Genomic DNA, 68428 nt, shown 5'->3' on the forward strand with positions numbered 1-68428 from the left:
CAGATTCAGAGTGCAGATTCAGAGTTCAGAGTGCAGATTCAGAGTGCAGATTCAGAGTGCAGATTCAGAGTGCAGAGTGCAGATTCAGAGTGCAGAGTGCAGATTCAGAGTGCAGAGTGCAGATTCAGAGTGCAGAGTGCAGATTCAGAGTGCAGAGTGCAGAGTGCAGATTCAGAGTGCAGATTCAGAGTGCGGAGTGCAGATTCAGAGTGCAGATTCAGAGTGCAGATTCAGAGTGCAGAGTGCAGATTCAGAGTGCAGATTCAGAGTGCAGAGTGCAGATTCAGAGTGCAGATTCAGAGTGCAGAGTGCAGAGTGCAGATTCAGAGTGCAGAGTGCAGATTCAGAGTGCAGATTCAGAGTGCAGAGTGCAGATTCAGAGTGCAGAGTGCAGATTCAGAGTGCAGAGTGCAGATTCAGAGTGCAGAGTGCAGAGTGCAGATTCAGAGTGCAGATTCAGAGTGCAGATTCAGAGTGCAGAGTGCAGATTCAGAGTGCAGAGTGCAGAGTGCAGATTCAGAGTGCAGAGTGCAGATTCAGAGTGCAGAGTGCAGATTCAGAGTGCAGAGTCAGAGTGCAGATTCAGAGTGCAGAGTGCAGATTCAGAGTGCAGAGTGCACATTCAGAGTGCAGAGTGCAGATTCAGAGTGCAGAGTGCAGATTCAGAGTGCAGAGTGCAGATTCAGAGTGAAGATTCAGAGTGCAGATTCAGAGTGCAGATTCAGAGTGCAGAGTGCAGAGTGCAGATTCAGAGTGCAGATTCAGAGTGCAGATTCAGAGTGCAGATTCAGAGTGCAGAGTGCAGATTCAGAGTGCAGAGTGCAGATTCAGAGTGCAGAGTGCAGATTCAGAGTGCAGAGTGCAGATTCAGAGTGCAGATTCAGAGTGCAGATTCAGAGTGCAGAGTGCAGATTCAGAGGGCAGATTCAGAGTGCAGAGTGCAGATTCAGAGTGCAGATTCAGAGTGCAGATTCAGAGTGCAGAGTGCAGATTCAGAGTGCAGAGTGCAGATTCAGAGTGCAGAGTGCAGATTCAGAGTGCAGAGTGCAGATTCAGAGTGCAGAGTGCAGAGTGCAGATTCAGAGTGCAGATTCAGAGTGCGGAGTGCAGATTCAGAGTGCAGATTCAGAGTGCAGATTCAGAGTGCAGAGTGCAGATTCAGAGTGCAGATTCAGAGGGCAGAGTGCAGATTCAGAGTGCAGATTCAGAGTGCAGAGTGCAGAGTGCAGATTCAGAGTGCAGAGTGCAGATTCAGAGTGCAGATTCAGAGTGCAGAGTGCAGATTCAGAGTGCAGAGTGCAGATTCAGAGTGCAGAGTGCAGATTCAGAGTGCAGAGTGCAGAGTGCAGATTCAGAGTGCAGATTCAGAGTGCAGATTCAGAGTGCAGAGTGCAGATTCAGAGTGCAGAGTGCAGAGTGCAGATTCAGAGTGCAGAGTGCAGATTCAGAGTGCAGAGTGCAGATTCAGAGTGCAGAGTCAGAGTGCAGATTCAGAGTGCAGAGTGCAGATTCAGAGTGCAGAGTGCACATTCAGAGTGCAGAGTGCAGATTCAGAGTGCAGAGTGCAGATTCAGAGTGCAGAGTGCAGATTCAGAGTGAAGATTCAGAGTGCAGATTCAGAGTGCAGATTCAGAGTGCAGAGTGCAGAGTGCAGAGTGCAGATTCAGAGTGCAGATTCAGAGTGCAGATTCAGAGTGCAGAGTGCAGATTCAGAGTGCAGAGTGCAGATTCAGAGTGCAGAGTGCAGATTCAGAGTGCAGAGTGCAGATTCAGAGTGCAGATTCAGAGTGCAGATTCAGAGTGCAGAGTGCAGATTCAGAGGGCAGATTCAGAGTGCAGAGTGCAGATTCAGAGTGCAGATTCAGAGTGCAGATTTAGAGTGCAGATTCAGAGTGCAGAGTGCAGATTCAGAGTGCAGAGTGCAGATTCAGAGTGCAGAGTGCAGATTCAGAGTGCAGATTCAGAGTGCAGATTCAGAGTGCAGATTCAGAGTGCAGATTCAGAGTGCAGATTCAGAGTGCAGATTGAGAGTGCAGATTCAGAGTTCAGATTCAGAGTTCAGATTCAGAGTTCAGATTCAGAGTGCAGATTCAGAGTTTAGAGTGCAGATTCAGAGTGCAGAGTGCAGATTCAGAGTGCAGAGTGCAGATTCAGAGTGCAGAGTGCAGATTCAGAGTGCAGAGTTCAGATTCAGAGTGCAGATTCAGAGTGCAGATTCAGAGTGCAGATTCAGAGTGCAGAGTGCAGATTCAGAGTGCAGAGTGCAGAGTGCAGATTCAGAGTGCAGAGTGCAGATTCAGAGTGCAGATTCAGAGTTCAGAGTGCAGATTCAGAGTGCAGATTCAGAGTGCAGAGTGCAGATTCAGAGTGCAGATTCAGAGTGCAGAGTGCAGAGTGCAGAGTGCAGATTCAGAGTGCAGAGTGCAGATTCAGAGTTCAGATTCAGAGTGCAGATTCAGAGTGCAGATTCAGATTGCAGATTCAGAGTGCAGAGTGCAGATTCAGAGTGCAGAGTTCAGAGTGCAGAGTGCAGATTCAGAGTGCAGAGTGCAGATTCAGAGTTCAGAGTGCAGATTCAGAGTGCAGAGTGCAGAGTGCAGATCCAGAGTGCAGAGTGCAGATTCAGAGTGCAGATTCAGAGTTCAGAGTGCAGATTCAGAGTGCAGATTCAGAGTGCAGAGTGCAGATTCAGAGTGCAGATTCAGAGTGCAGAGTGCAGAGTGCAGAGTGCAGATTCAGAGTGCAGAGTGCAGATTCAGAGTTCAGATTCAGAGTGCAGATTCAGAGTGCAGATTCAGATTGCAGATTCAGAGTGCAGAGTGCAGATTCAGAGTGCAGAGTTCAGAGTGCAGAGTGCAGATTCAGAGTGCAGAGTGCAGATTCAGAGTTCAGAGTGCAGATTCAGAGTGCAGATTCAGAGTGCAGAGTGCAGATTCAGAGTGCAGATTCAGAGTTCAGAGTGCAGATTCAGAGTGCAGATTCAGAGTGCAGAGTGCAGATTCAGAGTGCAGATTCAGAGTTCAGAGTGCAGATTCAGAGTGCAGAGTGCAGATTCAGAGTGCAGATTCAGAGTGCAGATTCAGAGTGCAGAGTGCAGATTCAGAGTGCAGATTCAGAGTGCAGAGTGCAGATTCAGAGTGCAGAGTGCAGATTCAGAGTGCAGAGTGCAGATTCAGAGTGCAGATTCAGAGTTCAGAGTGCAGATTCAGAGTGCAGATTCAGAGTTCAGAGTGCAGATTCAGAGTGCAGATTCAGAGTGCAGATTCAGAGTGCAGAGTGCAGATTCAGAGTGCAGAGTGCAGATTCAGAGTGCAGAGTGCAGATTCAGAGTGCAGAGTGCAGAGTGCAGATTCAGAGTGCAGATTCAGAGTGCGGAGTGCAGATTCAGAGTGCAGATTCAGAGTGCAGATTCAGAGTGCAGAGTGCAGATTCAGAGTGCAGATTCAGAGTGCAGAGTGCAGATTCAGAGTGCAGATTCAGAGTGCAGAGTGCAGAGTGCAGATTCAGAGTGCAGAGTGCAAATTCAGAGTGCAGATTCAGAGTGCAGAGTGCAGATTCAGAGTGCAGAGTGCAGATTCAGAGTGCAGAGTGCAGATTCAGAGTGCAGAGTGCAGAGTGCAGATTCAGAGTGCAGATTCAGAGTGCAGATTCAGAGTGCAGAGTGCAGATTCAGAGTGCAGAGTGCAGAGTGCAGATTCAGAGTGCAGAGTGCAGATTCAGAGTGCAGAGTCAGAGTGCAGATTCAGAGTGCAGAGTGCAGATTCAGAGTGCAGAGTGCACATTCAGAGTGCAGAGTGCAGATTCAGAGTGCAGAGTGCAGATTCAGAGTGCAGAGTGCAGATTCAGAGTGAAGATTAGGAGTGCAGATTCAGAGTGCAGATTCAGAGTGCAGAGTGCAGAGTGCAGAGTGCAGATTCAGAGTGCAGATTCAGAGTGCAGATTCAGAGTGCAGAGTGCAGATTCAGAGTGCAGAGTGCAGATTCAGAGTGCAGAGTGCAGATTCAGAGTGCAGAGTGCAGATTCAGAGTGCAGATTCAGAGTGCAGATTCAGAGTGCAGAGTGCAGATTCAGAGGGCAGATTCAGAGTGCAGAGTGCAGATTCAGAGTGCAGATTCAGAGTGCAGATTTAGAGTGCAGATTCAGAGTGCAGAGTGCAGATTCAGAGTGCAGAGTGCAGATTCAGAGTGCAGAGTGCAGATTCAGAGTGCAGAGTGCAGATTCAGAGTGCAGATTCAGAGTGCAGATTCAGAGTGCAGATTCAGAGTGCAGATTGAGAGTGCAGATTCAGAGTTCAGATTCAGAGTTCAGATTCAGAGTTCAGATTCAGAGTGCAGATTCAGAGTTTAGAGTGCAGATTCAGAGTGCAGAGTGCAGATTCAGAGTGCAGAGTGCAGATTCAGAGTGCAGAGTGCAGATTCAGAGTGCAGAGTTCAGATTCAGAGTGCAGATTCAGAGTGCAGATTCAGAGTGCAGATTCAGAGTGCAGAGTGCAGATTCAGAGTGCAGAGTGCAGATTCAGAGTGAAGAGTGCAGATTCAGAGTGCAGAGTGCAGATTCAGAGTGCAGAGTGCAGATTCAGAGTGCAGATTCAGAGTGCAGAGTGCAGATTCAGAGTGCAGATTCAGAGTGCAGATTCAGAGTGCAGATTCAGAGTGCAGATTCAGAGTGCAGAGTGCAGATTCAGAGTGCAGATTCAGAGTGCAGATTCAGAGTGCAGATTCAGAGTGCAGATTCAGAGTTCAGATTCAGAGTGCAGATTCAGAGTTCAGATTCAGAGTGCAGATTCAGAGTTCAGAGTGCAGATTCAGAGTGCAGAGTGCAGATTCAGAGTGCAGAGTGCAGATTCAGAGTGCAGAGTGCAGATTCAGAGTGCAGAGTTCAGAGTGCAGATTCAGAGTGCAGAGTGCAGATTCAGAGTGCAGAGTGCAGATTTAGAGTGCAGAGTGCAGATTCAGAGTGCTGAGTGCAGATTCAGAGTGCAGAGTTCAGAGTGCAGATTCAGAGTGCAGAGTGCAGATTCAGAGTGCAGAGTGCAGATTCAGAGTGCAGAGTGCAGATTCAGAGTGCAGAGTGCAGATTCAGAGTGCAGATTCAGAGTGCAGATTCAGAGTGCAGATTCAGAGTTCAGATTCAGAGTGCAGATTCAGAGTGCAGAGTGCAGATTCAGAGTGCAGAGTGCAGATTCAGAGTGCAGAGTACAGATTCAGTGTGCAGAGTGCAGATTCAGAGTGCAGAGTGCAGATTCAGAGTGCAGAGTGCAGATTCAGAGTGCAGAGTTCAGATTCAGAGTGCAGAGTTCAGAGTGCAGATTCAGAGTGCAGATTCAGAGTGCAGATTCAGAGTGCAGATTCAGAGTGCATATTCAGAGTTCAGATTCAGAGTTCAGAGTGCAGATTCAGAGTTCAGATTCAGAGTGCAGATTCAGAGTGCAGAGTGCAGATTCAGAGTGCAGAGTGCAGATTCAGAGTGCAGAGTGCAGATTCAGAGTGCAGATTCAGAGTGCAGAGTGCAGATTCAGAGTGCAGATTCAGAGTGCAGATTCAGAGTGCAGAGTGCAGATTCAGAGTGCAGAGTCAGAGTGCAGAGTGCAGATTCAGAGTGCAGAGTGCAGATTCAGAGTGCAGAGTGCAGATTCAGAGTGCAGAGTGCAGATTCAGAGTGCAGAGTGCAGATTCAGAGTGCAGAGTTCAGATTCAGAGCGCAGATTCAGAGTGCAGATTCAGAGTGCAGATTCAGAGTGCAGATTCAGAGTGCAGAGTGCAGATTCAGAGTGAAGAGTGCAGATTCAGAGTGCAGAGTGCAGATTCAGAGTGCAGAGTGCAGATTCAGAGTGTAGATTCAGAGTGCAGAGTGCAGATTCAGAGTGCAGATTCAGAGTGCAGATTCAGAGTGCAGATTCAGAGTGCAGATTCAGAGTGCAGATTCAGAGTTCAGATTCAGAGTGCAGATTCAGAGTTCAGATTCAGAGTGCAGATTCAGAGTTCAGAGTGCAGATTCAGAGTGCAGAGTGCAGATTCAGAGTGCAGAGTGCAGATTCAGAGTGCAGAGTGCAGATTCAGAGTGCAGAGTTCAGAGTGCAGATTCAGAGTGCAGAGTGCAGATTCAGAGTGCAGAGTGCAGATTTAGAGTGCAGAGTGCAGATTCAGAGTGCTGAGTGCAGATTCAGAGTGCAGAGTTCAGAGTGCAGATTCAGAGTGCAGAGTGCAGATTCAGAGTGCAGAGTGCAGATTCAGAGTGCAGAGTGCAGATTCAGAGTGCAGAGTGCAGATTCAGAGTGCAGATTCAGAGTGCAGATTCAGAGTGCAGATTCAGAGTTCAGATTCAGAGTGCAGATTCAGAGTGCAGAGTGCAGATTCAGAGTGCAGAGTGCAGATTCAGAGTGCAGAGTACAGATTCAGTGTGCAGAGTGCAGATTCAGAGTGCAGAGTGCAGATTCAGAGTGCAGAGTGCAGATTCAGAGTGCAGAGTTCAGATTCAGAGTGCAGAGTTCAGAGTGCAGATTCAGAGTGCAGATTCAGAGTGCAGATTCAGAGTGCAGATTTAGAGTGCAGATTCAGAGTTCAGATTCAGAGTTCAGAGTGCAGATTCAGAGTTCAGATTCAGAGTGCAGATTCGAAGTGCAGAGTGCAGATTCAGAGTGCAGAGTGCAGATTCAGAGTGCAGAGTGCAGATTCAGAGTGCAGAGTGCAGATTCAGAGTGCAGATTCAGAGTGCAGAGTGCAGATTCAGAGTGCAGATTCAGAGTGCAGAGTGCAGTTTCAGAATGCAGAGTCAGAGTGCAGAGTGCAGATTCAGAGTGCAGAGTGCAGATTCAGAGTGCAGAGTGCAGATTCAGAGTGCAGAGTGCAGATTCAGAGTTCAGATTCAGAGTGCAGATTCAGAGTTCAGATTCAGAGTGCAGAGTGCAGATTCAGAGTGCAGATTCAGAGTGCAGATTCAGAGTGCAGAGTGCAGAGTGCAGATTCAGAGTTCAGAGTGCAGATTCAGAGTGCAGAGTGCAGATTCAGAGTGCAGATTCAGAGTGCAGATTCAGAGTTCAGATTCAGAGTGCAGAGTGCAGATTCAGAGTGCAGATTCAGAGTGCAGAGTGCAGAGTGCAGATTCAGAGTTCAGAGTGCAGATTCAGAGTGCAGAGTGCAGATTCAGAGTGCAGATTCAGAGTGCAGATTCAGAGCTCAGAGTGCAGATTCAGAGTGCAGAGTGCAGATTCAGAGTGCAGAGTGCAGATTCAGAGTGCAGAGTGCAGATTCAGAGTGCAGAGTGCAGAGTGCAGATTCAGAGTGCAGATTCAGAGTGCAGATTCAGAGTGCAGAGTGCAGATTCAGAGTGCAGAGTGCAGATTCAGAGTGCAGATTCAGAGTGCAGATTCAGAGTGCAGAGTGCAGATTCAGAGTGCAGATTCAGAGTGCAGAGTGCAGATTCAGAGTGCAGATTCAGAGTGGAGAGTGCAGATTCAGAGTGAAGGGTGCAGATTAAGAGTGCAGATTCAGAGTGCAGATTCAGAGTGCAGAGTGCAGATTCAGAGTGCAGATTCAGAGTGCAGAGTGCAGATTCAGAGTGCAGATTCAGAGTGCAGAGTGTAGATTCAGAGTGCAGATTCAGAGTGCAGAGTGCAGATTCAGAGTGCAGATTCAGAGTGCAGAGTGCAGATTCAGAGTGCAGATTCAGAGTGCAGATTCAGAGTGCAGATTCAGAGTGCAGATTCAGAGTGCAGAGTGCAGAGTGCAGATTCAGAGTGCAGATTCAGAGTGCAGATTCAGAGTGCAGATTCAGAGTGCAGAGTGCAGATTCAGAGTGCAGAGTGCAGATTCAGAGTGCAGTGTGCAGATTCAGAGTGCAGAGTGCAGATTCAGAGTGCAGATTCAGAGTGCAGAGTGCAGATTCAGAGTGCAGATTCAGAGTGCAGATTCAGAGTGCAGATTCAGAGTGCAGATTCAGAGTGCAGATTCAGAGTGCAGAGTGCAGATTCAGAGTGCAGAGTGCAGATTCAGAGTGCAGAGTGCAGATTCAGAGTGCAGATTCAGAGTGCAGAGTGCAGATTCAGAGTGCAGAGTGCAGAGTGCAGATTCAGAGTGCAGAGTGCAGATTCAGAGTGCAGATTCAGAGTGCAGAGTGAAGATTCAGAGTGCAGAGTGCAGATTCAGAGTGCAGAGTGCAGATTCAGAGTTCAGATTCAGAGTGCAGATTCAGAGTTCAGATTCAGAGTGCAGAGTGCAGATTCAGAGTGCAGATTCAAAGTGCAGAGTGCAGATTCAGAGTGCAGATTCAGAGTTCAGAGTGCAGATTCAGAGTTCAGATTCAGAGTGCAGATTCAGAGTTCAGAGTGCAGATTCAGAGTGCAGAGTGCAGATTCAGAGTGCAGAGTGCAGATTCAGAGTGCAGAGTGCAGATTCAGAGTGCAGAGTTCAGAGTGCAGATTCAGAGTGCAGAGTGCAGATTCAGAGTGCAGAGTGCAGATTTAGAGTGCAGAGTGCAGATTCAGAGTGCTGAGTGCAGATTCAGAGTGCAGAGTTCAGAGTGCAGATTCAGAGTGCAGAGTGCAGATTCAGAGTGCAGAGTGCAGATTCAGAGTGCAGAGTGCAGATTCAGAGTGCAGAGTGCAGATTCAGAGTGCAGATTCAGAGTGCAGATTCAGAGTGCAGATTCAGAGTTCAGATTCAGAGTGCAGATTCAGAGTGCAGAGTGCAGATTCAGAGTGCAGAGTGCAGATTCAGAGTGCAGAGTACAGATTCAGTGTGCAGAGTGCAGATTCAGAGTGCAGAGTGCAGATTCAGAGTGCAGAGTGCAGATTCAGAGTGCAGAGTTCAGATTCAGAGTGCAGAGTTCAGAGTGCAGATTCAGAGTGCAGATTCAGAGTGCAGATTCAGAGTGCAGATTCAGAGTGCATATTCAGAGTTCAGATTCAGAGTTCAGAGTGCAGATTCAGAGTTCAGATTCAGAGTGCAGATTCAGAGTGCAGAGTGCAGATTCAGAGTGCAGAGTGCAGATTCAGAGTGCAGAGTGCAGATTCAGAGTGCAGATTCAGAGTGCAGAGTGCAGATTCAGAGTGCAGATTCAGAGTGCAGATTCAGAGTGCAGAGTGCAGATTCAGAGTGCAGAGTCAGAGTGCAGAGTGCAGATTCAGAGTGCAGAGTGCAGATTCAGAGTGCAGAGTGCAGATTCAGAGTGCAGAGTGCAGATTCAGAGTGCAGAGTGCAGATTCAGAGTGCAGAGTTCAGATTCAGAGTGCAGATTCAGAGTGCAGATTCAGAGTGCAGATTCAGAGTGCAGAGTGCAGATTCAGAGTGCAGAGTGCAGATTCAGAGTGAAGAGTGCAGATTCAGAGTGCAGAGTGCAGATTCAGAGTGCAGAGTGCAGATTCAGAGTGTAGATTCAGAGTGCAGAGTGCAGATTCAGAGTGCAGATTCAGAGTGCAGATTCAGAGTGCAGATTCAGAGTGCAGATTCAGAGTGCAGATTCAGAGTTCAGATTCAGAGTGCAGATTCAGAGTTCAGATTCAGAGTGCAGATTCAGAGTTCAGAGTGCAGATTCAGAGTGCAGAGTGCAGATTCAGAGTGCAGAGTGCAGATTCAGAGTGCAGAGTGCAGATTCAGAGTGCAGAGTTCAGAGTGCAGATTCAGAGTGCAGAGTGCAGATTCAGAGTGCAGAGTGCAGATTTAGAGTGCAGAGTGCAGATTCAGAGTGCTGAGTGCAGATTCAGAGTGCAGAGTTCAGAGTGCAGATTCAGAGTGCAGAGTGCAGATTCAGAGTGCAGAGTGCAGATTCAGAGTTCAGAGTGCAGATTCAGAGTGCAGATTTAGAGTGCAGATTCAGAGTTCAGATTCAGAGTTCAGAGTGCAGATTCAGAGTTCAGATTCAGAGTGCAGATTCGAAGTGCAGAGTGCAGATTCAGAGTGCAGAGTGCAGATTCAGAGTGCAGAGTGCAGATTCAGAGTGCAGAGTGCAGATTCAGAGTGCAGATTCAGAGTGCAGAGTGCAGATTCAGAGTGCAGATTCAGAGTGCAGAGTGCAGTTTCAGAATGCAGAGTCAGAGTGCAGAGTGCAGATTCAGAGTGCAGAGTGCAGATTCAGAGTGCAGAGTGCAGATTCAGAGTGCAGAGTGCAGATTCAGAGTTCAGATTCAGAGTGCAGATTCAGAGTTCAGATTCAGAGTGCAGAGTGCAGATTCAGAGTGCAGATTCAGAGTGCAGATTCAGAGTGCAGAGTGCAGAGTGCAGATTCAGAGTTCAGAGTGCAGATTCAGAGTGCAGAGTGCAGATTCAGAGTGCAGATTCAGAGTGCAGATTCAGAGTTCAGATTCAGAGTGCAGAGTGCAGATTCAGAGTGCAGATTCAGAGTGCAGAGTGCAGAGTGCAGATTCAGAGTTCAGAGTGCAGATTCAGAGTGCAGAGTGCAGATTCAGAGTGCAGATTCAGAGTGCAGATTCAGAGCTCAGAGTGCAGATTCAGAGTGCAGAGTGCAGATTCAGAGTGCAGAGTGCAGATTCAGAGTGCAGAGTGCAGATTCAGAGTGCAGAGTGCCGAGTGCAGATTCAGAGTGCAGATTCAGAGTGCAGATTCAGAGTGCAGAGTGCAGATTCAGAGTGCAGAGTGCAGATTCAGAGTGCAGATTCAGAGTGCAGATTCAGAGTGCAGAGTGCAGATTCAGAGTGCAGATTCAGAGTGCAGAGTGCAGATTCAGAGTGCAGATTCAGAGTGGAGAGTGCAGATTCAGAGTGAAGGGTGCAGATTAAGAGTGCAGATTCAGAGTGCAGATTCAGAGTGCAGAGTGCAGATTCAGAGTGCAGATTCAGAGTGCAGAGTGCAGATTCAGAGTGCAGATTCAGAGTGCAGAGTGTAGATTCAGAGTGCAGATTCAGAGTGCAGAGTGCAGATTCAGAGTGCAGATTCAGAGTGCAGAGTGCAGATTCAGAGTGCAGATTCAGAGTGCAGATTCAGAGTGCAGATTCAGAGTGCAGATTCAGAGTGCAGAGTGCAGAGTGCAGATTCAGAGTGCAGATTCAGAGTGCAGATTCAGAGTGCAGAGTGCAGATTCAGAGTGCAGAGTGCAGATTCAGAGTGCAGTGTGCAGATTCAGAGTGCAGAGTGCAGATTCAGAGTGCAGAGTGCAGATTCAGAGTGCAGAGTGCAGAGTGCAGATTCAGAGTGCAGATTCAGAGTGCAGATTCAGAGTGCAGATTCAGAGTGCAGATTCAGAGTGCAGATTCAGAGTGCAGAGTGCAGATTCAGAGTGCAGAGTGCAGATTCAGAGTGCAGAGTGCAGATTCAGAGTGCAGATTCAGAGTGCAGAGTGCAGATTCAGAGTGCAGAGTGCAGAGTGCAGATTCAGAGTGCAGAGTGCAGATTCAGAGTGCAGATTCAGAGTGCAGAGTGAAGATTCAGAGTGCAGAGTGCAGATTCAGAGTGCAGAGTGCAGATTCAGAGTTCAGATTCAGAGTGCAGATTCAGAGTTCAGATTCAGAGTGCAGAGTGCAGATTCAGAGTGCAGATTCAAAGTGCAGAGTGCAGATTCAGAGTGCAGATTCAGAGTTCAGAGTGCAGATTCAGAGTGCAGATTCAGAGTTCAGAGTGCAGATTCAGAGTGCAGATTCAGAGTGCAGAGTGCAGATTCAGAGTGCAGATTCAGAGTGCAGAGTGCAGATTCAGAGTGCAGATTCAGAGTTCAGAGTGCAGATTCAGAGTGCAGAGTGCAGAGTGCAGAGTGCAGATTCAGAGTGCAGATTCAGAGTGCAGATTCAGAGTGCAGAGTGCAGATTCAGAGTGCAGATTCAGAGTTCAGATTCAGAGTACAGATTCAGAGTGCAGATTCAAGGTGCAGATTCAGAGTGCAGAGTGCAGATTCAGAGTGCAGAGTGCAGAGTGCAGATTCAGAGTGCAGAGTGCAGATTCAGAGTGCAGATTCAGAGTTCAGAGTGCAGATTCAGAGTGCAGATTCAGAGTGCAGAGTGCAGATTCAGAGTGCAGATTCAGAGTGCAGAGTGCAGAGTGCAGAGTGCAGATTCAGAGTGCAGAGTGCAGATTCAGAGTTCAGATTCAGAGTGCAGATTCAGAGTGCAGATTCAGATTGCAGATTCAGAGTGCAGAGTGCAGATTCAGAGTGCAGAGTTCAGAGTGCAGAGTGCAGATTCAGAGTGCAGAGTGCAGATTCAGAGTTCAGAGTGCAGATTCAGAGTGCAGATTCAGAGTGCAGAGTGCAGATTCAGAGTGCAGATTCAGAGTTCAGAGTGCAGATTCAGAGTGCAGATTCAGAGTGCAGAGTGCAGATTCAGAGTGCAGATTCAGAGTTCAGAGTGCAGATTCAGAGTGCAGAGTGCAGATTCAGAGTGCAGATTCAGAGTGCAGATTCAGAGTGCAGAGTGCAGATTCAGAGTGCAGATTCAGAGTGCAGAGTGCAGATTCAGAGTGCAGAGTGCAGATTCAGAGTGCAGAGTGCAGATTCAGAGTGCAGATTCAGAGTTCAGAGTGCAGATTCAGAGTGCAGATTCAGAGTTCAGAGTGCAGATTCAGAGTGCAGATTCAGAGTGCAGAGTGCAGATTCAGAGTGCAGAGTGCAGATTCAGAGTGCAGAGTGCAGATTCAGAGTGCAGAGTGCAGATTCAGAGTGCAGAGTGCAGAGTGCAGATTCAGAGTGCAGATTCAGAGTGCGGAGTGCAGATTCAGAGTGCAGATTCAGAGTGCAGATTCAGAGTGCAGAGTGCAGATTCAGAGTGCAGATTCAGAGTGCAGAGTGCAGATTCAGAGTGCAGATTCAGAGTGCAGAGTGCAGAGTGCAGATTCAGAGTGCAGAGTGCAGATTCAGAGTGCAGATTCAGAGTGCAGAGTGCAGATTCAGAGTGCAGAGTGCAGATGCAGAGTGCAGATTCAGAGTGCAGAGTGCAGAGTGCAGATTCAGAGTGCAGATTCAGAGTGCAGATTCAGAGTGCAGAGTGCAGATTCAGAGTGCAGAGTGCAGAGTGCAGATTCAGAGTGCAGAGTGCAGATTCAGAGTGCAGAGTGCAGATTCAGAGTGCAGAGTCAGAGTGCAGATTCAGAGTGCAGTGTGCAGATTCAGAGTGCAGAGTGCACATTCAGAGTGCAGAGTGCAGATTCAGAGTGCAGAGTGCAGATTCAGAGTGCAGAGTGCAGATTCAGAGTGAAGATTCAGAGTGCAGATTCAGAGTGCAGATTCAGAGTGCAGAGTGCAGAGTGCAGAGTGCAGATTCAGAGTGCAGATTCAGAGTGCAGATTCAGAGTGCAGATTCAGAGTGCAGAGTGCAGATTCAGAGTGCAGAGTGCAGATTCAGAGTGCAGAGTGCAGATTCAGAGTGCAGAGTGCAGATTCAGAGTGCAGATTCAGAGTGCAGATTCAGAGTGCAGAGTGCAGATTCAGAGGGCAGATTCAGAGTGCAGAGTGCAGATTCAGAGTGCAGATTCAGAGTGCAGATTTAGAGTGCAGATTCAGAGTGCAGAGTGCAGATTCAGAGTGCAGAGTGCAGATTCAGAGTGCAGAGTGCAGATTCAGAGTGCAGATTCAGAGTGCAGATTCAGAGTGCAGATTGAGAGTGCAGATTCAGAGTTCAGATTCAGAGTTCAGATTCAGAGTTCAGATTCAGAGTGCAGATTCAGAGTTTAGAGTGCAGATTCAGAGTGCAGAGTGCAGATTTAGAGTGCAGAGTGCAGATTCAGAGTGCAGAGTGCAGATTCAGAGTGCAGAGTTCAGATTCAGAGTGCAGATTCAGAGTGCAGATTCAGAGTGCAGATTCAGAGTGCAGAGTGCAGATTCAGAGTGCAGAGTGCAGAGTGCAGATTCAGAGTGCAGAGTTCAGATTCAGAGTGCAGAGTTCAGAGTGCAGATTCAGAGTGCAGATTCAGAGTGCAGATTCAGAGTGCAGATTCAGAGTGCATATTCAGAGTTCAGATTCAGAGTTCAGAGTGCAGATTCAGAGTTCAGATTCAGAGTGCAGATTCAGAGTGCAGAGTGCAGATTCAGAGTGCAGAGTGCAGATTCAGAGTGCAGAGTGCAGATTCAGAGTGCAGATTCAGAGTGCAGAGTGCAGATTCAGAGTGCAGATTCAGAGTGCAGATTCAGAGTGCAGAGTGCAGATTCAGAGTGCAGAGTCAGAGTGCAGAGTGCAGATTCAGAGTGCAGAGTGCAGATTCAGAGTGCAGAGTGCAGATTCAGAGTGCAGAGTGCAGATTCAGAGTGCAGAGTGCAGATTCAGAGTGCAGAGTTCAGATTCAGAGTGCAGATTCAGAGTGCAGATTCAGAGTGCAGATTCAGAGTGCAGAGTGCAGATTCAGAGTGCAGAGTGCAGATTCAGAGTGAAGAGTGCAGATTCAGAGTGCAGAGTGCAGATTCAGAGTGCAGAGTGCAGATTCAGAGTGTAGATTCAGAGTGCAGAGTGCAGATTCAGAGTGCAGATTCAGAGTGCAGATTCAGAGTGCAGATTCAGAGTGCAGATTCAGAGTGCAGATTCAGAGTTCAGATTCAGAGTGCAGATTCAGAGTTCAGATTCAGAGTGCAGATTCAGAGTTCAGAGTGCAGATTCAGAGTGCAGAGTGCAGATTCAGAGTGCAGAGTGCAGATTCAGAGTGCAGAGTGCAGATTCAGAGTGCAGAGTTCAGAGTGCAGATTCAGAGTGCAGAGTGCAGATTCAGAGTGCAGAGTGCAGATTTAGAGTGCAGAGTGCAGATTCAGAGTGCTGAGTGCAGATTCAGAGTGCAGAGTTCAGAGTGCAGATTCAGAGTGCAGAGTGCAGATTCAGAGTGCAGAGTGCAGATTCAGAGTTCAGAGTGCAGATTCAGAGTGCAGATTTAGAGTGCAGATTCAGAGTTCAGATTCAGAGTTCAGAGTGCAGATTCAGAGTTCAGATTCAGAGTGCAGATTCGAAGTGCAGAGTGCAGATTCAGAGTGCAGAGTGCAGATTCAGAGTGCAGAGTGCAGATTCAGAGTGCAGAGTGCAGATTCAGAGTGCAGATTCAGAGTGCAGAGTGCAGATTCAGAGTGCAGATTCAGAGTGCAGAGTGCAGTTTCAGAATGCAGAGTCAGAGTGCAGAGTGCAGATTCAGAGTGCAGAGTGCAGATTCAGAGTGCAGAGTGCAGATTCAGAGTGCAGAGTGCAGATTCAGAGTTCAGATTCAGAATGCAGATTCAGAGTTCAGATTCAGAGTGCAGAGTGCAGATTCAGAGTGCAGATTCAGAGTGCAGATTCAGAGTGCAGAGTGCAGAGTGCAGATTCAGAGTTCAGAGTGCAGATTCAGAGTGCAGAGTGCAGATTCAGAGTGCAGATTCAGAGTGCAGATTCAGAGTTCAGATTCAGAGTGCAGAGTGCAGATTCAGAGTGCAGATTCAGAGTGCAGAGTGCAGAGTGCAGATTCAGAGTTCAGAGTGCAGATTCAGAGTGCAGAGTGCAGATTCAGAGTGCAGATTCAGAGTGCAGATTCAGAGCTCAGAGTGCAGATTCAGAGTGCAGAGTGCAGATTCAGAGTGCAGAGTGCAGATTCAGAGTGCAGAGTGCAGATTCAGAGTGCAGAGTGCCGAGTGCAGATTCAGAGTGCAGATTCAGAGTGCAGATTCAGAGTGCAGAGTGCAGATTCAGAGTGCAGAGTGCAGATTCAGAGTGCAGATTCAGAGTGCAGATTCAGAGTGCAGAGTGCAGATTCAGAGTTCAGATTCAGAGTGCAGAGTGCAGATTCAGAGTGCAGATTCAGAGTGGAGAGTGCAGATTCAGAGTGAAGGGTGCAGATTAAGAGTGCAGATTCAGAGTGCAGATTCAGAGTGCAGAGTGCAGATTCAGAGTGCAGATTCAGAGTGCAGAGTGCAGATTCAGAGTGCAGATTCAGAGTGCAGAGTGTAGATTCAGAGTGCAGATTCAGAGTGCAGAGTGCAGATTCAGAGTGCAGATTCAGAGTGCAGAGTGCAGATTCAGAGTGCAGATTCAGAGTGCAGATTCAGAGTGCAGATTCAGAGTGCAGATTCAGAGTGCAGAGTGCAGAGTGCAGATTCAGAGTGCAGATTCAGAGTGCAGATTCAGAGTGCAGAGTGCAGATTCAGAGTGCAGAGTGCAGATTCAGAGTGCAGTGTGCAGATTCAGAGTGCAGAGTGCAGATTCAGAGTGCAGAGTGCAGATTCAGAGTGCAGAGTGCAGATTCAGAGTGCAGATTCAGAGTGCAGATTCAGAGTGCAGATTCAGAGTGCAGATTCAGAGTGCAGATTCAGAGTGCAGAGTGCAGATTCAGAGTGCAGAGTGCAGATTCAGAGTGCAGAGTGCAGATTCAGAGTGCAGATTCAGAGTGCAGAGTGCAGATTCAGAGTGCAGAGTGCAGAGTGCAGATTCAGAGTGCAGAGTGCAGATTCAGAGTGCAGATTCAGAGTGCAGAGTGAAGATTCAGAGTGCAGAGTGCAGATTCAGAGTGCAGAGTGCAGATTCAGAGTTCAGATTCAGAGTGCAGATTCAGAGTTCAGATTCAGAGTGCAGAGTGCAGATTCAGAGTGCAGATTCAAAGTGCAGAGTGCAGATTCAGAGTGCAGATTCAGAGTTCAGAGTGCAGATTCAGAGTGCAGATTCAGAGTTCAGAGTGCAGATTCAGAGTGCAGATTCAGAGTGCAGAGTGCAGATTCAGAGTGCAGATTCAGAGTGCAGAGTGCAGATTCAGAGTGCAGATTCAGAGTTCAGAGTGCAGATTCAGAGTGCAGAGTGCAGAGTGCAGAGTGCAGATTCAGAGTGCAGATTCAGAGTGCAGATTCAGAGTGCAGATTCAGAGTGCAGAGTGCAGATTCAGAGTGCAGATTCAGAGTTCAGATTCAGAGTACAGATTCAGAGTGCAGATTCAAGGTGCAGATTCAGAGTGCAGAGTGCAGATTCAGAGTGCAGAGTGCAGAGTGCAGATTCAGAGTGCAGAGTGCAGATTCAGAGTGCAGATTCAGAGTTCAGAGTGCAGATTCAGAGTGCAGATTCAGAGTGCAGAGTGCAGATTCAGAGTGCAGATTCAGAGTGCAGAGTGCAGAGTGCAGAGTGCAGATTCAGAGTGCAGAGTGCAGATTCAGAGTTCAGATTCAGAGTGCAGATTCAGAGTGCAGATTCAGATTGCAGATTCAGAGTGCAGAGTGCAGATTCAGAGTGCAGAGTTCAGAGTGCAGAGTGCAGATTCAGAGTGCAGAGTGCAGATTCAGAGTTCAGAGTGCAGATTCAGAGTGCAGATTCAGAGTGCAGAGTGCAGATTCAGAGTGCAGATTCAGAGTTCAGAGTGCAGATTCAGAGTGCAGATTCAGAGTGCAGAGTGCAGATTCAGAGTGCAGATTCAGAGTTCAGAGTGCAGATTCAGAGTGCAGAGTGCAGATTCAGAGTGCAGATTCAGAGTGCAGATTCAGAGTGCAGAGTGCAGATTCAGAGTGCAGATTCAGAGTGCAGAGTGCAGATTCAGAGTGCAGAGTGCAGATTCAGAGTGCAGAGTGCAGATTCAGAGTGCAGATTCAGAGTTCAGAGTGCAGATTCAGAGTGCAGATTCAGAGTTCAGAGTGCAGATTCAGAGTGCAGATTCAGAGTGCAGAGTGCAGATTCAGAGTGCAGAGTGCAGATTCAGAGTGCAGAGTGCAGATTCAGAGTGCAGAGTGCAGATTCAGAGTGCAGAGTGCAGAGTGCAGATTCAGAGTGCAGATTCAGAGTGCGGAGTGCAGATTCAGAGTGCAGAGTTCAGAGTGCAGATTCAGAGTGCAGAGTGCAGATTCAGAGTGCAGAGTGCAGATTCAGAGTTCAGAGTGCAGATTCAGAGTGCAGATTTAGAGTGCAGATTCAGAGTTCAGATTCAGAGTTCAGAGTGCAGATTCAGAGTTCAGATTCAGAGTGCAGATTCGAAGTGCAGAGTGCAGATTCAGAGTGCAGAGTGCAGATTCAGAGTGCAGAGTGCAGATTCAGAGTGCAGAGTGCAGATTCAGAGTGCAGATTCAGAGTGCAGAGTGCAGATTCAGAGTGCAGATTCAGAGTGCAGAGTGCAGTTTCAGAATGCAGAGTCAGAGTGCAGAGTGCAGATTCAGAGTGCAGAGTGCAGATTCAGAGTGCAGAGTGCAGTTTCAGAGTGCAGAGTGCAGATTCAGAGTTCAGATTCAGAGTGCAGATTCAGAGTTCAGATTCAGAGTGCAGAGTGCAGATTCAGAGTGCAGATTCAGAGTGCAGATTCAGAGTGCAGAGTGCAGAGTGCAGATTCAGAGTTCAGAGTGCAGATTCAGAGTGCAGAGTGCAGATTCAGAGTGCAGATTCAGAGTGCAGATTCAGAGTTCAGATTCAGAGTGCAGAGTGCAGATTCAGAGTGCAGATTCAGAGTGCAGAGTGCAGAGTGCAGATTCAGAGTTCAGAGTGCAGATTCAGAGTGCAGAGTGCAGATTCAGAGTGCAGATTCAGAGTGCAGATTCAGAGCTCAGAGTGCAGATTCAGAGTGCAGAGTGCAGATTCAGAGTGCAGAGTGCAGATTCAGAGTGCAGAGTGCAGATTCAGAGTGCAGAGTGCCGAGTGCAGATTCAGAGTGCAGATTCAGAGTGCAGATTCAGAGTGCAGAGTGCAGATTCAGAGTGCAGAGTGCAGATTCAGAGTGCAGATTCAGAGTGCAGATTCAGAGTGCAGAGTGCAGATTCAGAGTGCAGATTCAGAGTGCAGAGTGCAGATTCAGAGTGCAGATTCAGAGTGGAGAGTGCAGATTCAGAGTGAAGGGTGCAGATTAAGAGTGCAGATTCAGAGTGCAGATTCAGAGTGCAGAGTGCAGATTCAGAGTGCAGATTCAGAGTGCAGAGTGCAGATTCAGAGTGCAGATTCAGAGTGCAGAGTGTAGATTCAGAGTGCAGATTCAGAGTGCAGAGTGCAGATTCAGAGTGCAGATTCAGAGTGCAGAGTGCAGATTCAGAGTGCAGATTCAGAGTGCAGATTCAGAGTGCAGATTCAGAGTGCAGAGTGCAGAGTGCAGATTCAGAGTGCAGATTCAGAGTGCAGATTCAGAGTGCAGAGTGCAGATTCAGAGTGCAGAGTGCAGATTCAGAGTGCAGTGTGCAGATTCAGAGTGCAGAGTGCAGATTCAGAGTGCAGAGTGCAGATTCAGAGTGCAGAGTGCAGAGTGCAGATTCAGAGTGCAGATTCAGAGTGCAGATTCAGAGTGCAGATTCAGAGTGCAGATTCAGAGTGCAGAGTGCAGATTCAGAGTGCAGAGTGCAGATTCAGAGTGCAGAGTGCAGATTCAGAGTGCAGATTCAGAGTGCAGAGTGCAGATTCAGAGTGCAGAGTGCAGAGTGCAGATTCAGAGTGCAGAGTGCAGATTCAGAGTGCAGATTCAGAGTGCAGAGTGAAGATTCAGAGTGCAGAGTGCAGATTCAGAGTGCAGAGTGCAGATTCAGAGTTCAGATTCAGAGTGCAGATTCAGAGTTCAGATTCAGAGTGCAGAGTGCAGATTCAGAGTGCAGATTCAAAGTGCAGAGTGCAGATTCAGAGTGCAGATTCAGAGTTCAGAGTGCAGATTCAGAGTGCAGATTCAGAGTTCAGAGTGCAGATTCAGAGTGCAGATTCAGAGTGCAGAGTGCAGATTCAGAGTGCAGATTCAGAGTGCAGAGTGCAGATTCAGAGTGCAGATTCAGAGTTCAGAGTGCAGATTCAGAGTGCAGAGTGCAGAGTGCAGAGTGCAGATTCAGAGTGCAGATTCAGAGTGCAGATTCAGAGTGCAGATTCAGAGTGCAGAGTGCAGATTCAGAGTGCAGATTCAGAGTTCAGATTCAGAGTACAGATTCAGAGTGCAGATTCAAGGTGCAGATTCAGAGTGCAGAGTGCAGATTCAGAGTGCAGAGTGCAGAGTGCAGATTCAGAGTGCAGAGTGCAGATTCAGAGTGCAGATTCAGAGTTCAGAGTGCAGATTCAGAGTGCAGATTCAGAGTGCAGAGTGCAGATTCAGAGTGCAGATTCAGAGTGCAGAGTGCAGAGTGCAGAGTGCAGATTCAGAGTGCAGAGTGCAGATTCAGAGTTCAGATTCAGAGTGCAGATTCAGAGTGCAGATTCAGATTGCAGATTCAGAGTGCAGAGTGCAGATTCAGAGTGCAGAGTTCAGAGTGCAGAGTGCAGATTCAGAGTGCAGAGTGCAGATTCAGAGTTCAGAGTGCAGATTCAGAGTGCAGATTCAGAGTGCAGAGTGCAGATTCAGAGTGCAGATTCAGAGTTCAGAGTGCAGATTCAGAGTGCAGATTCAGAGTGCAGAGTGCAGATTCAGAGTGCAGATTCAGAGTTCAGAGTGCAGATTCAGAGTGCAGAGTGCAGATTCAGAGTGCAGATTCAGAGTGCAGATTCAGAGTGCAGAGTGCAGATTCAGAGTGCAGATTCAGAGTGCAGAGTGCAGATTCAGAGTGCAGAGTGCAGATTCAGAGTGCAGAGTGCAGATTCAGAGTGCAGATTCAGAGTTCAGAGTGCAGATTCAGAGTGCAGATTCAGAGTTCAGAGTGCAGATTCAGAGTGCAGATTCAGAGTGCAGAGTGCAGATTCAGAGTGCAGAGTGCAGATTCAGAGTGCAGAGTGCAGATTCAGAGTGCAGAGTGCAGATTCAGAGTGCAGAGTGCAGAGTGCAGATTCAGAGTGCAGATTCAGAGTGCGGAGTGCAGATTCAGAGTGCAGATTCAGAGTGCAGATTCAGAGTGCAGAGTGCAGATTCAGAGTGCAGATTCAGAGTGCAGAGTGCAGATTCAGAGTGCAGATTCAGAGTGCAGAGTGCAGAGTGCAGATTCAGAGTGCAGAGTGCAGATTCAGAGTGCAGATTCAGAGTGCAGAGTGCAGATTCAGAGTGCAGAGTGCAGATGCAGAGTGCAGATTCAGAGTGCAGAGTGCAGAGTGCAGATTCAGAGTGCAGATTCAGAGTGCAGATTCAGAGTGCAGAGTGCAGATTCAGAGTGCAGAGTGCAGAGTGCAGATTCAGAGTGCAGAGTGCAGATTCAGAGTGCAGAGTGCAGATTCAGAGTGCAGAGTCAGAGTGCAGATTCAGAGTGCAGTGTGCAGATTCAGAGTGCAGAGTGCACATTCAGAGTGCAGAGTGCAGATTCAGAGTGCAGAGTGCAGATTCAGAGTGCAGAGTGCAGATTCAGAGTGAAGATTCAGAGTGCAGATTCAGAGTGCAGATTCAGAGTGCAGAGTGCAGAGTGCAGAGTGCAGATTCAGAGTGCAGATTCAGAGTGCAGATTCAGAGTGCAGATTCAGAGTGCAGAGTGCAGATTCAGAGTGCAGAGTGCAGATTCAGAGTGCAGAGTGCAGATTCAGAGTGCAGAGTGCAGATTCAGAGTGCAGATTCAGAGTGCAGATTCAGAGTGCAGAGTGCAGATTCAGAGGGCAGATTCAGAGTGCAGAGTGCAGATTCAGAGTGCAGATTCAGAGTGCAGATTTAGAGTGCAGATTCAGAGTGCAGAGTGCAGATTCAGAGTGCAGAGTGCAGATTCAGAGTGCAGAGTGCAGATTCAGAGTGCAGATTCAGAGTGCAGATTCAGAGTGCAGATTGAGAGTGCAGATTCAGAGTTCAGATTCAGAGTTCAGATTCAGAGTTCAGATTCAGAGTGCAGATTCAGAGTTTAGAGTGCAGATTCAGAGTGCAGAGTGCAGATTTAGAGTGCAGAGTGCAGATTCAGAGTGCAGAGTGCAGATTCAGAGTGCAGAGTTCAGATTCAGAGTGCAGATTCAGAGTGCAGATTCAGAGTGCAGATTCAGAGTGCAGAGTGCAGATTCAGAGTGCAGAGTGCAGAGTGCAGATTCAGAGTGCAGAGTGCAGATTCAGAGTGCAGATTCAGAGTTCAGAGTGCAGATTCAGAGTGCAGATTCAGAGTGCAGAGTGCAGATTCAGAGTGCAGATTCAGAGTGCAGAGTGCAGAGTGCAGAGTGCAGATTCAGAGTGCAGAGTGCAGATTCAGAGTTCAGATTCAGAGTGCAGATTCAGAGTGCAGATTCAGATTGCAGATTCAGAGTGCAGAGTGCAGATTCAGAGTGCAGAGTTCAGAGTGCAGAGTGCAGATTCAGAGTGCAGAGTGCAGATTCAGAGTTCAGAGCGCAGATTCAGAGTGCAGATTCAGAGTGCAGAGTGCAGATTCAGAGTGCAGATTCAGAGTTCAGAGTGCAGATTCAGAGTGCAGATTCAGAGTGCAGAGTGCAGATTCAGAGTGCAGATTCAGAGTTCAGAGTGCAGATTCAGAGTGCAGAGTGCAGATTCAGAGTGCAGATTCAGAGTGCAGATTCAGAGTGCAGAGTGCAGATTCAGAGTGCAGATTCAGAGTGCAGAGTGCAGATTCAGAGTGCAGAGTGCAGATTCAGAGTGCAGAGTGCAGATTCAGAGTGCAGATTCAGAGTTCAGAGTGCAGATTCAGAGTGCAGATTCAGAGTTCAGAGTGCAGATTCAGAGTGCAGATTCAGAGTGCAGATTCAGAGTGCAGAGTGCAGATTCAGAGTGCAGAGTGCAGATTCAGAGTGCAGAGTGCAGATTCAGAGTGCAGAGTGCAGATTCAGAGTGCAGAGTGCAGATTCAGAGTGCAGAGTGCAGATTCAGAGTGCAGAGTGCAGATTCAGAGTGCAGAGTGCAGAGTGCAGATTCAGAGTGCAGATTCAGAGTGCGGAGTGCAGATTCAGAGTGCAGATTCAGAGTGCAGAGTGCAGATTCAGAGTGCAGATTCAGAGTGCAGAGTGCAGAGTGCAGATTCAGAGTGCAGAGTGCAGATTCAGAGTGCAGATTCAGAGTGCAGAGTGCAGATTCAGAGTGCAGAGTGCAGATTCAGAGTGCAGAGTGCAGATTCAGAGTGCAGATTCAGAGTGCAGATTCAGAGTGCAGAGTGCAGATTCAGAGTGCAGAGTGCAGAGTGCAGATTCAGAGTGCAGAGTGCAGATTCAGAGTGCAGAGTGCAGATTCAGAGTGCAGAGTCAGAGTGCAGATTCAGAGTGCAGAGTGCAGATTCAGAGTGCAGAGTGCACATTCAGAGTGCAGAGTGCAGATTCAGAGTGCAGAGTGCAGATTCAGAGTGAAGATTCAGAGTGCAGATTCAGAGTGCAGATTCAGAGTGCAGAGTGCAGAGTGCAGAGTGCAGATTCAGAGTGCAGATTCAGAGTGCAGATTCAGAGTGCAGATTCAGAGTGCAGAGTGCAGATTCAGAGTGCAGAGTGCAGATTCAGAGTGAAGATTCAGAGTGCAGATTCAGAGTGCAGATTCAGAGTGCAGAGTGCAGAGTGCAGAGTGCAGATTCAGAGTGCAGATTCAGAGTGCAGATTCAGAGTGCAGATTCAGAGTGCAGAGTGCAGATTCAGAGTGCAGAGTGCAGATTCAGAGTGCAGAGTGCAGATTCAGAGTGCAGAGTGCAGATTCAGAGTGCAGATTCAGAGTGCAGATTCAGAGTGCAGAGTGCAGATTCAGAGGGCAGATTCAGAGTGCAGAGTGCAGATTCAGAGTGCAGATTCAGAGTGCAGATTTAGAGTGCAGATTCAGAGTGCAGAGTGCAGATTCAGAGTGCAGAGTGCAGATTCAGAGTGCAGAGTGCAGATTCAGAGTGCAGATTCAGAGTGCAGATTCAGAGTGCAGATTGAGAGTGCAGATTCAGAGTTCAGATTCAGAGTTCAGATTCAGAGTTCAGATTCAGAGTGCAGATTCAGAGTTTAGAGTGCAGATTCAGAGTGCAGAGTGCAGATTTAGAGTGCAGAGTGCAGATTCAGAGTGCAGAGTGCAGATTCAGAGTGCAGAGTTCAGATTCAGAGTGCAGATTCAGAGTGCAGATTCAGAGTGCAGATTCAGAGTGCAGAGTGCAGATTCAGAGTGCAGAGTGCAGAGTGCAGATTCAGAGTGCAGAGTGCAGATTCAGAGTGCAGATTCAGAGTTCAGAGTGCAGATTCAGAGTGCAGATTCAGAGTGCAGAGTGCAGATTCAGAGTGCAGATTCAGAGTGCAGAGTGCAGAGTGCAGAGTGCAGATTCAGAGTGCAGAGTGCAGATTCAGAGTTCAGATTCAGAGTGCAGATTCAGAGTGCAGATTCAGATTGCAGATTCAGAGTGCAGAGTGCAGATTCAGAGTGCAGAGTTCAGAGTGCAGAGTGCAGATTCAGAGTGCAGAGTGCAGATTCAGAGTTCAGAGCGCAGATTCAGAGTGCAGATTCAGAGTGCAGAGTGCAGATTCAGAGTGCAGATTCAGAGTTCAGAGTGCAGATTCAGAGTGCAGATTCAGAGTGCAGAGTGCAGATTCAGAGTGCAGATTCAGAGTTCAGAGTGCAGATTCAGAGTGCAGAGTGCAGATTCAGAGTGCAGATTCAGAGTGCAGATTCAGAGTGCAGAGTGCAGATTCAGAGTGCAGATTCAGAGTGCAGAGTGCAGATTCAGAGTGCAGAGTGCAGATTCAGAGTGCAGAGTGCAGATTCAGAGTGCAGATTCAGAGTTCAGAGTGCAGATTCAGAGTGCAGATTCAGAGTTCAGAGTGCAGATTCAGAGTGCAGATTCAGAGTGCAGATTCAGAGTGCAGAGTGCAGATTCAGAGTGCAGAGTGCAGATTCAGAGTGCAGAGTGCAGATTCAGAGTGCAGAGTGCAGATTCAGAGTGCAGAGTGCAGAGTGCAGATTCAGAGTGCAGATTCAGAGTGCGGAGTGCAGATTCAGAGTGCAGATTCAGAGTGCAGAGTGCAGATTCAGAGTGCAGATTCAGAGTGCAGAGTGCAGAGTGCAGATTCAGAGTGCAGAGTGCAGATTCAGAGTGCAGATTCAGAGTGCAGAGTGCAGATTCAGAGTGCAGAGTGCAGATTCAGAGTGCAGAGTGCAGATTCAGAGTGCAGATTCAGAGTGCAGATTCAGAGTGCAGAGTGCAGATTCAGAGTGCAGAGTGCAGAGTGCAGATTCAGAGTGCAGAGTGCAGATTCAGAGTGCAGAGTGCAGATTCAGAGTGCAGAGTCAGAGTGCAGATTCAGAGTGCAGAGTGCAGATTCAGAGTGCAGAGTGCACATTCAGAGTGCAGAGTGCAGATTCAGAGTGCAGAGTGCAGATTCAGAGTGCTGAGTGCAGATTCAGAGTGAAGATTCAGAGTGCAGATTCAGAGTGCAGATTCAGAGTGCAGAGTGCAGAGTGCAGAGTGCAGATTCAGAGTGCAGATTCAGAGTGCAGATTCAGAGTGCAGATTCAGAGTGCAGAGTGCAGATTCAGAGTGCAGAGTGCAGATTCAGAGTGCAGAGTGCAGATTCAGAGTGCAGAGTGCAGATTCAGAGTGCAGATTCAGAGTGCAGATTCAGAGTGCAGAGTGCAGATTCAGAGGGCAGATTCAGAGTGCAGAGTGCAGATTCAGAGTGCAGATTCAGAGTGCAGATTTAGAGTGCAGATTCAGAGTGCAGAGTGCAGATTCAGAGTGCAGAGTGCAGATTCAGAGTGCAGAGTGCAGATTCAGAGTGCAGAGTGCAGATTCAGAGTGCAGATTCAGAGTGCAGATTCAGAGTGCAGATTCAGAGTGCAGATTGAGAGTGCAGATTCAGAGTTCAGATTCAGAGTTCAGATTCAGAGTTCAGATTCAGAGTGCAGATTCAGAGTTTAGAGTGCAGATTCAGAGTGCAGAGTGCAGATTCAGAGTGCAGAGTGCAGATTCAGAGTGCAGAGTGCAGATTCAGAGTGCAGAGTTCAGATTCAGAGTGCAGATTCAGAGTGCAGATTCAGAGTGCAGATTCAGAGTGCAGAGTGCAGATTCAGAGTGCAGAGTGCAGATTCAGAGTGAAGAGTGCAGATTCAGAGTGCAGAGTGCAGATTCAGAGTGCAGAGTGCAGATTCAGAGTGCAGATTCAGAGTGCAGAGTGCAGATTCAGAGTGCAGATTCAGAGTGCAGATTCAGAGTGCAGATTCAGAGTGCAGATTCAGAGTGCAGATTCAGAGTGCAGATTCAGAGTGCATATTCAGAGTTCAGATTCAGAGTTCAGAGTGCAGATTCAGAGTTCAGATTCAGAGTGCAGATTCACAGTGCAGAGTGCAGATTCAGAGTGCAGAGTGCAGATTCAGAGTGCAGAGTGCAGATTCAGAGTGCAGAGTGCAGATTCAGAGTGCAGATTCAGAGTGCAGAGTGCAGATTCAGAGTGCAGATTCAGAGTGCAGATTCAGAGTGCAGAGTGCAGATTCAGAGTGCAGAGTCAGAGTGCAGAGTGCAGATTCAGAGTGCAGAGTGCAGATTCAGAGTGCAGAGTGCAGATTCAGAGTGCAGAGTGCAGATTCAGAGTGCAGAGTGCAGATTCAGAGTGCAGAGTTCAGATTCAGAGTGCAGATTCAGAGTGCAGATTCAGAGTGCAGAGTGCAGATTCAGAGTGAAGAGTGCAGATTCAGAGTGCAGAGTGCAGATTCAGAGTGCAGAGTGCAGATTCAGAGTGTAGATTCAGAGTGCAGAGTGCAGATTCAGAGTGCAGATTCAGAGTGCAGATTCAGAGTGCAGATTCAGAGTGCAGATTCAGAGTGCAGATTCAGAGTTCAGATTCAGAGTGCAGATTCAGAGTTCAGATTCAGAGTGCAGATTCAGAGTTCAGAGTGCAGTTTCAGAGTGCAGAGTGCAGATTCAGAGTGCAGAGTGCAGATTCAGAGTGCAGAGTGCAGATTCAGAGTGCAGAGTTCAGAGTGCAGATTCAGAGTGCAGAGTGCAGATTCAGAGTGCAGAGTGCAGATTTAGAGTGCAGAGTGCAAATTCAGAGTGCTGAGTGCAGATTCAGAGTGCAGAGTTCAGAGTGCAGATTCAGAGTGCAGAGTGCAGATTCAGAGTGCAGAGTGCAGATTCAGAGTGCAGAGTGCAGATTCAGAGTGCAGAGTGCAGATTCAGAGTGCAGATTCAGAGTGCAGATTCAGAGTTCAGATTCAGAGTGCAGATTCAGAGTGCAGAGTGCAGATTCAGAGTGCAGAGTGCAGATTCAGAGTGCAGAGTACAGATTCAGTGTGCAGAGTGCAGATTCAGAGTGCAGAGTGCAGATTCAGAGTGCAGAGTGCAGATTCAGAGTGCAGAGTTCAGATTCAGAGTGCAGAGTTCAGAGTGCAGATTCAGAGTGCAGATTCAGAGTGCAGATTCAGAGTGCAGATTTAGAGTGCAGATTCAGAGTTCAGATTCAGAGTTCAGAGTGCAGATTCAGAGTTCAGATTCAGAGTGCAGATTCGAAGTGCAGAGTGCAGATTCAGAGTGCAGAGTGCAGATTCAGAGTGCAGAGTGCAGATTCAGAGTGCAGAGTGCAGATTCAGAGTGCAGAGTGCAGATTCAGAGTGCAGAGTGCAGATTCAGAGTTCAGATTCAGAGTGCAGATTCAGAGTTCAGATTCAGAGTGCAGAGTGCAGATTCAGAGTGCAGATTCAGAGTGCAGATTCAGAGTGCAGAGTGCAGAGTGCAGATTCAGAGTTCAGAGTGCAGATTCAGAGTGCAGAGTGCAGATTCAGAGTGCAGATTCAGAGTGCAGATTCAGAGCTCAGAGTGCAGATTCAGAGTGCAGATTCAGAGTGCAGAGTGCAGATTCAGAGTGCAGAGTGCAGATTCAGAGTGCAGAGTGCAGATTCAGAGTGCAGATTCAGAGTGCAGATTCAGAGTGCAGAGTGCAGATTCAGAGTGCAGAGTGCAGATTCAGAGTGCAGATTCAGAGTGCAGATTCAGAGTGCAGAGTGCAGATTCAGAGTGCAGATTCAGAGTGCAGAGTGCAGATTCAGAGTGCAGATTCAGAGTGGAGAGTGCAGATTCAGAGTGAAGGGTGCAGATTAAGAGTGCAGATTCAGAGTGCAGATTCAGAGTGCAGAGTGCAGATTCAGAGTGCAGATTCAGAGTGCAGAGTGCAGATTCAGAGTGCAGATTCAGAGTGCAGAGTGTAGATTCAGAGTGCAGATGCAGAGTGCAGATTCAGAGTGCAGATTCAGAGTGCAGAGTGCAGATTCAGAGTGCAGATTCAGAGTGCAGATTCAGAGTGCAGATTCAGAGTGCAGATTCAGAGTGCAGATTCAGAGTGCAGAGTGCAGATTCAGAGTGCAGATTCAGAGTGCAGATTCAGAGTGCAGATTCAGAGTGCAGAGTGCAGATTCAGAGTGCAGAGTGCAGATTCAGAGTGCAGATTCAGAGTGCAGATTCAGAGTGCAGATTCAGAGTGCAGAGTGCAGATTCAGAGTGCAGATTCAGAGTGCAGATTCAGAGTGCAGATTCAGAGTGCAGATTCAGAGTGCAGATTCAGAGTGCAGAGTGCAGATTCAGAGTGCAGATTCAGAGTGCAGAGTGCAGATTCAGAGTGCAGAGTGCAGATTCAGAGTGCAGTGTGCAGATTCAGAGTGCAGAGTGCAGATTCAGAGTGCAGAGTGCAGATTCAGAGTGCAGAGTGCAGAGTGCAGATTCAGAGTGCAGATTCAGAGTGCAGATTCAGAGTGCAGAGTGCAGATTCAGAGTGCAGAGTGCAGATTCAGAGTGCAGAGTGCAGATTCAGAGTGCAGAGTGCAGATTCAGAGTGCAGATTCAGAGTGCAGAGTGCAGATTCAGAGTGCAGATTCAGAGTTCAGAGTGCAGATTCAGAGTGCAGAGTGCAGATTCAGAGTGCAGATTCAGAGTGCAGATTCAGAGTGCAGAGTGCAGATTCAGAGTGCAGATTCAGAGTGCAGAGTGCAGATTCAGAGTGCAGAGTGCAGATTCAGAGTGCAGAGTGCAGATTCAGAGTGCAGATTCAGAGTTCAGAGTGCAGATTCAGAGTGCAGATTCAGAGTTCAGAGTGCAGATTCAGAGTGCAGATTCAGAGTGCAGAGTGCAGATTCAGAGTGCAGAGTGCAGATTCAGAGTGCAGAGTGCAGATTCAGAGTGCAGAGTGCAGATTCAGAGTGCAGAGTGCAGAGTGCAGATTCAGAGTGCAGATTCAGAGTGCGGAGTGCAGATTCAGAGTGCAGATTCAGAGTGCAGATTCAGAGTGCAGAGTGCAGATTCAGAGTGCAGATTCAGAGTGCAGAGTGCAGATTCAGAGTGCAGATTCAGAGTGCAGAGTGCAGAGTGCAGATTCAGAGTGCAGAGTGCAGATTCAGAGTGCAGATTCAGAGTGCAGAGTGCAGATTCAGAGTGCAGAGTGCAGATGCAGAGTGCAGATTCAGAGTGCAGAGTGCAGAGTGCAGATTCAGAGTGCAGATTCAGAGTGCAGATTCAGAGTGCAGAGTGCAGATTCAGAGTGCAGAGTGCAGAGTGCAGATTCAGAGTGCAGAGTGCAGATTCAGAGTGCAGAGTGCAGATTCAGAGTGCAGAGTCAGAGTGCAGATTCAGAGTGCAGTGTGCAGATTCAGAGTGCAGAGTGCACATTCAGAGTGCAGAGTGCAGATTCAGAGTGCAGAGTGCAGATTCAGAGTGCAGAGTGCAGATTCAGAGTGAAGATTCAGAGTGCAGATTCAGAGTGCAGATTCAGAGTGCAGAGTGCAGATTCAGAGTGCAGATTCAGAGTGCAGATTCAGAGTGCAGATTCAGAGTGCAGAGTGCAGATTCAGAGTGCAGAGTGCAGATTCAGAGTGCAGAGTGCAGATTCAGAGTGCAGATTCAGAGTGCAGATTCAGAGTGCAGAGTGCAGATTCAGAGGGCAGATTCAGAGTGCAGAGTGCAGATTCAGAGTGCAGATTCAGAGTGCAGATTTAGAGTGCAGATTCAGAGTGCAGAGTGCAGATTCAGAGTGCAGAGTGCAGATTCAGAGTGCAGAGTGCAGATTCAGAGTGCAGAGTGCAGATTCAGAGTGCAGATTCAGAGTGCAGATTCAGAGTGCAGATTGAGAGTGCAGATTCAGAGTTCAGATTCAGAGTTCAGATTCAGAGTTCAGATTCAGAGTGCAGATTCAGAGTTTAGAGTGCAGATTCAGAGTGCAGAGTGCAGATTTAGAGTGCAGAGTGCAGATTCAGAGTGCAGAGTGCAGATTCAGAGTGCAGAGTTCAGATTCAGAGTGCAGATTCAGAGTGCAGATTCAGAGTGCAGATTCAGAGTGCAGAGTGCAGATTCAGAGTGCAGAGTGCAGAGTGCAGATTCAGAGTGCAGAGTGCAGATTCAGAGTGCAGATTCAGAGTTCAGAGTGCAGATTCAGAGTGCAGAGTGCAGATTCAGAGTGCAGATTCAGAGTGCAGAGTGCAGAGTGCAGAGTGCAGATTCAGAGTGCAGAGTGCAGATTCAGAGTTCAGATTCAGAGTGCAGATTCAGAGTGCAGATTCAGATTGCAGATTCAGAGTGCAGAGTGCAGATTCAGAGTGCAGAGTTCAGAGTGCAGAGTGCAGATTCAGAGTGCAGAGTGCAGATTCAGAGTTCAGAGCGCAGATTCAGAGTGCAGATTCAGAGTGCAGAGTGCAGATTCAGAGTGCAGATTCAGAGTTCAGAGTGCAGATTCAGAGTGCAGATTCAGAGTGCAGAGTGCAGATTCAGAGTGCAGATTCAGAGTTCAGAGTGCAGATTCAGAGTGCAGAGTGCAGATTCAGAGTGCAGATTCAGAGTGCAGATTCAGAGTGCAGAGTGCAGATTCAGAGTGCAGATTCAGAGTGCAGAGTGCAGATTCAGAGTGCAGAGTGCAGATTCAGAGTGCAGAGTGCAGATTCAGAGTGCAGATTCAGAGTTCAGAGTGCAGATTCAGAGTGCAGATTCAGAGTTCAGAGTGCAGATTCAGAGTGCAGATTCAGAGTGCAGATTCAGAGTGCAGAGTGCAGATTCAGAGTGCAGAGTGCAGATTCAGAGTGCAGAGTGCAGATTCAGAGTGCAGAGTGCAGATTCAGAGTGCAGAGTGCAGAGTGCAGATTCAGAGTGCAGATTCAGAGTGCGGAGTGCAGATTCAGAGTGCAGATTCAGAGTGCAGAGTGCAGATTCAGAGTGCAGATTCAGAGTGCAGAGTGCAGAGTGCAGATTCAGAGTGCAGAGTGCAGATTCAGAGTGCAGATTCAGAGTGCAGAGTGCAGATTCAGAGTGCAGAGTGCAGATTCAGAGTGCAGAGTGCAGATTCAGAGTGCAGATTCAGAGTGCAGAGTGCAGATTCAGAGTGCAGAGTGCAGAGTGCAGATTCAGAGTGCAGAGTGCAGATTCAGAGTGCAGAGTGCAGATTCAGAGTGCAGAGTCAGAGTGCAGATTCAGAGTGCAGAGTGCAGATTCAGAGTGCAGAGTGCACATTCAGAGTGCAGAGTGCAGATTCAGAGTGCAGAGTGCAGATTCAGAGTGCAGAGTGCAGATTCAGAGTGAAGATTCAGAGTGCAGATTCAGAGTGCAGATTCAGAGTGCAGAGTGCAGAGTGCAGATTCAGAGTGCAGATTCAGAGTGCAGATTCAGAGTGCAGATTCAGAGTGCAGAGTGCAGATTCAGAGTGCAGAGTGCAGATTCAGAGTGCAGAGTGCAGATTCAGAGTGCAGAGTGCAGATTCAGAGTGCAGATTCAGAGTGCAGATTCAGAGTGCAGAGTGCAGATTCAGAGGGCAGATTCAGAGTGCAGAGTGCAGATTCAGAGTGCAGATTCAGAGTGCAGATTTAGAGTGCAGATTCAGAGTGCAGAGTGCAGATTCAGAGTGCAGAGTGCAGATTCAGAGTGCAGAGTGCAGATTCAGAGTGCAGATTCAGAGTGCAGATTCAGAGTGCAGATTCAGAGTGCAGATTGAGAGTGCAGATTCAGAGTTCAGATTCAGAGTTCAGATTCAGAGTTCAGATTCAGAGTGCAGATTCAGAGTTTAGAGTGCAGATTCAGAGTGCAGAGTGCAGATTCAGAGTGCAGAGTGCAGATTCAGAGTGCAGAGTGCAGATTCAGAGTGCAGAGTTCAGATTCAGAGTGCAGATTCAGAGTGCAGATTCAGAGTGCAGATTCAGAGTGCAGAGTGCAGATTCAGAGTGCAGAGTGCAGATTCAGAGTGAAGAGTGCAGATTCAGAGTGCAGAGTGCAGATTCAGAGTGCAGAGTGCAGATTCAGAGTGCAGATTCAGAGTGCAGAGTGCAGATTCAGAGTGCAGATTCAGAGTGCAGATTCAGAGTGCAGATTCAGAGTGCAGATTCAGAGTTCAGATTCAGAGTGCAGATTCAGAGTTCAGATTCAGAGTGCAGATTCAGAGTTCAGAGTGCAGATTCAGAGTGCAGAGTGCAGATTCAGAGTGCAGAGTGCAGATTCAGAGTGCAGAGTGCAGATTCAGAGTGCAGAGTTCAGAGTGCAGATTCAGAGTGCAGAGTGCAGATTCAGAGTGCAGAGTGCAGATTTAGAGTGCAGAGTGCAGATTCAGAGTGCTGAGTGCAGATTCAGAGTGCAGAGTTCAGAGTGCAGATTCAGAGTGCAGAGTGCAGATTCAGAGTGCAGAGTGCAGATTCAGAGTGCAGAGTGCAGATTCAGAGTGCAGATTCAGAGTGCAGATTCAGAGTGCAGATTCAGAGTTCAGATTCAGAGTGCAGATTCAGAGTGCAGAGTGCAGATTCAGAGTGCAGAGTGCAGATTCAGAGTGCAGAGTACAGATTCAGTGTGCAGAGTGCAGATTCAGAGTGCAGAGTGCAGATTCAGAGTGCAGAGTGCAGATTCAGAGTGCAGAGTTCAGATTCAGAGTGCAGAGTTCAGAGTGCAGATTCAGAGTGCAGATTCAGAGTGCAGATTCAGAGTGCAGATTCAGAGTGCATATTCAGAGTTCAGATTCAGAGTTCAGAGTGCAGATTCAGAGTTCAGATTCAGAGTGCAGATTCAGAGTGCAGAGTGCAGATTCAGAGTGCAGAGTGCAGATTCAGAGTGCAGAGTGCAGATTCAGAGTGCAGAGTGCAGATTCAGAGTGCAGATTCAGAGTGCAGAGTGCAGATTCAGAGTGCAGATTCAGAGTGCAGATTCAGAGTGCAGAGTGCAGATTCAGAGTGCAGAGTCAGAGTGCAGAGTGCAGATTCAGAGTGCAGAGTGCAGATTCAGAGTGCAGAGTGCAGATTCAGAGTGCAGAGTGCAGATTCAGAGTGCAGAGTGCAGATTCAGAGTGCAGAGTTCAGATTCAGAGTGCAGATTCAGAGTGCAGATTCAGAGTGCAGATTCAGAGTGCAGAGTGCAGATTCAGAGTGAAGAGTGCAGATTCAGAGTGCAGAGTGCAGATTCAGAGTGCAGAGTGCAGATTCAGAGTGTAGATTCAGAGTGCAGAGTGCAGATTCAGAGTGCAGATTCAGAGTGCAGATTCAGAGTGCAGATTCAGAGTGCAGATTCAGAGTGCAGATTCAGAGTTCAGATTCAGAGTGCAGATTCAGAGTTCAGATTCAGAGTGCAGATTCAGAGTTCAGAGTGCAGATTCAGAGTGCAGAGTGCAGATTCAGAGTGCAGAGTGCAGATTCAGAGTGCAGAGTGCAGATTCAGAGTGCAGAGTTCAGAGTGCAGATTCAGAGTGCAGAGTGCAGATTCAGAGTGCAGAGTGCAGATTTAGAGTGCAGAGTGCAGATTCAGAGTGCTGAGTGCAGATTCAGAGTGCAGAGTTCAGAGTGCAGATTCAGAGTGCAGAGTGCAGATTCAGAGTGCAGAGTGCAGATTCAGAGTGCAGAGTGCAGATTCAGAGTGCAGAGTGCAGATTCAGAGTGCAGATTCAGAGTGCAGATTCAGAGTGCAGATTCAGAGTTCAGATTCAGAGTGCAGATTCAGAGTGCAGAGTGCAGATTCAGAGTGCAGAGTGCAGATTCAGAGTGCAGAGTACAGATTCAGTGTGCAGAGTGCAGATTCAGAGTGCAGAGTGCAGATTCAGAGTGCAGAGTGCAGATTCAGAGTGCAGAGTTCAGATTCAGAGTGCAGAGTTCAGAGTGCAGATTCAGAGTGCAGATTCAGAGTGCAGATTCAGAGTGCAGATTTAGAGTGCAGATTCAGAGTTCAGATTCAGAGTTCAGAGTGCAGATTCAGAGTTCAGATTCAGAGTGCAGATTCGAAGTGCAGAGTGCAGATTCAGAGTGCAGAGTGCAGATTCAGAGTGCAGAGTGCAGATTCAGAGTGCAGAGTGCAGATTCAGAGTGCAGATTCAGAGTGCAGAGTGCAGATTCAGAGTGCAGATTCAGAGTGCAGAGTGCAGTTTCAGAATGCAGAGTCAGAGTGCAGAGTGCAGATTCAGAGTGCAGAGTGCAGATTCAGAGTGCAGAGTGCAGATTCAGAGTGCAGAGTGCAGATTCAGAGTTCAGATTCAGAGTGCAGATTCAGAGTTCAGATTCAGAGTGCAGAGTGCAGATTCAGAGTGCAGATTCAGAGTGCAGATTCAGAGTGCAGAGTGCAGAGTGCAGATTCAGAGTTCAGAGTGCAGATTCAGAGTGCAGAGTGCAGATTCAGAGTGCAGATTCAGAGTGCAGATTCAGAGCTCAGAGTGCAGATTCAGAGTGCAGATTCAGAGTGCAGAGTGCAGATTCAGAGTGCAGAGTGCAGATTCAGAGTGCAGAGTGCAGAGTGCAGATTCAGAGTGCAGATTCAGAGTGCAGATTCAGAGTGCAGAGTGCAGATTCAGAGTGCAGAGTGCAGATTCAGAGTGCAGATTCAGAGTGCAGATTCAGAGTGCAGAGTGCAGATTCAGAGTGCAGATTCAGAGTGCAGAGTGCAGATTCAGAGTGCAGATTCAGAGTGGAGAGTGCAGATTCAGAGTGAAGGGTGCAGATTAAGAGTGCAGATTCAGAGTGCAGATTCAGAGTGCAGAGTGCAGATTCAGAGTGCAGATTCAGAGTGCAGAGTGCAGATTCAGAGTGCAGATTCAGAGTGCAGAGTGTAGATTCAGAGTGCAGATTCAGAGTGCAGAGTGCAGATTCAGAGTGCAGATTCAGAGTGCAGAGTGCAGATTCAGAGTGCAGATTCAGAGTGCAGATTCAGAGTGCAGATTCAGAGTGCAGATTCAGAGTGCAGATTCAGAGTGCAGAGTGCAGATTCAGAGTGCAGATTCAGAGTGCAGATTCAGAGTGCAGATTCAGAGTGCAGAGTGCAGATTCAGAGTGCAGAGTGCAGATTCAGAGTGCAGATTCAGAGTGCAGATTCAGAGTGCAGATTCAGAGTGCAGAGTGCAGATTCAGAGTGCAGATTCAGAGTGCAGATTCAGAGTGCAGATTCAGAGTGCAGATTCAGAGTGCAGATTCAGAGTGCAGAGTGCAGATTCAGAGTGCAGATTCAGAGTGCAGATTCAGAGTGCAGATTCAGAGTGCAGAGTGCAGATTCAGAGTGCAGAGTGCAGATTCAGAGTGCAGTGTGCAGATTCAGAGTGCAGAGTGCAGATTCAGAGTGCAGAGTGCAGATTCAGAGTGCAGAGTGCAGAGTGCAGATTCAGAGTGCAGATTCAGAGTGCAGATTCAGAGTGCAGAGTGCAGATTCAGAGTGCAGAGTGCAGATTCAGAGTGCAGAGTGCAGATTCAGAGTGCAGAGTGCAGATTCAGAGTGCAGATTCAGAGTGCAGAGTGCAGATTCAGAGTGCAGAGTGCAGAGTGCAGATTCAGAGTGCAGAGTGCAGATTCAGAGTGCAGATTCAGAGTGCAGAGTGAAGATTCAGAGTGCAGAGTGCAGATTCAGAGTGCAGAGTGCAGATTCAGAGTTCAGATTCAGAGTGCAGATTCAGAGTTCAGATTCAGAGTGCAGAGTGCAGATTCAGAGTGCAGATTCAAAGTGCAGAGTGAAGATTCAGAGTGCAGATTCAGAGTTCAGAGTGCAGATTCAGAGTGCAGATTCAGAGTTCAGAGTGCAGATTCAGAGTGCAGATTCAGAGTGCAGAGTGCAGATTCAGAGTGCAGATTCAGAGTGCAGAGTGCAGATTCAGAGTGCAGATTCAGAGTTCAGAGTGCAGATTCAGAGTGCAGATTCAGAGTGCAGAGTGCAGAGTGCAGAGTGCAGATTCAGAGTGCAGATTCAGAGTGCAGATTCAGAGTGCAGAGTGCAGATTCAGAGTGCAGATTCAGAGTTCAGATTCAGAGTACAGATTCAGAGTGCAGATTCAAGGTGCAGATTCAGAGTGCAGAGTGCAGATTCAGAGTGCAGAGTGCAGAGTGCAGATTCAGAGTTCAGAGTGCAGATTCAGAGTGCAGATTCAGAGTGCAGAGTGCAGATTCAGAGTGCAGATTCAGAGTGCAGAGTGCAGAGTGCAGAGTGCAGATTCAGAGTGCAGAGTGCAGATTCAGAGTTCAGATTCAGAGTGCAGATTCAGAGTGCAGATTCAGAGTGCAGAGTGCAGATTCAGAGTGCAGAGTGCAGAGTGCAGAGTGCAGATTCAGAGTGCAGAGTGCAGATTCAGAGTTCAGAGTGCAGATTCAGAGTGCAGATTCAGAGTGCAGAGTGCAGATTCAGAGTGCAGATTCAGAGTTCAGAGTGCAGATTCAGAGTGCAGATTCAGAGTGCAGAGTGCAGATTCAGAGTGCATATTCAGAGTTCAGAGTGCAGATTCAGAGTGCAGAGTGCAGATTCAGAGTGCAGATTCAGAGTGCAGATTCAGAGTGCAGAGTGCAGATTCAGAGTGCAGATTCAGAGTGCAGAGTGCAGATTCAGAGTGCAGAGTGCAGATTCAGAGTGCAGAGTGCAGATTCAGAGTGCAGATTCAGAGTTCAGAGTGCAGATTCAGAGTGCAGATTCAGAGTGCAGAGTGCAGATTCAGAGTGCAGAGTGCAGATTCAGAGTGCAGATTCAGAGTGCAGATTCAGAGTGCAGATTCAGAGTGCAGATTCAGAGTTCAGATTCAGAGTTCAGATTCAGAGTTCAGATTCAGAGTGCAGATTCAGAGTTTAGAGTGCAGATTCAGAGTGCAGAGTGCAGATTCAGAGTGCAGAGTGCAGATTCAGAGTGCAGAGTGCAGATTCAGAGTGCAGAGTTCAGATTCAGAGTGCAGATTCAGAGTGCAGATTCAGAGTGCAGAGTGCAGATTCAGAGTGCAGAGTGCAGATTCAGAGTGAAGAGTGCAGATTCAGAGTGCAGAGTGCAGATTCAGAGTGCAGAGTGCAGATTCAGAGTGCAGATTCAGAGTGCAGAGTGCAGATTCAGAGTGCAGATTCAGAGTGCAGATTCAGAGTGCAGATTCAGAGTGCAGATTCAGAGTTCAGATTCAGAGTGCAGATTCAGAGTTCAGATTCAGAGTGCAGATTCAGAGTTCAGAGTGCAGATTCAGAGTGCAGAGTGCAGATTCAGAGTGCAGAGTGCAGATTCAGAGTGCAGAGTGCAGATTCAGAGTGCAGAGTTCAGAGTGCAGATTCAGAGTGCAGAGTGCAGATTCAGAGTGCAGAGTGCAGATTTAGAGTGCCGAGTGCAGATTCAGAGTGCTGAGTGCAGATTCAGAGTGCAGAGTTCAGAGTGCAGATTCAGAGTGCAGAGTGCAGATTCAGAGTGCAGAGTGCAGATTCAGAGTGCAGAGTGCAGATTCAGAGTGCAGAGTGCAGATTCAGAGTGCAGATTCAGAGTGCAGATTCAGAGTGCAGATTCAGAGTTCAGATTCAGAGTGCAGATTCAGAGTGCAGAGTGCAGATTCAGAGTGCAGAGTGCAGATTCAGAGTGCAGAGTACAGATTCAGTGTGCAGAGTGCAGATTCAGAGTGCAGAGTGCAGATTCAGAGTGCAGAGTGCAGATTCAGAGTGCAGAGTTCAGATTCAGAGTGCAGAGTTCAGAGTGCAGATTCAGAGTGCAGATTCAGAGTGCAGATTCAGAGTGCAGATTTAGAGTGCAGATTCAGAGTTCAGATTCAGAGTTCAGAGTGCAGATTCAGAGTTCAGATTCAGAGTGCAGATTCAGAGTGCAGAGTGCAGATTCAGAGTGCAGAGTGCAGATTCAGAGTGCAGAGTGCAGATTCAGAGTGCAGATTCAGAGTGCAGAGTGCAGATTCAGAGTGCAGATTCAGAGTGCAGATTCAGAGTGCAGAGCGCAGATTCAGAGTGCAGATTTAGAGTGCAGAGTGCAGATTCAGAGTGCAGAGTGCAGATTCAGAGTGCTGAGTGCAGATTCAGAGTGCAGAGTGCAGATTCAGAGTGCAGAGTGCAGATTCAGAGTTCAGATTCAGAGTGCAGATTCAGAGTTCAGATTCAGAGTGCAGAGTGCAGATTCAGAGTGCAGATTCAGAGTGCAGATTCAGAGTGCAGAGTGCAGAGTGCAGAGTGCAGATTCAGAGTTCAGAGTGCAGATTCAGAGTGCAGAGTGCAGATTCAGAGTGCAGATTCAGAGTGCAGATTCAGAGCTCAGAGTGCAGATTCAGAGTGCAGAGTGCAGATTCAGAGTGCAGAGTGCAGATTCAGAGTGCAGAGTGCAGATTCAGAGTGCAGAGTGCAGATTCAGAGTGCAGAGTGCAGAGTGCAGATTCAGAGTGCAGATTCAGAGTGCAGATTCAGAGTGCAGAGTGCAGATTCAGAGTGCAGAGTGCAGATTCAGAGTGCAGATTCAGAGTGCAGATTCAGAGTGCAGAGTGCAGATTCAGAGTGCAGATTCAGAGTGCAGAGTGCAGATTCAGAGTGCAGATTCAGAGTGGAGAGTGCAGATTCAGAGTGAAGGGTGCAGATTAAGAGTGCAGATTCAGAGTGCAGATTCAGAGTGCAGAGTGCAGATTCAGAGTGCAGATTCAGAGTGCAGAGTGCAGATTCAGAGTGCAGATTCAGAGTGCAGAGTGCAGATTCAGAGTGCAGATTCAGAGTGCAGAGTGCAGATTCAGAGTGCAGATTCAGAGTGCAGATTCAGAGTGCAGAGTGCAGAGTGCAGATTCAGAGTGCAGATTCAGAGTGCAGATTCAGAGTGCAGAGTGCAGATTCAGAGTGCAGAGTGCAGATTCAGAGTGCAGTGTGCAGATTCAGAGTGCAGAGTGCAGATTCAGAGTGCAGAGTGCAGATTCAGAGTGCAGAGTGCAGAGTGCAGATTCAGAGTGCAGATTCAGAGTGCAGATTCAGAGCGCAGATTCAGAGTGCAGATTCAGAGTGCAGATTCAGAGTGCAGAGTGCAGATTCAGAGTGCAGAGTGCAGATTCAGAGTGCAGAGTGCAGATTCAGAGTGCAGATTCAGAGTGCAGAGTGCAGATTCAGAGTGCAGAGTGCGGAGTGCAGATTCAGAGTGCAGAGTGCAGATTCAGAGTGCAGATTCAGAGTGCAGAGTGCAGATTCAGAGTGCAGATTCAGAGTGCAGATTCAGAGTGCAGATTCAGAGTGCAGATTCAGAGTGCAGAGTGCAGAGTGCAGATTCAGAATGCAGATTCAGAGTGCAGATTCAGAGTGCAGATTCAGAGTGCAGAGTGCAGATTCAGAGTGCAGAGTGCAGATTCAGAGTGCAGAGTGCAGATTCAGAGTGCAGAGTGCAGATTCAGAGTGCAGATTCAGAGTGCAGATTCAGAGTGCAGAGTGCAGATTCAGAGGGCAGATTCAGAGTGCAGAGTGCAGATTCAGAGTGCAGATTCAGAGTGCAGATTCAGAGTGCAGATTCAGAGTGCAGATTCAGAGTGCAGAGTGCAGATTCAGAGTGCAGAGTGCAGATTCAGAGTGCAGAATGCAGATTCAGAGTGCAGATTCAGAGTGCAGATTCAGAGTGCAGATTCAGAGTGCAGATTCAGAGTGCAGAGTGCAGATTCAGAGTGCAGAGTGCAGATTCAGAGTGAAGAGTGCAGATTCAGAGTGCAGAGTGCAGATTCAGAGTGCAGAGTGCAGATTCAGAGTGTAGATTCAGAGTGCAGAGTGCAGATTCAGAGTGCAGATTCAGAGTGCAGATTCAGAGTGCAGATTCAGAGTGCAGATTCAGAGTTTAGATTCAGAGTGCAGATTCAGAGTTCAGATTCAGAGTGCAGATTCAGAGTTCAGAGTGCAGATTCAGAGTGCAGAGTGCAGATTCAGAGTGCAGAGTGCAGATTCAGAGTGCAGAGTGCAGATTCAGAGTGCAGAGTTCAGAGTGCAGATTCAGAGTGCAGAGTGCAGATTCAGAGTGCAGAGTGCAGATTTAGAGTGCAGAGTGCAGATTCAGAGTGCTGAGTGCAGATTCAGAGTGCAGAGTTCAGAGTGCAGATTCAGAGTGCAGAGTGCAGATTCAGAGTGCAGAGTGCAGATTCAGAGTGCAGATTCAGAGTGCAGATTCAGAGTGCAGATTCAGAGTTCAGATTCAGAGTGCAGATTCAGAGTGCAGAGTGCAGATTCAGAGTGCAGAGTGCAGATTCAGAGTGCAGAGTACAGATTCAGTGTGCAGAGTGCAGATTCAGAGTGCAGAGTGCAGATTCAGAGTGCAGAGTGCAGATTCAGAGTGCAGAGTTCAGATTCAGAGTGCAGAGTTCAGAGTGCAGATTCAGAGTGCAGATTCAGAGTGCAGATTCAGAGTGCAGATTTAGAGTGCAGATTCAGAGTTCAGATTCAGAGTTCAGAGTGCAGATTCAGAGTTCAGATTCAGAGTGCAGATTCGAAGTGCAGAGTGCAGATTCAGAGTGCAGAGTGCAGATTCAGAGTGCAGAGTGCAGATTCAGAGTGCAGAGTGCAGATTCAGAGTGCAGATTCAGAGTGCAGAGTGCAGATTCAGAGTGCAGATTCAGAGTGCAGATTCAGAGTGCAGAGTGCAGTTTCAGAGTGCAGAGTCAGAGTGCAGAGTGCAGATTCAGAGTGCAGAGTGCAGATTCAGAGTGCAGAGTGCAGATTCAGAGTTCAGATTCAGAGTGCAGATTCAGAGTTCAGATTCAGAGTGCAGAGTGCAGATTCAGAGTGCAGATTCAGAGTGCAGATTCAGAGTGCAGAGTGCAGAGTGCAGATTCAGAGTTCAGAGTGCAGATTCAGAGTGCAGAGTGCAGATTCAGAGTGCAGATTCAGAGTGCAGATTCAGAGCTCAGAGTGCAGATTCAGAGTGCAGAGTGCAGATTCAGAGTGCAGAGTGCAGATTCAGAGTGCAGAGTGCAGATTCAGAGTGCAGAGTGCAGAGTGCAGATTCAGAGTGCAGATTCAGAGTGCAGATTCAGAGTGCAGAGTGCAGATTCAGAGTGCAGAGTGCAGATTCAGAGTGCAGATTCAGAGTGCAGATTCAGAGTGCAGAGTGCAGATTCAGAGTGCAGAGTGCAGATAGTGCAGATTCAGAGTGCAGATTCAGAGTGCAGAGTGCAGATTCAGAGTGCAGATTCAGAGTGCAGAGTGTAGATTCAGAGTGCAGAGTGCAGATTCAGAGTGCAGATTCAGAGTGCAGAGTGCAGATTCAGAGTGCAGATTCAGAGTGCAGATTCAGAGTGCAGATTCAGAGTGCAGAGTGCAGAGTGCAGATTCAGAGTGCAGATTCAGAGTGCAGATTCAGAGTGCAGATTCAGAGTGCAGAGTGCAGATTCAGAGTGCAGAGTGCAGATTCAGAGTGCAGTGTGCAGATTCAGAGTGCAGAGTGCAGATTCAGAGTGCAGAGTGCAGATTCAGAGTGCAGAGTGCAGAGTGCAGATTCAGAGTGCAGATTCAGAGTGCAGATTCAGAGTGCAGATTCAGAGTGCAGATTCAGAGTGCAGAGTGCAGATTCAGAGTGCAGAGTGCAGATTCAGAGTGCAGAGTGCAGATTCAGAGTGCAGATTCAGAGTGCAGAGTGCAGACTCAGAGTGGTCAGAGTGCAGAGTGCAGATTCAGAGTGCAGAGTGCAGATTCAGAGTGCAGATTCAGAGTGCAGAGTGAAGATTCAGGAGTGCAGAGTGCAGATTCAGAGTGCAGAGTTCAGATTCAGAGTGCAAGATGCAGAGTGCAGATTCAGAGTTGCAGAGTGCAGATTCAGAGTGGATTCAGAGTGCAGATTCAGAGTGCAGATTCTATGCAGATGCAGATTGAGAGGTGCAGAGTGCAGATTCAGAGTGCAGATTCAGAGTTCAGAGTGCAGATTCAGAGTGCAGATTCAGAGTTCAGAGTGCAGATTCAGAGTGCAGATTCAAGTGCAGATTCAGAGTGCAGATTCAGAGTGCAGAGTGCAGATTCAGAGTGCAGATTCAGAGTTCAGAGTGCAGATTCAGAGTGCAGAGTGCAGAGTGCAGAGTGCAGATTCAGAGTGCAGATTCAGAGTGCAGATTCAGAGTGCAGATTCAGAGTGCAGAGTGCAGATTCAGAGTGCAGATTCAGAGTTCAGATTCAGAGTACAGATTCAGAGTGCAGATTCAAGGTGCAGATTCAGAGTGCAGAGTGCAGATTCAGAGTGCAGAGTGCAGAGTGCAGATTCAGAGTGCAGAGTGCAGATTCAGAGTGCATATTCAGAGTTCAGAGTGCAGATTCAGAGTGCAGATTCAGAGTGCAGAGTGCAGATTCAGAGTGCAGATTCAGAGTGCAGAGTGCAGATTCAGAGTTCAGATTCAGAGTGCAGAGTGCAGATTCAGAGTTCAGATCAGAGTCGAGCAGAGTGCAGATTCAGAGTGCAGATTCAGGGCAGTGCGAGTGCAGATTCAGAGTGCAGAGTGCAGATTCAGAGCTGCAGAGTGCAAAATTCTGAGTGCAGATTCAGAGTGGGTCCGAGTGCAGATTCAGAGTTCAGAGTGCAGATTCAGAGTGCAGATTCAGAGTGCAGAGTGCAGATTCAGAGTGCAGATTCAGAGTTCAGAGTGCAGATTCAGAGTGCAGATTCAGAGTGCAGAGTGCAGATTCAGAGTGCAGATTCAGAGTTCAGAGTGCAGATTCAGAGTGCAGAGTGCAGATTCAGAGTGCAGATTCAGAGTGCAGATTCAGAGTGCAGAGTGCAGATTCAGAGTGCAGATTCAGAGTGCAGAGTGCAGATTCAGAGTGCAGAGTGCAGATTCAGAGTGCAGAGTGCAGATTCAGAGTGCAGATTCAGAGTTCAGAGTGCAGATTCAGAGTGCAGATTCAGAGTTCAGAGTGCAGATTCAGAGTGCAGATTCAGAGTGCAGATTCAGAGTGCAGAGTGCAGATTCAGAGTGCAGAGTGCAGATTCAGAGTGCAGAGTGCAGATTCAGAGTGCAGAGTGCAGATTCAGAGTGCAGAGTGCAATTCAAGTTCAGATTCAGGTGAGTGCAGATTCAGAGTGCGATTCAGAGTGAGAGTGCAGATTCAGAGTGCAGATTCAGAGTGCAGATTCAGAGTGCAGAGTGCAGATTCAGAGTGCAGATTCAGAGTGCAGAGTGCAGATTCAGAGTGCAGATTCAGAGTGCAGAGTGCAGAGTGCAGATTCAGAGTGCAGAGTGCAGATTCAGAGTGCAGATTCAGAGTGCAGAGTGCAGATTCAGAGTGCAGAGTGCAGATTCAGAGTGCAGAGTGCAGATTCAGAGTGCAGAGTGCAGAGTGCAGATTCAGAGTGCAGATTCAGAGTGCAGATTCAGAGTGCAGATTCAGAGTGCAGAGTGCAGATTCAGAGTGCAGAGTGCAGAGTGCAGATTCAGAGTGCAGAGTGCAGATTCAGAGTGCAGAGTGCAGATTCAGAGTGCATATTCAGAGTCAGAGTGAGATTCAGAGTGCAGATCAGAGTGCAGAGTGCAGATTCAGAGTGGATAGAGTCAGAGTGCAATTCAGAGATTCAGAGTGCAGATTCAGAGTGAGAGTGCAGATTCAGAGTGCAGAGTGCAGATTCAGAGTGAAGATTCAGAGTGCAGATTCAGAGTGCAGATTCAGAGTGCAGAGTGCAGAGTGCAGAGTGCAGATTCAGAGTGCAGATTCAGAGTGCAGATTCAGAGTGCAGATTCAGAGTGCAGAGTGCAGATTCAGAGTGCAGAGTGCAGATTCAGAGTGCAGAGTGCAGATTCAGAGTGCAGAGTGCAGATTCAGAGTGCAGATTCAGAGTGCAGATTCAGAGTGCAGAGTGCAGATTCAGAGGGCAGATTCAGAGTGCAGAGTGCAGATTCAGAGTGCAGATTCAGAGTGCAGATTCAGAGTGCAGAGTGCAGATTCAGAGTGCAGAGTGCAGATTCAGAGTGCAGAGTGCAGATTCAGAGTGCAGAGTGCAGATTCAGAGTGCAGAGTGCAGAGTGCAGATTCAGAGTGCAGATTCAGAGTGCGGAGTGCAGATTCAGAGTGCAGATTCAGAGTGCAGATTCAGAGTGCAGAGTGCAGATTCAGAGTGCAGATTCAGAGGGCAGAGTGCAGATTCAGAGTGCAGATTCAGAGTGCAGAGTGCAGAGTGCAGATTCAGAGTGCAGAGTGCAGATTCAGAGTGCAGATTCAGAGTGCAGAGTGCAGATTCAGAGTGCAGAGTGCAGATTCAGAGTGCAGAGTGCAGATTCAGAGTGCAGAGTGCAGAGTGCAGATTCAGAGTGCAGATTCAGAGTGCAGATTCAGAGTGCAGAGTGCAGATTCAGAGTGCAGAGTGCAGAGTGCAGATTCAGAGTGCAGAGTGCAGATTCAGAGTGCAGAGTGCAGATTCAGAGTGCAGAGTCAGAGTGCAGATTCAGAGTGCAGAGTGCAGATTCAGAGTGCAGAGTGCACATTCAGAGTGCAGAGTGCAGATTCAGAGTGCAGAGTGCAGATTCAGAGTGCAGAGTGCAGATTCAGAGTGCAGATTCAGAGTTCAGAGTGCAGATTCAGAGTGCAGATTCAGAGTGCAGAGTGCAGATTCAGAGTGCAGATTCAGAGTTCAGAGTGCAGATTCAGAGTGCAGAGTGCAGATTCAGAGTGCAGATTCAGAGTGCAGATTCAGAGTGCAGAGTGCAGATTCAGAGTGCAGATTCAGAGTGCAGAGTGCAGATTCAGAGTGCAGAGTGCAGATTCAGAGTGCAGAGTGCAGATTCAGAGTGCAGATTCAGAGTTCAGAGTGCAGATTCAGAGTGCAGATTCAGAGTTCAGAGTGCAGATTCAGAGTGCAGATTCAGAGTGCAGATTCAGAGTGCAGAGTGCAGATTCAGAGTGCAGAGTGCAGATTCAGAGTGCAGAGTGCAGATTCAGAGTGCAGAGTGCAGATTCAGAGTGCAGAGTGCAGATTCAGAGTGCAGAGTGCAGATTCAGAGTGCAGAGTGCAGATTCAGAGTGCAGAGTGCAGAGTGCAGATTCAGAGTGCAGATTCAGAGTGCGGAGTGCAGATTCAGAGTGCAGATTCAGAGTGCAGAGTGCAGATTCAGAGTGCAGATTCAGAGTGCAGAGTGCAGAGTGCAGATTCAGAGTGCAGAGTGCAGATTCAGAGTGCAGATTCAGAGTGCAGAGTGCAGATTCAGAGTGCAGAGTGCAGATTCAGAGTGCAGAGTGCAGATTCAGAGTGCAGATTCAGAGTGCAGATTCAGAGTGCAGAGTGCAGATTCAGAGTGCAGAGTGCAGAGTGCAGATTCAGAGTGCAGAGTGCAGATTCAGAGTGCAGAGTGCAGATTCAGAGTGCAGAGTCAGAGTGCAGATTCAGAGTGCAGAGTGCAGATTCAGAGTGCAGAGTGCACATTCAGAGTGCAGAGTGCAGATTCAGAGTGCAGAGTGCAGATTCAGAGTGAAGATTCAGAGTGCAGATTCAGAGTGCAGATTCAGAGTGCAGAGTGCAGAGTGCAGAGTGCAGATTCAGAGTGCAGATTCAGAGTGCAGATTCAGAGTGCAGATTCAGAGTGCAGAGTGCAGATTCAGAGTGCAGAGTGCAGATTCAGAGTGAAGATTCAGAGTGCAGATTCAGAGTGCAGATTCAGAGTGCAGAGTGCAGAGTGCAGAGTGCAGATTCAGAGTGCAGATTCAGAGTGCAGATTCAGAGTGCAGATTCAGAGTGCAGAGTGCAGATTCAGAGTGCAGAGTGCAGATTCAGAGTGCAGAGTGCAGATTCAGAGTGCAGAGTGCAGATTCAGAGTGCAGATTCAGAGTGCAGATTCAGAGTGCAGAGTGCAGATTCAGAGGGCAGATTCAGAGTGCAGAGTGCAGATTCAGAGTGCAGATTCAGAGTGCAGATTTAGAGTGCAGATTCAGAGTGCAGAGTGCAGATTCAGAGTGCAGAGTGCAGATTCAGAGTGCAGAGTGCAGATTCAGAGTGCAGATTCAGAGTGCAGATTCAGAGTGCAGATTGAGAGTGCAGATTCAGAGTTCAGATTCAGAGTTCAGATTCAGAGTTCAGATTCAGAGTGCAGATTCAGAGTTTAGAGTGCAGATTCAGAGTGCAGAGTGCAGATTTAGAGTGCAGAGTGCAGATTCAGAGTGCAGAGTGCAGATTCAGAGTGCAGAGTTCAGATTCAGAGTGCAGATTCAGAGTGCAGATTCAGAGTGCAGATTCAGAGTGCAGAGTGCAGATTCAGAGTGCAGAGTGCAGAGTGCAGATTCAGAGTGCAGAGTGCAGATTCAGAGTGCAGATTCAGAGTTCAGAGTGCAGATTCAGAGTGCAGATTCAGAGTGCAGAGTGCAGATTCAGAGTGCAGATTCAGAGTGCAGAGTGCAGAGTGCAGAGTGCAGATTCAGAGTGCAGAGTGCAGATTCAGAGTTCAGATTCAGAGTGCAGATTCAGAGTGCAGATTCAGATTGCAGATTCAGAGTGCAGAGTGCAGATTCAGAGTGCAGAGTTCAGAGTGCAGAGTGCAGATTCAGAGTGCAGAGTGCAGATTCAGAGTTCAGAGCGCAGATTCAGAGTGCAGATTCAGAGTGCAGAGTGCAGATTCAGAGTGCAGATTCAGAGTTCAGAGTGCAGATTCAGAGTGCAGATTCAGAGTGCAGAGTGCAGATTCAGAGTGCAGATTCAGAGTTCAGAGTGCAGATTCAGAGTGCAGAGTGCAGATTCAGAGTGCAGATTCAGAGTGCAGATTCAGAGTGCAGAGTGCAGATTCAGAGTGCAGATTCAGAGTGCAGAGTGCAGATTCAGAGTGCAGAGTGCAGATTCAGAGTGCAGAGTGCAGATTCAGAGTGCAGATTCAGAGTTCAGAGTGCAGATTCAGAGTGCAGATTCAGAGTTCAGAGTGCAGATTCAGAGTGCAGATTCAGAGTGCAGATTCAGAGTGCAGAGTGCAGATTCAGAGTGCAGAGTGCAGATTCAGAGTGCAGAGTGCAGATTCAGAGTGCAGAGTGCAGATTCAGAGTGCAGAGTGCAGAGTGCAGATTCAGAGTGCAGATTCAGAGTGCGGAGTGCAGATTCAGAGTGCAGATTCAGAGTGCAGAGTGCAGATTCAGAGTGCAGATTCAGAGTGCAGAGTGCAGAGTGCAGATTCAGAGTGCAGAGTGCAGATTCAGAGTGCAGATTCAGAGTGCAGAGTGCAGATTCAGAGTGCAGAGTGCAGATTCAGAGTGCAGAGTGCAGATTCAGAGTGCAGATTCAGAGTGCAGATTCAGAGTGCAGAGTGCAGATTCAGAGTGCAGAGTGCAGAGTGCAGATTCAGAGTGCAGAGTGCAGATTCAGAGTGCAGAGTGCAGATTCAGAGTGCAGAGTCAGAGTGCAGATTCAGAGTGCAGAGTGCAGATTCAGAGTGCAGAGTGCACATTCAGAGTGCAGAGTGCAGATTCAGAGTGCAGAGTGCAGATTCAGAGTGCAGAGTGCAGATTCAGAGTGAAGATTCAGAGTGCAGATTCAGAGTGCAGATTCAGAGTGCAGAGTGCAGAGTGCAGAGTGCAGATTCAGAGTGCAGATTCAGAGTGCAGATTCAGAGTGCAGATTCAGAGTGCAGAGTGCAGATTCAGAGTGCAGAGTGCAGATTCAGAGTGCAGAGTGCAGATTCAGAGTGCAGAGTGCAGATTCAGAGTGCAGATTCAGAGTGCAGATTCAGAGTGCAGAGTGCAGATTCAGAGGGCAGATTCAGAGTGCAGAGTGCAGATTCAGAGTGCAGATTCAGAGTGCAGATTTAGAGTGCAGATTCAGAGTGCAGAGTGCAGATTCAGAGTGCAGAGTGCAGATTCAGAGTGCAGAGTGCAGATTCAGAGTGCAGAGTGCAGATTCAGAGTGCAGATTCAGAGTGCAGATTCAGAGTGCAGATTCAGAGTGCAGATTGAGAGTGCAGATTCAGAGTTCAGATTCAGAGTTCAGATTCAGAGTTCAGATTCAGAGTGCAGATTCAGAGTTTAGAGTGCAGATTCAGAGTGCAGAGTGCAGATTCAGAGTGCAGAGTGCAGATTCAGAGTGCAGAGTGCAGATTCAGAGTGCAGAGTTCAGATTCAGAGTGCAGATTCAGAGTGCAGATTCAGAGTGCAGATTCAGAGTGCAGAGTGCAGATTCAGAGTGCAGAGTGCAGATTCAGAGTGAAGAGTGCAGATTCAGAGTGCAGAGTGCAGATTCAGAGTGCAGAGTGCAGATTCAGAGTGCAGATTCAGAGTGCAGAGTGCAGATTCAGAGTGCAGATTCAGAGTGCAGATTCAGAGTGCAGATTCAGAGTGCAGATTCAGAGTGCAGATTCAGAGTGCAGATTCAGAGTGCATATTCAGAGTTCAGATTCAGAGTTCAGAGTGCAGATTCAGAGTTCAGATTCAGAGTGCAGATTCACAGTGCAGAGTGCAGATTCAGAGTGCAGAGTGCAGATTCAGAGTGCAGAGTGCAGATTCAGAGTGCAGAGTGCAGATTCAGAGTGCAGATTCAGAGTGCAGAGTGCAGATTCAGAGTGCAGATTCAGAGTGCAGATTCAGAGTGCAGAGTGCAGATTCAGAGTGCAGAGTCAGAGTGCAGAGTGCAGATTCAGAGTGCAGAGTGCAGATTCAGAGTGCAGAGTGCAGATTCAGAGTGCAGAGTGCAGATTCAGAGTGCAGAGTGCAGATTCAGAGTGCAGAGTTCAGATTCAGAGTGCAGATTCAGAGTGCAGATTCAGAGTGCAGAGTGCAGATTCAGAGTGAAGAGTGCAGATTCAGAGTGCAGAGTGCAGATTCAGAGTGCAGAGTGCAGATTCAGAGTGTAGATTCAGAGTGCAGAGTGCAGATTCAGAGTGCAGATTCAGAGTGCAGATTCAGAGTGCAGATTCAGAGTGCAGATTCAGAGTGCAGATTCAGAGTTCAGATTCAGAGTGCAGATTCAGAGTTCAGATTCAGAGTGCAGATTCAGAGTTCAGAGTGCAGTTTCAGAGTGCAGAGTGCAGATTCAGAGTGCAGAGTGCAGATTCAGAGTGCAGAGTGCAGATTCAGAGTGCAGAGTTCAGAGTGCAGATTCAGAGTGCAGAGTGCAGATTCAGAGTGCAGAGTGCAGATTTAGAGTGCAGAGTGCAGATTCAGAGTGCTGAGTGCAGATTCAGAGTGCAGAGTTCAGAGTGCAGATTCAGAGTGCAGAGTGCAGATTCAGAGTGCAGAGTGCAGATTCAGAGTGCAGAGTGCAGATTCAGAGTGCAGAGTGCAGATTCAGAGTGCAGATTCAGAGTGCAGATTCAGAGTTCAGATTCAGAGTGCAGATTCAGAGTGCAGAGTGCAGATTCAGAGTGCAGAGTGCAGATTCAGAGTGCAGAGTACAGATTCAGTGTGCAGAGTGCAGATTCAGAGTGCAGAGTGCAGATTCAGAGTGCAGAGTGCAGATTCAGAGTGCAGAGTTCAGATTCAGAGTGCAGAGTTCAGAGTGCAGATTCAGAGTGCAGATTCAGAGTGCAGATTCAGAGTGCAGATTTAGAGTGCAGATTCAGAGTTCAGATTCAGAGTTCAGAGTGCAGATTCAGAGTTCAGATTCAGAGTGCAGATTCGAAGTGCAGAGTGCAGATTCAGAGTGCAGAGTGCAGATTCAGAGTGCAGAGTGCAGATTCAGAGTGCAGAGTGCAGATTCAGAGTGCAGAGTGCAGATTCAGAGTGCAGAGTGCAGATTCAGAGTTCAGATTCAGAGTGCAGATTCAGAGTTCAGATTCAGAGTGCAGAGTGCAGATTCAGAGTGCAGATTCAGAGTGCAGATTCAGAGTGCAGAGTGCAGAGTGCAGATTCAGAGTTCAGAGTGCAGATTCAGAGTGCAGAGTGCAGATTCAGAGTGCAGATTCAGAGTGCAGATTCAGAGCTCAGAGTGCAGATTCAGAGTGCAGATTCAGAGTGCAGAGTGCAGATTCAGAGTGCAGAGTGCAGATTCAGAGTGCAGAGTGCAGATTCAGAGTGCAGATTCAGAGTGCAGATTCAGAGTGCAGAGTGCAGATTCAGAGTGCAGAGTGCAGATTCAGAGTGCAGATTCAGAGTGCAGATTCAGAGTGCAGAGTGCAGATTCAGAGTGCAGATTCAGAGTGCAGAGTGCAGATTCAGAGTGCAGATTCAGAGTGGAGAGTGCAGATTCAGAGTGAAGGGTGCAGATTAAGAGTGCAGATTCAGAGTGCAGATTCAGAGTGCAGAGTGCAGATTCAGAGTGCAGATTCAGAGTGCAGAGTGCAGATTCAGAGTGCAGATTCAGAGTGCAGAGTGTAGATTCAGAGTGCAGATGCAGAGTGCAGATTCAGAGTGCAGATTCAGAGTGCAGAGTGCAGATTCAGAGTGCAGATTCAGAGTGCAGATTCAGAGTGCAGATTCAGAGTGCAGATTCAGAGTGCAGATTCAGAGTGCAGAGTGCAGATTCAGAGTGCAGATTCAGAGTGCAGATTCAGAGTGCAGATTCAGAGTGCAGAGTGCAGATTCAGAGTGCAGAGTGCAGATTCAGAGTGCAGATTCAGAGTGCAGATTCAGAGTGCAGATTCAGAGTGCAGAGTGCAGATTCAGAGTGCAGATTCAGAGTGCAGATTCAGAGTGCAGATTCAGAGTGCAGATTCAGAGTGCAGATTCAGAGTGCAGAGTGCAGATTCAGAGTGCAGATTCAGAGTGCAGAGTGCAGATTCAGAGTGCAGAGTGCAGATTCAGAGTGCAGTGTGCAGATTCAGAGTGCAGAGTGCAGATTCAGAGTGCAGAGTGCAGATTCAGAGTGCAGAGTGCAGAGTGCAGATTCAGAGTGCAGATTCAGAGTGCAGATTCAGAGTGCAGAGTGCAGATTCAGAGTGCAGAGTGCAGATTCAGAGTGCAGAGTGCAGATTCAGAGTGCAGAGTGCAGATTCAGAGTGCAGATTCAGAGTGCAGAGTGCAGATTCAGAGTGCAGATTCAGAGTTCAGAGTGCAGATTCAGAGTGCAGAGTGCAGATTCAGAGTGCAGATTCAGAGTGCAGATTCAGAGTGCAGAGTGCAGATTCAGAGTGCAGATTCAGAGTGCAGAGTGCAGATTCAGAGTGCAGAGTGCAGATTCAGAGTGCAGAGTGCAGATTCAGAGTGCAGATTCAGAGTTCAGAGTGCAGATTCAGAGTGCAGATTCAGAGTTCAGAGTGCAGATTCAGAGTGCAGATTCAGAGTGCAGAGTGCAGATTCAGAGTGCAGAGTGCAGATTCAGAGTGCAGAGTGCAGATTCAGAGTGCAGAGTGCAGATTCAGAGTGCAGAGTGCAGAGTGCAGATTCAGAGTGCAGATTCAGAGTGCAGATTCAGAGTGCGGAGTGCAGATTCAGAGTGCAGATTCAGAGTGCAGATTCAGAGTGCAGAGTGCAGATTCAGAGTGCAGATTCAGAGTGCAGAGTGCAGATTCAGAGTGCAGATTCAGAGTGCAGAGTGCAGAGTGCAGATTCAGAGTGCAGAGTGCAGATTCAGAGTGCAGATTCAGAGTGCAGAGTGCAGATTCAGAGTGCAGAGTGCAGATGCAGAGTGCAGATTCAGAGTGCAGAGTGCAGAGTGCAGATTCAGAGTGCAGATTCAGAGTGCAGATTCAGAGTGCAGAGTGCAGATTCAGAGTGCAGAGTGCAGAGTGCAGATTCAGAGTGCAGAGTGCAGATTCAGAGTGCAGAGTGCAGATTCAGAGTGCAGAGTCAGAGTGCAGATTCAGAGTGCAGTGTGCAGATTCAGAGTGCAGAGTGCACATTCAGAGTGCAGAGTGCAGATTCAGAGTGCAGAGTGCAGATTCAGAGTGCAGAGTGCAGATTCAGAGTGAAGATTCAGAGTGCAGATTCAGAGTGCAGATTCAGAGTGCAGAGTGCAGAGTGCAGATTCAGAGTGCAGATTCAGAGTGCAGATTCAGAGTGCAGATTCAGAGTGCAGAGTGCAGATTCAGAGTGCAGAGTGCAGATTCAGAGTGCAGAGTGCAGATTCAGAGTGCAGATTCAGAGTGCAGATTCAGAGTGCAGAGTGCAGATTCAGAGGGCAGATTCAGAGTGCAGAGTGCAGATTCAGAGTGCAGATTCAGAGTGCAGATTTAGAGTGCAGATTCAGAGTGCAGAGTGCAGATTCAGAGTGCAGAGTGCAGATTCAGAGTGCAGAGTGCAGATTCAGAGTGCAGAGTGCAGATTCAGAGTGCAGATTCAGAGTGCAGATTCAGAGTGCAGATTGAGAGTGCAGATTCAGAGTTCAGATTCAGAGTTCAGATTCAGAGTTCAGATTCAGAGTGCAGATTCAGAGTTTAGAGTGCAGATTCAGAGTGCAGAGTGCAGATTTAGAGTGCAGAGTGCAGATTCAGAGTGCAGAGTGCAGATTCAGAGTGCAGAGTTCAGATTCAGAGTGCAGATTCAGAGTGCAGATTCAGAGTGCAGATTCAGAGTGCAGAGTGCAGATTCAGAGTGCAGAGTGCAGAGTGCAGATTCAGAGTGCAGAGTGCAGATTCAGAGTGCAGATTCAGAGTTCAGAGTGCAGATTCAGAGTGCAGAGTGCAGATTCAGAGTGCAGATTCAGAGTGCAGAGTGCAGAGTGCAGAGTGCAGATTCAGAGTGCAGAGTGCAGATTCAGAGTTCAGATTCAGAGTGCAGATTCAGAGTGCAGATTCAGATTGCAGATTCAGAGTGCAGAGTGCAGATTCAGAGTGCAGAGTTCAGAGTGCAGAGTGCAGATTCAGAGTGCAGAGTGCAGATTCAGAGTTCAGAGCGCAGATTCAGAGTGCAGATTCAGAGTGCAGAGTGCAGATTCAGAGTGCAGATTCAGAGTTCAGAGTGCAGATTCAGAGTGCAGATTCAGAGTGCAGAGTGCAGATTCAGAGTGCAGATTCAGAGTTCAGAGTGCAGATTCAGAGTGCAGAGTGCAGATTCAGAGTGCAGATTCAGAGTGCAGATTCAGAGTGCAGAGTGCAGATTCAGAGTGCAGATTCAGAGTGCAGAGTGCAGATTCAGAGTGCAGAGTGCAGATTCAGAGTGCAGAGTGCAGATTCAGAGTGCAGATTCAGAGTTCAGAGTGCAGATTCAGAGTGCAGATTCAGAGTTCAGAGTGCAGATTCAGAGTGCAGATTCAGAGTGCAGATTCAGAGTGCAGAGTGCAGATTCAGAGTGCAGAGTGCAGATTCAGAGTGCAGAGTGCAGATTCAGAGTGCAGAGTGCAGATTCAGAGTGCAGAGTGCAGAGTGCAGATTCAGAGTGCAGATTCAGAGTGCGGAGTGCAGATTCAGAGTGCAGATTCAGAGTGCAGAGTGCAGATTCAGAGTGCAGATTCAGAGTGCAGAGTGCAGAGTGCAGATTCAGAGTGCAGAGTGCAGATTCAGAGTGCAGATTCAGAGTGCAGAGTGCAGATTCAGAGTGCAGAGTGCAGATTCAGAGTGCAGAGTGCAGATTCAGAGTGCAGATTCAGAGTGCAGAGTGCAGATTCAGAGTGCAGAGTGCAGAGTGCAGATTCAGAGTGCAGAGTGCAGATTCAGAGTGCAGAGTGCAGATTCAGAGTGCAGAGTCAGAGTGCAGATTCAGAGTGCAGAGTGCAGATTCAGAGTGCAGAGTGCACATTCAGAGTGCAGAGTGCAGATTCAGAGTGCAGAGTGCAGATTCAGAGTGCAGAGTGCAGATTCAGAGTGAAGATTCAGAGTGCAGATTCAGAGTGCAGATTCAGAGTGCAGAGTGCAGAGTGCAGATTCAGAGTGCAGATTCAGAGTGCAGATTCAGAGTGCAGATTCAGAGTGCAGAGTGCAGATTCAGAGTGCAGAGTGCAGATTCAGAGTGCAGAGTGCAGATTCAGAGTGCAGAGTGCAGATTCAGAGTGCAGATTCAGAGTGCAGATTCAGAGTGCAGAGTGCAGATTCAGAGGGCAGATTCAGAGTGCAGAGTGCAGATTCAGAGTGCAGATTCAGAGTGCAGATTTAGAGTGCAGATTCAGAGTGCAGAGTGCAGATTCAGAGTGCAGAGTGCAGATTCAGAGTGCAGAGTGCAGATTCAGAGTGCAGATTCAGAGTGCAGATTCAGAGTGCAGATTCAGAGTGCAGATTGAGAGTGCAGATTCAGAGTTCAGATTCAGAGTTCAGATTCAGAGTTCAGATTCAGAGTGCAGATTCAGAGTTTAGAGTGCAGATTCAGAGTGCAGAGTGCAGATTCAGAGTGCAGAGTGCAGATTCAGAGTGCAGAGTGCAGATTCAGAGTGCAGAGTTCAGATTCAGAGTGCAGATTCAGAGTGCAGATTCAGAGTGCAGATTCAGAGTGCAGAGTGCAGATTCAGAGTGCAGAGTGCAGATTCAGAGTGAAGAGTGCAGATTCAGAGTGCAGAGTGCAGATTCAGAGTGCAGAGTGCAGATTCAGAGTGCAGATTCAGAGTGCAGAGTGCAGATTCAGAGTGCAGATTCAGAGTGCAGATTCAGAGTGCAGATTCAGAGTGCAGATTCAGAGTTCAGATTCAGAGTGCAGATTCAGAGTTCAGATTCAGAGTGCAGATTCAGAGTTCAGAGTGCAGATTCAGAGTGCAGAGTGCAGATTCAGAGTGCAGAGTGCAGATTCAGAGTGCAGAGTGCAGATTCAGAGTGCAGAGTTCAGAGTGCAGATTCAGAGTGCAGAGTGCAGATTCAGAGTGCAGAGTGCAGATTTAGAGTGCAGAGTGCAGATTCAGAGTGCTGAGTGCAGATTCAGAGTGCAGAGTTCAGAGTGCAGATTCAGAGTGCAGAGTGCAGATTCAGAGTGCAGAGTGCAGATTCAGAGTGCAGAGTGCAGATTCAGAGTGCAGATTCAGAGTGCAGATTCAGAGTGCAGATTCAGAGTTCAGATTCAGAGTGCAGATTCAGAGTGCAGAGTGCAGATTCAGAGTGCAGAGTGCAGATTCAGAGTGCAGAGTACAGATTCAGTGTGCAGAGTGCAGATTCAGAGTGCAGAGTGCAGATTCAGAGTGCAGAGTGCAGATTCAGAGTGCAGAGTTCAGATTCAGAGTGCAGAGTTCAGAGTGCAGATTCAGAGTGCAGATTCAGAGTGCAGATTCAGAGTGCAGATTCAGAGTGCATATTCAGAGTTCAGATTCAGAGTTCAGAGTGCAGATTCAGAGTTCAGATTCAGAGTGCAGATTCAGAGTGCAGAGTGCAGATTCAGAGTGCAGAGTGCAGATTCAGAGTGCAGAGTGCAGATTCAGAGTGCAGAGTGCAGATTCAGAGTGCAGATTCAGAGTGCAGAGTGCAGATTCAGAGTGCAGATTCAGAGTGCAGATTCAGAGTGCAGAGTGCAGATTCAGAGTGCAGAGTCAGAGTGCAGAGTGCAGATTCAGAGTGCAGAGTGCAGATTCAGAGTGCAGAGTGCAGATTCAGAGTGCAGAGTGCAGATTCAGAGTGCAGAGTGCAGATTCAGAGTGCAGAGTTCAGATTCAGAGTGCAGATTCAGAGTGCAGATTCAGAGTGCAGATTCAGAGTGCAGAGTGCAGATTCAGAGTGAAGAGTGCAGATTCAGAGTGCAGAGTGCAGATTCAGAGTGCAGAGTGCAGATTCAGAGTGTAGATTCAGAGTGCAGAGTGCAGATTCAGAGTGCAGATTCAGAGTGCAGATTCAGAGTGCAGATTCAGAGTGCAGATTCAGAGTGCAGATTCAGAGTTCAGATTCAGAGTGCAGATTCAGAGTTCAGATTCAGAGTGCAGATTCAGAGTTCAGAGTGCAGATTCAGAGTGCAGAGTGCAGATTCAGAGTGCAGAGTGCAGATTCAGAGTGCAGAGTGCAGATTCAGAGTGCAGAGTTCAGAGTGCAGATTCAGAGTGCAGAGTGCAGATTCAGAGTGCAGAGTGCAGATTTAGAGTGCAGAGTGCAGATTCAGAGTGCTGAGTGCAGATTCAGAGTGCAGAGTTCAGAGTGCAGATTCAGAGTGCAGAGTGCAGATTCAGAGTGCAGAGTGCAGATTCAGAGTGCAGAGTGCAGATTCAGAGTGCAGAGTGCAGATTCAGAGTGCAGATTCAGAGTGCAGATTCAGAGTGCAGATTCAGAGTTCAGATTCAGAGTGCAGATTCAGAGTGCAGAGTGCAGATTCAGAGTGCAGAGTGCAGATTCAGAGTGCAGAGTACAGATTCAGTGTGCAGAGTGCAGATTCAGAGTGCAGAGTGCAGATTCAGAGTGCAGAGTGCAGATTCAGAGTGCAGAGTTCAGATTCAGAGTGCAGAGTTCAGAGTGCAGATTCAGAGTGCAGATTCAGAGTGCAGATTCAGAGTGCAGATTTAGAGTGCAGATTCAGAGTTCAGATTCAGAGTTCAGAGTGCAGATTCAGAGTTCAGATTCAGAGTGCAGATTCGAAGTGCAGAGTGCAGATTCAGAGTGCAGAGTGCAGATTCAGAGTGCAGAGTGCAGATTCAGAGTGCAGAGTGCAGATTCAGAGTGCAGATTCAGAGTGCAGAGTGCAGATTCAGAGTGCAGATTCAGAGTGCAGAGTGCAGTTTCAGAATGCAGAGTCAGAGTGCAGAGTGCAGATTCAGAGTGCAGAGTGCAGATTCAGAGTGCAGAGTGCAGATTCAGAGTGCAGAGTGCAGATTCAGAGTTCAGATTCAGAGTGCAGATTCAGAGTTCAGATTCAGAGTGCAGAGTGCAGATTCAGAGTGCAGATTCAGAGTGCAGATTCAGAGTGCAGAGTGCAGAGTGCAGATTCAGAGTTCAGAGTGCAGATTCAGAGTGCAGAGTGCAGATTCAGAGTGCAGATTCAGAGTGCAGATTCAGAGCTCAGAGTGCAGATTCAGAGTGCAGATTCAGAGTGCAGAGTGCAGATTCAGAGTGCAGAGTGCAGATTCAGAGTGCAGAGTGCAGAGTGCAGATTCAGAGTGCAGATTCAGAGTGCAGATTCAGAGTGCAGAGTGCAGATTCAGAGTGCAGAGTGCAGATTCAGAGTGCAGATTCAGAGTGCAGATTCAGAGTGCAGAGTGCAGATTCAGAGTGCAGATTCAGAGTGCAGAGTGCAGATTCAGAGTGCAGATTCAGAGTGGAGAGTGCAGATTCAGAGTGAAGGGTGCAGATTAAGAGTGCAGATTCAGAGTGCAGATTCAGAGTGCAGAGTGCAGATTCAGAGTGCAGATTCAGAGTGCAGAGTGCAGATTCAGAGTGCAGATTCAGAGTGCAGAGTGTAGATTCAGAGTGCAGATTCAGAGTGCAGAGTGCAGATTCAGAGTGCAGATTCAGAGTGCAGAGTGCAGATTCAGAGTGCAGATTCAGAGTGCAGATTCAGAGTGCAGATTCAGAGTGCAGATTCAGAGTGCAGATTCAGAGTGCAGAGTGCAGATTCAGAGTGCAGATTCAGAGTGCAGATTCAGAGTGCAGATTCAGAGTGCAGAGTGCAGATTCAGAGTGCAGAGTGCAGATTCAGAGTGCAGATTCAGAGTGCAGATTCAGAGTGCAGATTCAGAGTGCAGAGTGCAGATTCAGAGTGCAGATTCAGAGTGCAGATTCAGAGTGCAGATTCAGAGTGCAGATTCAGAGTGCAGATTCAGAGTGCAGAGTGCAGATTCAGAGTGCAGATTCAGAGTGCAGATTCAGAGTGCAGATTCAGAGTGCAGAGTGCAGATTCAGAGTGCAGAGTGCAGATTCAGAGTGCAGTGTGCAGATTCAGAGTGCAGAGTGCAGATTCAGAGTGCAGAGTGCAGATTCAGAGTGCAGAGTGCAGAGTGCAGATTCAGAGTGCAGATTCAGAGTGCAGATTCAGAGTGCAGAGTGCAGATTCAGAGTGCAGAGTGCAGATTCAGAGTGCAGAGTGCAGATTCAGAGTGCAGAGTGCAGATTCAGAGTGCAGATTCAGAGTGCAGAGTGCAGATTCAGAGTGCAGAGTGCAGAGTGCAGATTCAGAGTGCAGAGTGCAGATTCAGAGTGCAGATTCAGAGTGCAGAGTGAAGATTCAGAGTGCAGAGTGCAGATTCAGAGTGCAGAGTGCAGATTCAGAGTTCAGATTCAGAGTGCAGATTCAGAGTTCAGATTCAGAGTGCAGAGTGCAGATTCAGAGTGCAGATTCAAAGTGCAGAGTGAAGATTCAGAGTGCAGATTCAGAGTTCAGAGTGCAGATTCAGAGTGCAGATTCAGAGTTCAGAGTGCAGATTCAGAGTGCAGATTCAGAGTGCAGAGTGCAGATTCAGAGTGCAGATTCAGAGTGCAGAGTGCAGATTCAGAGTGCAGATTCAGAGTTCAGAGTGCAGATTCAGAGTGCAGATTCAGAGTGCAGAGTGCAGAGTGCAGAGTGCAGATTCAGAGTGCAGATTCAGAGTGCAGATTCAGAGTGCAGAGTGCAGATTCAGAGTGCAGATTCAGAGTTCAGATTCAGAGTACAGATTCAGAGTGCAGATTCAAGGTGCAGATTCAGAGTGCAGAGTGCAGATTCAGAGTGCAGAGTGCAGAGTGCAGATTCAGAGTTCAGAGTGCAGATTCAGAGTGCAGATTCAGAGTGCAGAGTGCAGATTCAGAGTGCAGATTCAGAGTGCAGAGTGCAGAGTGCAGAGTGCAGATTCAGAGTGCAGAGTGCAGATTCAGAGTTCAGATTCAGAGTGCAGATTCAGAGTGCAGATTCAGAGTGCAGAGTGCAGATTCAGAGTGCAGAGTGCAGAGTGCAGAGTGCAGATTCAGAGTGCAGAGTGCAGATTCAGAGTTCAGAGTGCAGATTCAGAGTGCAGATTCAGAGTGCAGAGTGCAGATTCAGAGTGCAGATTCAGAGTTCAGAGTGCAGATTCAGAGTGCAGATTCAGAGTGCAGAGTGCAGATTCAGAGTGCATATTCAGAGTTCAGAGTGCAGATTCAGAGTGCAGAGTGCAGATTCAGAGTGCAGATTCAGAGTGCAGATTCAGAGTGCAGAGTGCAGATTCAGAGTGCAGATTCAGAGTGCAGAGTGCAGATTCAGAGTGCAGAGTGCAGATTCAGAGTGCAGAGTGCAGATTCAGAGTGCAGATTCAGAGTTCAGAGTGCAGATTCAGAGTGCAGATTCAGAGTGCAGAGTGCAGATTCAGAGTGCAGAGTGCAGATTCAGAGTGCAGATTCAGAGTGCAGATTCAGAGTGCAGATTCAGAGTGCAGATTCAGAGTTCAGATTCAGAGTTCAGATTCAGAGTTCAGATTCAGAGTGCAGATTCAGAGTTTAGAGTGCAGATTCAGAGTGCAGAGTGCAGATTCAGAGTGCAGAGTGCAGATTCAGAGTGCAGAGTGCAGATTCAGAGTGCAGAGTTCAGATTCAGAGTGCAGATTCAGAGTGCAGATTCAGAGTGCAGAGTGCAGATTCAGAGTGCAGAGTGCAGATTCAGAGTGAAGAGTGCAGATTCAGAGTGCAGAGTGCAGATTCAGAGTGCAGAGTGCAGATTCAGAGTGCAGATTCAGAGTGCAGAGTGCAGATTCAGAGTGCAGATTCAGAGTGCAGATTCAGAGTGCAGATTCAGAGTGCAGATTCAGAGTTCAGATTCAGAGTGCAGATTCAGAGTTCAGATTCAGAGTGCAGATTCAGAGTTCAGAGTGCAGATTCAGAGTGCAGAGTGCAGATTCAGAGTGCAGAGTGCAGATTCAGAGTGCAGAGTGCAGATTCAGAGTGCAGAGTTCAGAGTGCAGATTCAGAGTGCAGAGTGCAGATTCAGAGTGCAGAGTGCAGATTTAGAGTGCCGAGTGCAGATTCAGAGTGCTGAGTGCAGATTCAGAGTGCAGAGTTCAGAGTGCAGATTCAGAGTGCAGAGTGCAGATTCAGAGTGCAGAGTGCAGATTCAGAGTGCAGAGTGCAGATTCAGAGTGCAGAGTGCAGATTCAGAGTGCAGATTCAGAGTGCAGATTCAGAGTGCAGATTCAGAGTTCAGATTCAGAGTGCAGATTCAGAGTGCAGAGTGCAGATTCAGAGTGCAGAGTGCAGATTCAGAGTGCAGAGTACAGATTCAGTGTGCAGAGTGCAGATTCAGAGTGCAGAGTGCAGATTCAGAGTGCAGAGTGCAGATTCAGAGTGCAGAGTTCAGATTCAGAGTGCAGAGTTCAGAGTGCAGATTCAGAGTGCAGATTCAGAGTGCAGATTCAGAGTGCAGATTTAGAGTGCAGATTCAGAGTTCAGATTCAGAGTTCAGAGTGCAGATTCAGAGTTCAGATTCAGAGTGCAGATTCAGAGTGCAGAGTGCAGATTCAGAGTGCAGAGTGCAGATTCAGAGTGCAGAGTGCAGATTCAGAGTGCAGATTCAGAGTGCAGAGTGCAGATTCAGAGTGCAGATTCAGAGTGCAGATTCAGAGTGCAGAGCGCAGATTCAGAGTGCAGATTTAGAGTGCAGAGTGCAGATTCAGAGTGCAGAGTGCAGATTCAGAGTGCTGAGTGCAGATTCAGAGTGCAGAGTGCAGATTCAGAGTGCAGAGTGCAGATTCAGAGTTCAGATTCAGAGTGCAGATTCAGAGTTCAGATTCAGAGTGCAGAGTGCAGATTCAGAGTGCAGATTCAGAGTGCAGATTCAGAGTGCAGAGTGCAGAGTGCAGAGTGCAGATTCAGAGTTCAGAGTGCAGATTCAGAGTGCAGAGTGCAGATTCAGAGTGCAGATTCAGAGTGCAGATTCAGAGCTCAGAGTGCAGATTCAGAGTGCAGAGTGCAGATTCAGAGTGCAGAGTGCAGATTCAGAGTGCAGAGTGCAGATTCAGAGTGCAGAGTGCAGATTCAGAGTGCAGAGTGCAGAGTGCAGATTCAGAGTGCAGATTCAGAGTGCAGATTCAGAGTGCAGAGTGCAGATTCAGAGTGCAGAGTGCAGATTCAGAGTGCAGATTCAGAGTGCAGATTCAGAGTGCAGAGTGCAGATTCAGAGTGCAGATTCAGAGTGCAGAGTGCAGATTCAGAGTGCAGATTCAGAGTGGAGAGTGCAGATTCAGAGTGAAGGGTGCAGATTAAGAGTGCAGATTCAGAGTGCAGATTCAGAGTGCAGAGTGCAGATTCAGAGTGCAGATTCAGAGTGCAGAGTGCAGATTCAGAGTGCAGATTCAGAGTGCAGAGTGCAGATTCAGAGTGCAGATTCAGAGTGCAGAGTGCAGATTCAGAGTGCAGATTCAGAGTGCAGATTCAGAGTGCAGAGTGCAGAGTGCAGATTCAGAGTGCAGATTCAGAGTGCAGATTCAGAGTGCAGAGTGCAGATTCAGAGTGCAGAGTGCAGATTCAGAGTGCAGTGTGCAGATTCAGAGTGCAGAGTGCAGATTCAGAGTGCAGAGTGCAGATTCAGAGTGCAGAGTGCAGAGTGCAGATTCAGAGTGCAGATTCAGAGTGCAGATTCAGAGCGCAGATTCAGAGTGCAGATTCAGAGTGCAGATTCAGAGTGCAGAGTGCAGATTCAGAGTGCAGAGTGCAGATTCAGAGTGCAGAGTGCAGATTCAGAGTGCAGATTCAGAGTGCAGAGTGCAGATTCAGAGTGCAGAGTGCGGAGTGCAGATTCAGAGTGCAGAGTGCAGATTCAGAGTGCAGATTCAGAGTGCAGAGTGCAGATTCAGAGTGCAGATTCAGAGTGCAGATTCAGAGTGCAGATTCAGAGTGCAGATTCAGAGTGCAGAGTGCAGAGTGCAGATTCAGAATGCAGATTCAGAGTGCAGATTCAGAGTGCAGATTCAGAGTGCAGAGTGCAGATTCAGAGTGCAGAGTGCAGATTCAGAGTGCAGAGTGCAGATTCAGAGTGCAGAGTGCAGATTCAGAGTGCAGATTCAGAGTGCAGATTCAGAGTGCAGAGTGCAGATTCAGAGGGCAGATTCAGAGTGCAGAGTGCAGATTCAGAGTGCAGATTCAGAGTGCAGATTCAGAGTGCAGATTCAGAGTGCAGATTCAGAGTGCAGAGTGCAGATTCAGAGTGCAGAGTGCAGATTCAGAGTGCAGAATGCAGATTCAGAGTGCAGATTCAGAGTGCAGATTCAGAGTGCAGATTCAGAGTGCAGATTCAGAGTGCAGAGTGCAGATTCAGAGTGCAGAGTGCAGATTCAGAGTGAAGAGTGCAGATTCAGAGTGCAGAGTGCAGATTCAGAGTGCAGAGTGCAGATTCAGAGTGTAGATTCAGAGTGCAGAGTGCAGATTCAGAGTGCAGATTCAGAGTGCAGATTCAGAGTGCAGATTCAGAGTGCAGATTCAGAGTTTAGATTCAGAGTGCAGATTCAGAGTTCAGATTCAGAGTGCAGATTCAGAGTTCAGAGTGCAGATTCAGAGTGCAGAGTGCAGATTCAGAGTGCAGAGTGCAGATTCAGAGTGCAGAGTGCAGATTCAGAGTGCAGAGTTCAGAGTGCAGATTCAGAGTGCAGAGTGCAGATTCAGAGTGCAGAGTGCAGATTTAGAGTGCAGAGTGCAGATTCAGAGTGCTGAGTGCAGATTCAGAGTGCAGAGTTCAGAGTGCAGATTCAGAGTGCAGAGTGCAGATTCAGAGTGCAGAGTGCAGATTCAGAGTGCAGATTCAGAGTGCAGATTCAGAGTGCAGATTCAGAGTTCAGATTCAGAGTGCAGATTCAGAGTGCAGAGTGCAGATTCAGAGTGCAGAGTGCAGATTCAGAGTGCAGAGTACAGATTCAGTGTGCAGAGTGCAGATTCAGAGTGCAGAGTGCAGATTCAGAGTGCAGAGTGCAGATTCAGAGTGCAGAGTTCAGATTCAGAGTGCAGAGTTCAGAGTGCAGATTCAGAGTGCAGATTCAGAGTGCAGATTCAGAGTGCAGATTTAGAGTGCAGATTCAGAGTTCAGATTCAGAGTTCAGAGTGCAGATTCAGAGTTCAGATTCAGAGTGCAGATTCGAAGTGCAGAGTGCAGATTCAGAGTGCAGAGTGCAGATTCAGAGTGCAGAGTGCAGATTCAGAGTGCAGAGTGCAGATTCAGAGTGCAGATTCAGAGTGCAGAGTGCAGATTCAGAGTGCAGATTCAGAGTGCAGATTCAGAGTGCAGAGTGCAGTTTCAGAGTGCAGAGTCAGAGTGCAGAGTGCAGATTCAGAGTGCAGAGTGCAGATTCAGAGTGCAGAGTGCAGATTCAGAGTTCAGATTCAGAGTGCAGATTCAGAGTTCAGATTCAGAGTGCAGAGTGCAGATTCAGAGTGCAGATTCAGAGTGCAGATTCAGAGTGCAGAGTGCAGAGTGCAGATTCAGAGTTCAGAGTGCAGATTCAGAGTGCAGAGTGCAGATTCAGAGTGCAGATTCAGAGTGCAGATTCAGAGCTCAGAGTGCAGATTCAGAGTGCAGAGTGCAGATTCAGAGTGCAGAGTGCAGATTCAGAGTGCAGAGTGCAGATTCAGAGTGCAGAGTGCAGAGTGCAGATTCAGAGTGCAGATTCAGAGTGCAGATTCAGAGTGCAGAGTGCAGATTCAGAGTGCAGAGTGCAGATTCAGAGTGCAGATTCAGAGTGCAGATTCAGAGTGCAGAGTGCAGATTCAGAGTGCAGAGTGCAGATTCAGAGTGCAGATTCAGAGTGGAGAGTGCAGATTCAGAGTGAAGGGTGCAGATTAAGAGTGCAGATTCAGAGTGCAGATTCAGAGTGCAGAGTGCAGATTCAGAGTGCAGATTCAGAGTGCAGAGTGCAGATTCAGAGTGCAGATTCAGAGTGCAGAGTGTAGATTCAGAGTGCAGAGTGCAGATTCAGAGTGCAGATTCAGAGTGCAGAGTGCAGATTCAGAGTGCAGATTCAGAGTGCAGATTCAGAGTGCAGATTCAGAGTGCAGAGTGCAGAGTGCAGATTCAGAGTGCAGATTCAGAGTGCAGATTCAGAGTGCAGATTCAGAGTGCAGAGTGCAGATTCAGAGTGCAGAGTGCAGATTCAGAGTGCAGTGTGCAGATTCAGAGTGCAGAGTGCAGATTCAGAGTGCAGAGTGCAGATTCAGAGTGCAGAGTGCAGAGTGCAGATTCAGAGTGCAGATTCAGAGTGCAGATTCAGAGTGCAGATTCAGAGTGCAGATTCAGAGTGCAGAGTGCAGATTCAGAGTGCAGAGTGCAGATTCAGAGTGCAGAGTGCAGATTCAGAGTGCAGATTCAGAGTGCAGAGTGCAGACTCAGAGTGCAGAGTGCAGAGTGCAGATTCAGAGTGCAGAGTGCAGATTCAGAGTGCAGATTCAGAGTGCAGAGTGAAGATTCAGAGTGCAGAGTGCAGATTCAGAGTGCAGAGTGCAGATTCAGAGTTCAGATTCAGAGTGCAGATTCAGAGTTCAGATTCAGAGTGCAGAGTGCAGATTCAGAGTGCAGATTCAAAGTGCAGAGTGCAGATTCAGAGTGCAGATTCAGAGTTCAGAGTGCAGATTCAGAGTGCAGATTCAGAGTTCAGAGTGCAGATTCAGAGTGCAGATTCAGAGTGCAGAGTGCAGATTCAGAGTGCAGATTCAGAGTGCAGAGTGCAGATTCAGAGTGCAGATTCAGAGTTCAGAGTGCAGATTCAGAGTGCAGAGTGCAGAGTGCAGAGTGCAGATTCAGAGTGCAGATTCAGAGTGCAGATTCAGAGTGCAGATTCAGAGTGCAGAGTGCAGATTCAGAGTGCAGATTCAGAGTTCAGATTCAGAGTACAGATTCAGAGTGCAGATTCAAGGTGCAGATTCAGAGTGCAGAGTGCAGATTCAGAGTGCAGAGTGCAGAGTGCAGATTCAGAGTGCAGAGTGCAGATTCAGAGTGCATATTCAGAGTTCAGAGTGCAGATTCAGAGTGCAGATTCAGAGTGCAGAGTGCAGATTCAGAGTGCAGATTCAGAGTGCAGAGTGCAGATTCAGAGTTCAGATTCAGAGTGCAGAGTGCAGATTCAGAGTTCAGATTCAGAGTGCAGATTCAGAGTGCAGATTCAGATTGCAGATTCAGAGTGCAGAGTGCAGATTCAGAGTGCAGAGTTCAGAGTGCAGAGTGCAGATTCAGAGTGCAGAGTGCAGATTCAGAGTTCAGAGTGCAGATTCAGAGTGCAGATTCAGAGTGCAGAGTGCAGATTCAGAGTGCAGATTCAGAGTTCAGAGTGCAGATTCAGAGTGCAGATTCAGAGTGCAGAGTGCAGATTCAGAGTGCAGATTCAGAGTTCAGAGTGCAGATTCAGAGTGCAGAGTGCAGATTCAGAGTGCAGATTCAGAGTGCAGATTCAGAGTGCAGAGTGCAGATTCAGAGTGCAGATTCAGAGTGCAGAGTGCAGATTCAGAGTGCAGAGTGCAGATTCAGAGTGCAGAGTGCAGATTCAGAGTGCAGATTCAGAGTTCAGAGTGCAGATTCAGAGTGCAGATTCAGAGTTCAGAGTGCAGATTCAGAGTGCAGATTCAGAGTGCAGATTCAGAGTGCAGAGTGCAGATTCAGAGTGCAGAGTGCAGATTCAGAGTGCAGAGTGCAGATTCAGAGTGCAGAGTGCAGATTCAGAGTGCAGAGTGCAGAGTGCAGATTCAGAGTGCAGATTCAGAGTGCGGAGTGCAGATTCAGAGTGCAGATTCAGAGTGCAGATTCAGAGTGCAGAGTGCAGATTCAGAGTGCAGATTCAGAGTGCAGAGTGCAGATTCAGAGTGCAGATTCAGAGTGCAGAGTGCAGAGTGCAGATTCAGAGTGCAGAGTGCAGATTCAGAGTGCAGATTCAGAGTGCAGAGTGCAGATTCAGAGTGCAGAGTGCAGATTCAGAGTGCAGAGTGCAGATTCAGAGTGCAGAGTGCAGAGTGCAGATTCAGAGTGCAGATTCAGAGTGCAGATTCAGAGTGCAGATTCAGAGTGCAGAGTGCAGATTCAGAGTGCAGAGTGCAGAGTGCAGATTCAGAGTGCAGAGTGCAGATTCAGAGTGCAGAGTGCAGATTCAGAGTGCAGAGTCAGAGTGCAGATTCAGAGTGCAGAGTGCAGATTCAGAGTGCAGAGTGCACATTCAGAGTGCAGAGTGCAGATTCAGAGTGCAGAGTGCAGATTCAGAGTGCAGAGTGCAGATTCAGAGTGAAGATTCAGAGTGCAGATTCAGAGTGCAGATTCAGAGTGCAGAGTGCAGAGTGCAGAGTGCAGATTCAGAGTGCAGATTCAGAGTGCAGATTCAGAGTGCAGATTCAGAGTGCAGAGTGCAGATTCAGAGTGCAGAGTGCAGATTCAGAGTGCAGAGTGCAGATTCAGAGTGCAGAGTGCAGATTCAGAGTGCAGATTCAGAGTGCAGATTCAGAGTGCAGAGTGCAGATTCAGAGGGCAGATTCAGAGTGCAGAGTGCAGATTCAGAGTGCAGATTCAGAGTGCAGATTCAGAGTGCAGAGTGCAGATTCAGAGTGCAGAGTGCAGATTCAGAGTGCAGAGTGCAGATTCAGAGTGCAGAGTGCAGATTCAGAGTGCAGAGTGCAGAGTGCAGATTCAGAGTGCAGATTCAGAGTGCGGAGTGCAGATTCAGAGTGCAGATTCAGAGTGCAGATTCAGAGTGCAGAGTGCAGATTCAGAGTGCAGATTCAGAGGGCAGAGTGCAGATTCAGAGTGCAGATTCAGAGTGCAGAGTGCAGAGTGCAGATTCAGAGTGCAGAGTGCAGATTCAGAGTGCAGATTCAGAGTGCAGAGTGCAGATTCAGAGTGCAGAGTGCAGATTCAGAGTGCAGAGTGCAGATTCAGAGTGCAGAGTGCAGAGTGCAGATTCAGAGTGCAGATTCAGAGTGCAGATTCAGAGTGCAGAGTGCAGATTCAGAGTGCAGAGTGCAGAGTGCAGATTCAGAGTGCAGAGTGCAGATTCAGAGTGCAGAGTGCAGATTCAGAGTGCAGAGTCAGAGTGCAGATTCAGAGTGCAGAGTGCAGATTCAGAGTGCAGAGTGCACATTCAGAGTGCAGAGTGCAGATTCAGAGTGCAGAGTGCAGATTCAGAGTGCAGAGTGCAGATTCAGAGTGAAGATTCAGAGTGCAGATTCAGAGTGCAGATTCAGAGTGCAGAGTGCTGAGTGCAGAGTGCAGATTCAGAGTGCTGATTCAGAGTGCAGATTCAGAGTGCAGAGTGCAGATTCAGAGTGCAGAGTGCAGATTCAGAGTGCAGAGTGCAGATTCAGAGTGCAGAGTGCAGATTCAGAGTGCAGATTCAGAGTGCAGATTCAGAGTGCAGAGTGCAGATTCAGAGGGCAGATTCAGAGTGCAGAGTGCAGATTCAGAGTGCAGATTCAGAGTGCAGATTTAGAGTGCAGATTCAGAGTGCAGAGTGCAGATTCAGAGTGCAGAGTGCAGATTCAGAGTGCAGAGTGCAGATTCAGAGTGCAGAGTGCAGATTCAGAGTGCAGATTCAGAGTGCAGATTCAGAGTGCAGATTGAGAGTGCAGATTCAGAGTTCAGATTCAGAGTTCAGATTCAGAGTTCAGATTCAGAGTGCAGATTCAGAGTTTAGAGTGCAGATTCAGAGTGCAGAGTGCAGATTCAGAGTGCAGAGTGCAGATTCAGAGTGCAGAGTGCAGATTCAGAGTGCAGAGTTCAGATTCAGAGTGCAGATTCAGAGTGCAGATTCAGAGTGCAGATTCAGAGTGCAGATTCAGAGTGCAGAGTGCAGAGTGCAGATTCAGAGTGCAGAGTGCAGATTCAGAGTGCAGATTCAGAGTTCAGAGTGCAGATTCAGAGTGCAGATTCAGAGTGCAGAGTGCAGATTCAGAGTGCAGATTCAGAGTGCAGAGTGCAGAGTGCAGAGTGCAGATTCAGAGTGCAGAGTGCAGATTCAGAGTTCAGATTCAGAGTGCAGATTCAGAGTGCAGATTCAGATTGCAGATTCAGAGTGCAGAGTGCAGATTCAGAGTGCAGAGTTCAGAGTGCAGAGTGCAGATTCAGAGTGCAGAGTGCAGATTCAGAGTTCAGAGTGCAGATTCAGAGTGCAGATTCAGAGTGCAGAGTGCAGATTCAGAGTGCAGATTCAGAGTTCAGAGTGCAGATTCAGAGTGCAGATTCAGAGTGCAGAGTGCAGATTCAGAGTGCAGATTCAGAGTTCAGAGTGCAGATTCAGAGTGCAGAGTGCAGATTCAGAGTGCAGATTCAGAGTGCAGATTCAGAGTGCAGAGTGCAGATTCAGAGTGCAGATTCAGAGTGCAGAGTGCAGATTCAGAGTGCAGAGTGCAGATTCAGAGTGCAGAGTGCAGATTCAGAGTGCAGATTCAGAGTTCAGAGTGCAGATTCAGAGTGCAGATTCAGAGTTCAGAGTGCAGATTCAGAGTGCAGATTCAGAGTGCAGATTCAGAGTGCAGAGTGCAGATTCAGAGTGCAGAGTGCAGATTCAGAGTGCAGAGTGCAGATTCAGAGTGCAGAGTGCAGAGTGCAGATTCAGAGTGCAGATTCAGAGTGCGGAGTGCAGATTCAGAGTGCAGATTCAGAGTGCAGATTCAGAGTGCAGAGTGCAGATTCAGAGTGCAGATTCAGAGTGCAGAGTGCAGATTCAGAGTGCAGATTCAGAGTGCAGAGTGCAGAGTGCAGATTCAGAGTGCAGAGTGCAAATTCAGAGTGCAGATTCAGAGTGCAGAGTGCAGATTCAGAGTGCAGAGTGCAGATTCAGAGTGCAGAGTGCAGATTCAGAGTGCAGAGTGCAGAGTGCAGATTCAGAGTGCAGATTCAGAGTGCAGATTCAGAGTGCAGAGTGCAGATTCAGAGTGCAGAGTGCAGAGTGCAGATTCAGAGTGCAGAGTGCAGATTCAGAGTGCAGAGTCAGAGTGCAGATTCAGAGTGCAGAGTGCAGATTCAGAGTGCAGAGTGCACATTCAGAGTGCAGAGTGCAGATTCAGAGTGCAGAGTGCAGATTCAGAGTGCAGAGTGCAGATTCAGAGTGAAGATTAGGAGTGCAGATTCAGAGTGCA

The sequence above is a fragment of the Lissotriton helveticus genome, chromosome 9, assembly GCF_964261635.1.
Source record: "Lissotriton helveticus chromosome 9, aLisHel1.1, whole genome shotgun sequence".
NCBI classification, from domain to species: Eukaryota; Metazoa; Chordata; class Amphibia; order Caudata; family Salamandridae; genus Lissotriton; species Lissotriton helveticus.